Here is a 72,089-nt window from a genome sequence, read left to right as displayed (position 1 = left end):
GTCACGTTTCACGTTTGCGTTTTGTGACGTTCGAAAGCATGATTTTTTTGCAAAACCACATTTATAAGTATAAGTTATACGTATAAACTTCGTATTTGTCGGCGTTGTCAGTATTTTGTCTGGTGTCAGTTCGTTATCATTTAACGCTCAACAGATTTCCCGAAAATCACCATACGCGCACTGTAAAGTCAGATAGGCGTTCCTAGGCATACCAAGAGCCTAATTAAGTGAATTTGTGCCTTAAACACTATTTATTATTGCCTTAAAATTTTGTTAATCGCGTAATTAGAAGCCGTTAATTACCGATTGTCACATACATGCCCTAATAGACTATGTTAAGCCTCGATATATATTAATGGATCGTTCAAGCCATTATTTTGAAACATTCGATGTTGAAGGGTTACAACACGTTGTATTGGGTGCTATTATATCGTAATGAAGATTTACAAGTCATACATGCCCTAATAGACCGGGTTACAGCACGGAGTTCCGAACTTCGGTCACTGGATTTATGACGAATTGTTAAAAGGAAACGTATTTTGTAGGAATTGCGTTAGTATTTTCCTATACATTTCCTACAGATATATATAATTTTGTTTTAAAAATAACATATATGTGTATTACAAAAAAAATTATCCATTCCGTGAGTAATCTATCGGAATTTCAACGTGTTGTGTATTATATGTTAGATGAATGTAGAATTTCAAGTATTGCATAAACACACCCTAACGAATTAAATGGTAATCATTCTAGGACGTGGTTGACTATCCTCATTATTTCTCCATCTAAATATAACCGAGCTTAAACTAATGTGAGTTCACACATTTACTAAAAGTATGCAATCCCAGGTTTGGGAATGATGTGCACAAAATGAAACATATAAATTACATCAATTATGGCTTAAAACTAACCCTTTCTTAGTACTAATGTTGGAAAAAGTGTGCTTTTGTCTTCCTTTTGTATTTTCAGGATTAAATGAGCTCAAAATAACAAAAGAAGCAAAAAGACAGCAAAATCTAACATAAATACAAGAAAAGGAACAAAAGTGACAAGCCCGACCCCCGACAGCATCTTCCCAAGCAAAACAAAGAAGACAGAAGACTGAACACGCCCCGTGCTCAGCGAGTACGGGGCCGTGCCCAAGAAGCAGCAGAAAAGACAAACCTATAGAAGCTTCTACTGCCCACCACGGGGCCGTGCCCAGCGGACACGGGGGTGGTCAACTTGCTGCATGCGCATTTATAGTAATTGGAATTACAATTAATGAAGAGAGAGAGTGTCAGATGGACACGGGGCCGTGCCCGAGCTTCTGTTCAGCCTAAAAATAGGAGTGTTTAGAGCTCTTGCAACTCATCCCTTGGCACACCACCTCTCTCACACTTCACCCACCACCCACCACCATCACACCACCATCATCCATTGTCCATCATAGAGTGTGTGAGTCGTCTCGGGATCCAAGATTGATCGTAAGAGTTCTTGACAATCAAAGGCCATGTTTGCCTAAGTCTCTTACATCACTTGGTGAAGACAAATGTTTAGTATAATACTTTTTATTTTAATCTTTTGCACTTTTTAATTGGTTTTGTATTAATGACTTTAATTACTAGTTTCTTATGTTGAAGGTGATTCTTCGTTATCGTTTGTCCATGGTGTCTTGGCATTATTTTGCTGTGTATATAAAATAAAGATTTTCACCATTCATATCTCCACGGTCTATATGGAGGTATGTTGGCTACCTAGTCGGGGGTTAAGGGAACGGTTTGGTAAGAGTCTTGCCATTGTTCAGTGTATAGATCCTGCAAAGGACCTGGGTCAAATTTAGTAGGACCTCCTTCAATACCCAAAGGTATTGGATGGCGGGGGTCCAAACTCTTTGATCCCCTCATAAGTTAAACTACTATTAAAACTTTAACCCAGCTACTTAGGACTGTATCCCTGCTGACTCAGACTACTTAGCTGAAGGTAACGTCGCCTTCAAAAGAGGGGCCTACCACATTATGCATTAATAACTTAATTAATTATCTTTCAATAATCCGACCCTTTAGGATTGTATCCTTGCTGACTCAAACTACTGGGTTGAGGGTAACGTCGCCTTCAAAAGAGGGGCCTACTTCAATAACTAAGATAATCTCTTAAACAAGTGCAAAAGTGCGAAAATAATCAAAGGTTACACTAACACACGAGTCGGATCCAAGTGATTCATCTTGTCTATCTGTTTTTACTTTTATTTTATTTTTCAGCATTTTTAGTTAGTTTTATTTTCTTAGTTTAAAAAATCTTTTTCTAACATTTTGATTTGATTAGATGTTGAGGATAAACCGGTACTAAAAGCTCTTGTGTCCTTGGACGACCTCGGTATCTTACCAACACTATACTACGTCCACGATGGGTGCACTTACCCATATGTGTGTTTAGTGTTAGTAAATATCGTGTTTTATAAATTTAAAACTTGGCTAAAAAGTGTAAAAGGGCTTAAAATACATACCTCAAAAATAACACACTTAACACGCATCAAGTTTTTGGCGCCGTTGCCGGGGACACAAGGATTTTAAGAAAGCTTAAAATCGATGGCCTAATCTGTTTTTCAAAACCTTTTCAAACCGTGCGCACATTTTTCTGCATTTTAGTTTAGTTTGCATTTATAGTAGCCTGAACACGGGGCCGTGTTCATTAAACATGGGGCCGTGCTGCATATTTTTAGTTAAACACCCAGATACAGAGTCTGAACACGGGGTCGTGCTCACTGAACACGCCCACGTGCTCAACGAGACCAGTAACTTTAATTAAAACGCCCAGATACAGATCCTGAACACGGGGCCATGTCCACTGAACACGGGGCCGTGTCCAGCCTTTGTTTCCATCTTTATTTTTTGTTTTCTGGTCCCAAGACTCAGTTGTGGTCTGTTGAGTGATTCCTATGGATCAATACTCAGGAGGCTACAACTACACCTATGAGGAGAATGATTACATGAGAGATTATTGCACTAATTGTGGTAACACGCACTCGGTACAATATTGTAACTTATTTCAACCATCCAATTCATACAACTATTATGAGGAGCCCAGGTACGAGCCATCGACTTCATACACATCCTATGAAGACCAAAGGTATGAACCTTCCCCCTCATACTCATATTTTGATGAACCAAGGTATGAACCTTCATACTCATACTTTGAGGAGTCAAGATATGAACCACCACCTTCATACACTTATAATGAGGAACCATGGCGTGAACAACCTACCTCATATGAGTACTATGAAGAACAAAATTACGACCCTTATCCATCATATGCTTATGATGAAGGACAATGATGTGAACCATCTACTTCATATGGGTACTATGAGGAACCAAGGATCGAACAACCGGATTCAAGCTTTGAGGATCCCGATCCTTTCTCTATCACCGAAGTGACCGATAGGATATTAGAACACATTAAAACTATCGAACGTTGCATAAAAGAATCTCGCGCAAGGGAAGGGGAGTCCCGCGCAAGAGAAGAATTAAATTGTAATAATAACGTAGAGATAGTTGAAAATGTAAAAATGGAAGAACAAATAAGTGAAAAACCGACACATGAGTTAAACAACGAAAGAGGTGAGGCCGATAACGTTAAAATTCAAGAAGAGTCTAATTTTGAAGAAATTAATCTCTTGTCACCTTCTTTTGAAAATCATTGTTTAGTACCAACTCATGCTAAGTTTTTAAAGGAGCTAAACACTAACGCAAAAATTGAAGAAATGGTAAGTGTTAAGTTAACTAATGATCAAACTTCACTAATAAAAGAAGACCCTTTTGAAATTAACATTACATCGGTTCCATATTTTTTTCAAATTTCATTTATTAGTAACGTCACCATTGATAAAGATCTTTGTGTTAACATAATGCCTAATTACATTTTCGAAAAATTGAGTATTAGTGATTTTGCTCCACTTCAAATACCCATTTTTCTATCCAATCGGAGAGTAATTAAGTCAATCGGTGTAGTGGAGGACGTCTTAGTTCAAACAAATCAAATGGTTGTTCCAACCGACTTTGTCATCCTCGATGACGCTCCTATAGTGTTGAGAAGACCATTTGTAAAAACTCACGAAGCTTTGAAAAACCGGAAATTTAATAATCTACCTCTTCAATTAGGGGCATTCAAAAGGAGCATAGATCTTGAGCGTTCAATGAAATATCCTTTTGGCAACAATGACCCCCTAATTGAAGATGAAGATGAGCCACCCGATATGACGAAAAAGATTGACCACTTTGTTGAAGAAGAGGTTGCCATAGAACAAACCTTTAAAGTTCTTAATCTAGATGAGCCCCAAAATAAGGAGTCTCCTAAAGACCCACCCCTTGAGCTCAAAGAACTTCCAAAAGGTTTGGAATATGCTTTTCTAGACAAAGATGGTGGTTCTCCTGTAATTATTTCTTCTAAATTAAATAGTATAGAAAAAGAAAAATTAATTAGACTTTTTAAAAAACATAAAAATGCGATCGCTTGGAAGCTTGTAGATATAAAAGGAATAATCCCTTCCATGTAGACGCACAAAATTCTAATGAATGATGACTACAAATCAGTGATACAACCACAAAGGAGAGTAAATCCAAATGTCCGAGAAGTGGTTAAAAATGAGGTCATCAAACTACTTGACGCCGGACTTATTTATCCTATCTCCGATGGTCCATGGGTAAATCCAGTCCAAGTAGTCCCAAAGAAGGGAGGTATGACGGTAATAACTAATGAAAAGAATGAATTAATACCAACGAGAACCGTCACAGGATGGAGAGTATGTATAGATTATAGACGATTAAATGAAGCAACAAGAAAAGACCACTTTCCTTTGCCCTTCATTGATCAAATGTTAGAACGACTACCCGGTCATAAATTTTACTGTTTCTTGGATGGTTTTTCAGGTTACTTTCAAATTCCAATAGCACTTGAAGACCAAGAAAAGACAACTTTCACATGCCCCTACGGAACTTTTGCTTATCGACGCATGCTATTTGGTCTATGTAATGCCCCTGCAACATTCCAACGTTGCATGGTGGCCATCTTCCATGATATGATAGAAAAGACAATGGAAGTCTTCATGGACGACTTTTCTATCTTTGGAGATTCATACGACCAATGCCTCGATAACCTCGAACGAATGCTATCCCGATGTGAGGAAACTAACCTCGCCCTTAACTGGGAAAAATGTCATTTCATGGTAACAGAGGGAATAGTACTCGGTCACAAGATCTCAAGCGAAGGAATGGAAGTTGATCGAGCAAAAATAGACACAATTTCTCGATTACCTCCACCATCCTCCGTTAGAGCAATCAGAAGTTTCTTATGGCATGCCGGATTTTATAGACGGTTTATCAAAGACTTTTCAAAAATTTCAAGACCTCTAACAAAATTACTTGAAAAAGATGCGCCTTTGATCTTTGACAAGGATTGCAATCAAGCATTTCTAACCCTCAAGGAAATGCTAGTCAATGCACCTATCATGATAGCGCCCGATTGGAGACTACCTTTCGAAATCATGTCTGATGCAAGTGACTTTGCCGTTGGAGCAGTCTTGGGAGAAAGAAAAGAAAAGCATTTCCACCCAATTTATTATGCTAGTAAAACACTTAATGATGCACAAGAAAATTACACAACTACTGAAAAAGAATTACTAGCTGTGGTATTTGCTTTTGATAAATTTCGTTCTTACCTTGTTCTTTCTAAAACTGTAGTCTATACGGATCATGCAGCTATCCGATACCTCTTCAAGAAACAAGACGCAAAACCCCGTTTGATCAGGTGGATTCTACTCCTCCAAGAATTTGATATTGAAATCAAAGACAAAAGAGGAGCAGAAAACACAGCAGCAGATCATCTTTCGCGCCTAGAAGGCCCAGCTTTGGAGGCAACCAGGGACGAGCAAATCAACGAAAAATTTCCAACAGAATCCCTGGAAATGGTGGAATACAGACAAGAACCATGGTATGCCGACTATGCTAACTACTTAGCTAGCGGTATAGTCACCAAAGGATGGCCACATCACCAAAGAAAGAAATTCTTTGCTGATGTAAAGCATTACTTTTGGGAAGACCCTTATCTTTTCAAAATGTGTGCCGACCAACTCATCCGAAGGTGTGTACATGGGAGCGAAGCACGAAGGATTCTCCGCCATTGTCATGAAGGTCCATATGGAGGACATCATGGTGCCGCTAGTACAGCACGAAAGGTATTTGATTCAGGATTTTATTGGCCGACCATTTACAAAGATGCACAAAATCTTGTCAAGACATGTGATGCTTGCCAAAGATCAGGTAATATTTCTTCCAAAGACGAAATGCCACAAAATGGCATTCTCATTTGTGAAATTTTTTATGTGTGGGGACTCGATTTCATGGGACCTTTCCCACCGTCAAAAGGAAACAAATATATACTTGTGGCAGTCGATTACTTGTCTAAATGAGCCGAGGCCGAAGCACTTCCAACAAATGATGGAAGAGTCGTGGTAAAATTTCTGAAAAAATTATTCTCTCGTTTTGGAACACCTAAAGCATTAATAAGTGATAGAGGTACCCATTTTTGTAACCATCAACTCGAAAAAATCTTAACAAGATATGGGGTCTATCATCGGGTCTCAATAGCATATCACCCTCAAACAAACGGACAAGCCGAAGTGACTAATAGAGGTTTAAAACGAATACTTGAAAAAACCGTAGGTTTAAATAAAAAGGAATGGGCCGATAAATTAGATGATGCTTTATGGGCTTTTCATACTGCTTATAAGACCACTATAGGCACAACCCCATATAAGCTCGTCTATGGAAAAAGTTGTCATTTGCCGGTTGAAATAGCCCACAAGGCCTACTAGGCAATAAAAAATGTAAACTTGGATTTAGAAATTGCAGGTAAAAATCGATTTTGTAAATTAAATGAATTAGACGAATTAATGAATTATGCATACTCTAACTCGGAAATTTATAAGGAAAGAATGAAAAATTTACACGACAAATACATTAAACCTAATGAATTTCGAGTAGGAGACCAAGTTCTATTGTTTAATGCACGACTTCGATTATTTCTGGGTAAACTAAAATCTAGGTGGTCAGGACCTTTTTCCATCACCCATATTTTTCCTCACGGTGCAGTAGAAATTAAATCTCGAAATGGAATTCCATTCAAAGTCAATGGCCAACGGCTGAAACTCTATCAAGGATCCATTGAGGATGAAGAGGAAGAGATCTCGCTCCAAACGGTCGACGAATAAAGGCATCAACATCATACCTGGTAAGTTACGAACAAGCGGGAAATCATCGAAAACGGTAAGTCTTCAAACCAAAAGTTTCTGGGAAAACAGGGCACTCACACGTGCACTTAAAAAAAATTAAAAAAAAAACAAATTTAAAAACTTTGCTCGGCACAGGGCCGTGTCCGCTAGACACGGGGCCGTGTCCGCCCAACTGTCGGGATAAAACCCCCTTTTCACAACAGTTTCATCATTCCACACGCCCTGTTTCCCCGAAAAACGCTCTGGTCCAGGCGATTTTCCGCATATTTTCGACGTCTCCTCTCATTCTAACAACATCAAGGTATGATTCTATCATCATTAGTAGTTAGATTAGTTACTTGCATGTAGTTAAAACATCAAAAATTTGGGGAAAAATCTAGTGTTCTTGAAGTTAATCCAGATCAAACCTCAAATTTTTGCATTAATTTGTTAGCATTAGTTTAGATTAGTGTAATAGGAAGTAAATACACTTGTATTGTTGATAGATTTGCCCGATTTCTCATGAAAACCCCAAACCCTTGTTTTTGAACCGAAAAAGATAAAATTGAAGGGGTAAACGGTTTGTTTTGGGAAAAAAGGCACTTGGGGTTTCATTTTCGGGGGAAACCGCACCTACTTGGCCAAAAATTTTCAGATTTTCGGGACCGGGACGAAAAATGCAATTTTTGAGTAACAGACGCCTGGACACGGGGTCGTGTCCAGCTCACTGTTTGCAGTTTTTTCGAAAATTTCACTGTTTCATGCTAACTTTTGGTGTATTCTTTCAGATGTCGAAGAAGTTCACAAGATTCAACGCAAATGAGCTCGATGCTAGGGCTAGATATGACATACTTCAAACAAGACCCGAAGAATACCCAAGGCAAGCATGCACGGACCTCTTAGCCATGGTGAACTAACTTGACTGGTTCAACAACCTCGTTACCGGACCACTAAGGGTTGCCTTAACCACTCGACCTCGATCGGTACACGAGTGCACTTTGGAGTTCTATAGTACCTTCACCTTCACTTCAAGGTGTGACCCGTTCGACAATGAGGGGGTTGCATTTCGATGTGGCGGCACTAGGTACTCGATCTCCATGGCGCAATTCGGGGCAATAGTGGGGCTATGTTCGGAAGAGGATTCGGGAAATGAGGAAAACACCGGGGGAATGCGAGAGATTGATGAGAATGCCCGCCAAGCCGCATGGGCTCAGATTGGTGATGGATTCTACAATCCGAGCAGCACTAAGAGTACTAAGCTGAGGGATCCGCTTTATCGCTACATTCATAGGCTCCTCACTTACTCTCTTAGTCAAAGACATGACAGCAGCGGCGTTGTTGGGTTGAGAGATTTGGTAGTCCTTCACTGCATTCACAACCGAAGACCCCTCGATGTTCCATTCCTCCTACTCCGGAACATGCATCATAACCGGCTTGCCCATGCACCAACCCCTATTTTCTATGGGGGATGGGTGTACCGCCTCTTCAAGCACTTCACGAACATCCCTAGGTCTTTTGAAAGGAGCCCATGGTCAGGACGGGTCGATGTGCACATTTGTTGCGCCATGAACCTAATCTATGAGGCGGAAGACAGATCGGTAAGCTTTCAGAGGATGCAAGGCCACACATGGAACCCACAAGAGGTGCTAGTCCTTCACGCTCCACCTCCCCAGTACCAGTACCAACCCCATGGTGATCCGGGCCAGTCCTCCTCACAAGGAGGTGGTTTTCCTAACTTTCAAAGTTTACATGATCTTTTGCAGGAAAACCTTATGTGCACCAGGAACACCTACAACCTTGCCAACAACACATACCACCAGGTCGGAGCCATTGAAAGAAACATCACCGATATCCAAGACGACATCGGGAGCATCCGGGAGTATATGGCGGGTCATGGGGGAGGAGGTGATGACAGTGATGAGGACATGGACTAGGAGGTGAAGAAGGAGTAGGAGTGGACGGTTGGTAAGCCCACAGGTTAAATTCCCTTTCTATCAAACAATTCCCAGCCTGCGTGCCGAAGTGTTGAACAATTTACTTTTCCTAACTTATTTTTATTTTATGCTTTTGTTTTTACTTTTAACTTGATGGTTTGGATGTATAACTTGGTAATTTAGGACGTTTGGTATTGTTTGGTGTGGTATTTACTGATAAACAGGTACAAACAAGGCTTAGAGTGCTAAACATTAGTACTACTAAAGCCAGAACAGGAAAACCGGAGAAAGAAACCTGTTTTTCAGCCTCGCAGACTGTCCACACGGGGTCGTGTCCGGCCGACACGCCCCCGTGCCCACCTCCCAGACCTGCTGTTTGTTTAATTTCTGCAGATTTTTGCCAGACACAGGGTCGTGCCTAGCCAACACGCCCCCGTGTCCATCTTCTGTAAGTTTTCGTTACTGGCAGTTGAACACGGGGTCGTGTCCAACCAACACGGGGCCGTGTCCAGGACGCCAGTAACATAAAATTTTGCTTTTAACACCATTTTACACATTCAATCAACCTAAAAACTTATTTTTGGGACACATTGAGGACAATGTGTAATTTAAGTGTGGGGGGATGCTAAAACCTTGAATTTTCCAAGTCCTAATAACAAGCCTTACACAAAACTCTATTGGAACCGCTAATCACCCCAAATTTTTTCCAAAAATTTTCATTTGTTACTTTTCTATGTTTAAGTTGCGAATTCAAGTTCTAACAAGGTTATATTTTTACAAGTTTACAACCGATAGCGTCGTGATAAAAAGAACCAACATAAGAAAATTACAAAAAGGCATGACAAACTTAGTTAAAATTTGATTATATATACTTGATCACATAAAAACCCCTTTCCCACAAAAGTGAGTTTTGAGCCTTTAACGAGCATACAAATATATATCTTTACACTAAATTCTCATTTTTCGTTTCTTGTGTGAATAGCCGCTTGGTTCGTACGACTCTAGAACTTGCCACAACAATACATTCCCGATCCTTACCAACTTAAACCCAAGTAAGTAAATGATGGAGGCATTAGGACTAACCCTTTTTCTTTCTACACCATTATTTTTCATTTTTTTACCACCTACCCAAAATCCCCCTAATTAACCCCTTTGAGCCTAAACCTTTTCATTTCTTAACCCAAAAACCATCACCCCTTTTTACCCACCTAAACCTTTTTTATTTTTAACCCTTTATTTTAGTAACAATGTTCGGTTTTCTAATGACTCTATTGAAAAAAAAAAGTTATATATTTTGATGAAACCAAACAAACAAACAAGTTCATCAAAAATAACTTTATTTGAAACAAGTGGTTCATCAAAATAAAATAAAAATGTGAAAAATAAAAAGTCTTTCAAAAACCGACGTTGTTACGCTTTTTGCCCTTTTACTAACCACTAACCCAACCACCCACCTTTAGCCCAAGCCTAATCCTTCACCCAAAAAGTCCTCTTGATATTTACAAAGGTGTATAGTTATAAAGGAGGAGGATTGATTGCTTGGCAAGCTTATGGTAGAAGTAAGTTCCATGCCGCTCTCGAGTGATTCACTAAAAATACACCTTCTGCCTAGTGTTGAGTGATTCCCCTGTGAGGTATGTGAACTTGTATATAAATGGAATTTTAAAGAGGTATGTTATGTCCTAATAAATAATTTATCTTATGAAACGTTTTTAATAAATCATGACGAATAGGATTGTAAATAAATAAAAATAAAACCTAAATAATCTTGGAATTCCCGACACTCTATGACAAGCCCAAAAACCTTCTCTTCTACCCATTCCATTTGGGAGTGAATAAAGCCACATTATAAAGAGTTTTGCTTGAGGACAAGCAAAGATTCAAGTGTGGGGGTATTTGATGTGCACAAAATGCAACATATAAATTACATCAATTATGGCTTAAAACTAACCCTTTTTTAGTACTAATGTTGGAAAAACTGTGCTTTTGTCTTCCTTTTGTATTTTCAGGATTAAATGAGCTCAAAATAACAAAAGAAGCAAAAAGACAGCAAAATCTAACATAAATACAAGAAAAGGAACAAAAGTGACAAGCCCGACCCCCCGACAGCATCTTCCCAAGCAAAACAAAGAAGACAGAAGACTAAACACGCCCCAGCACGGGGCTGTGCCCAAGAAGCAGCAGAAAAGACAAACCTATAGAAGCTTCTACTGCCCACCACGGGGCCGTGCCCAGCGGACACGGGGGCGTGGTCAACTTGCTGCAGGCGCATTTATTGTAATTGCGAATTACAATTAATGAAGAGAGAGAGTGTCGGATGGACACGGGGCCGTGCCCAGCGGCACGGGGCCGTGCCCGAGCTTCTGTTCCGCCTATAAATAGGAGTGTTTGGAGCTCTTGCAACTCATCCCTTGGCACACCACGTCTCTCACACTTCACCCACCACCCACCACCATCACAACACCATCATCCACCACCATCATCCATTGTCCATCATAGAGTGTGTGAGTCGTCTCGGGATCCAAGATTGATCGTAAGAGTTCTTGACAATCAAAGGCCATGTTTGCCTAAGTCTCTTACATCACTCGGTGAAGACAAGTGTTTAGTGTAATACTTTTTATTTTTAATCTTTTGCACTTTTTAATTGGTTTTGTATTAACGTCTTTAATTATTAGTTTCTTATGTTGAAAGTGATTCTTCCTTATCGTTTGTTCGTGGTGTCTTGGCATTATTTTACTGTCTATATAAAATAAAAGATTTTCACCATTCATATCTCCACGGTCTATATGGAGGTATGTTAGCTACCTGGTCGGGGGTTAAGGGAACGATTTGGTAAGAGTCTTGTCATTGTTCAGTGTGTAGATCCTGCAAAGGACCTGGGTCAAATTTAGTAGGACCTCCTTCAATACCCAAAGGTATTGGATGGCGGGGGTCCAAACTCTTTGATCCCCTCATAAGTTAAACTACTATTATAACTTTAACCCAGCTACTTAGGACTGTATCCCTGCTGACTCGGACTACTTAGCTGAGGGTAACGTCGCCTTCAAAAGAGGGGCCTACCACATTATGCATTCATAACTTAATTAATTATCTTTCAATAATCCGACCCTTTAGGATTGTATCCTTGCTGACTCAAACTACTGGGTTGAGGGTAATGTCGCCTTCAAAAGAGGGGCCTACTACAATAACTAAGATAATCTCTTAAACAAGTGCAAAAGTGCGAAAATAATCAAAGGTTACACTAACACACGAGTCAGATCCAAGTGATTTATCTTGTCTATCTGTTTTTACTTTTATTTTATTTTTCAGCATTTTTAGTTAGTTTTATTTTCTTAGTTTAAAAAATATTTTTCTAACATTTCGATTTAATTAGACGTTGAGGATAAACCGGTACTAAAAGCTCTTGTGTCCTTGGACGACCTCGGTATCTTACCAACACTATACTACGTCCACGATGGGTGCACTTGCCCGTATGTGTGTTTAGTGTTAGTAAATATCGTGTTTTATAAATTTAAAATTTGGCTAAAAAGTGTAAAAGGGCTTAAAATACATACCTAAAACATATACACACTTAACACGCATCAGGGAACTACACTATCCCTGGATTTGGGACTACTCTATATTCCTCGGTTGGAATATTGCCTATTAAATACCGTAGTTTATATTTCATGTCTTTTGTAGATCGTTTTCGAGCCTTAACGAGTCGATCAGAAGAATTCCTATCCAAAACAAGAGGCGGAAACTAATGTTCTGGTGCGATTACAGCTGAATTCACTTTAATTGTTGTTGTATTGATCTTGAATGCAGTTACAAGTCCTGACAACACTTCGGCAGCACTTCGTGGCTAACCGGAAGACAACACCTACAACTCTACCTCTAGTTTCGCTCTTATGACCTATATATAGGCAACATAGTTTCGCTCGAACATACATGTCCGTATAAGCGGAACTAGACACTTGCCAAATAAGCGAAACTATCTTTGACACATGAGCGAAACTAGACAATGACACATAAGCGAAACCTATTCTAACATATGTTTCTTGGAATTCGTGCCATGTTCTAACCTATACTCTACTAGACTCGATATAAGACGTAGTCGACAAACGTAGTGCACCAACAAACTCCCCCTCGGATGTTGACGGAGTCTTCAGTGTCGAGTCTTCGATTGTCAACCTACATTCTTTATCAGTCTTCAATCTTCCTCTGAAGTATTTGTCATTGCAAGAATCCACAATCTCTATCTTTATCATTAACAAACTCCTCTCTCTCGGATGTTGACACGGTGTCTTCAGACTCCCCCTCTCAATCTGCTGGGATCGTAGTCTGGAATTCACAGCTTCACGATTCATGCTAAGATCGTTACCTGGATCTATTCCAGCATAGGATAGTCACCTGGCATACATTCACCTGTACAATCTCTACCCACACATAAGTTTCTTTAGAAGATTAAACTTTCAAACTTTTAGAAACTTTTGCAAGAAACTACAGAATTATTTTACATTCAGGATCTTTCCCTAGCTCTTATCAAGCAAACTTAACAACTTCACATACTCTCTCCCAAACCTATTCTTCATGTTTAGCACTTGGAGCTTCGAAAATCAGCTTTTCAACATCAGTTGTCGAAAATCTTTTTGAATTTTTCAAAAATTTATGCTAAAACACACTAAAATCTTTTTGGTTTTTCTGAAAGCAGATAACTGACATCACTTGTAAAAACACAAGAATGCAAAAAATGAAATATTTACAAACAATATTTTTGCGAGTTTGTGCAAGAGGATCATATCAGTTTTGAAGACATATCACTAACACCGTTAAGCTTGATTTCATTTTAAGTTCTAAACAATTCACCTAGATTGTCAGTATGTTAGTCCACTTAAATTTTCACACAAAGTTCAACTGTCTTGAGATATGCAATTAGTGTTTTAATTACTTGAACTTATTCGTGTGTCCCACTTCTTGAATATACTCCCGTATCCAGATCCCAATATTCAGTCTTACAGGTGAGTATACCACAGATGATATTTGTAAAGGGATTATATGCGAGGGCCGTGAGAGCTCAGGTCGATACTTCCGTATACGCAAAGAGATGACGGCTTCGACTTTCGGTGTGTCCCCTTTAGAGGATCTTTTATTACAACAGCAGCGACTATCAATTTTATTGTTTCATCAGCTTGCTGAGGGCGATGCTATGTTTCAAGCATTTTGCAGAAAGCATTATTCGGGGACTAGGTCAGTACTTCCATACAGCATAAGTCCCGGGATAATACCCCAGATATCACTGAGTATAAAGACCTAGTATCTCAGAATAAGGGACCTTTCAAACAAGATTTCAGGGGTTACCTATATATCCAAGCAGTTTTGTTAACCCACAGAATAAACAAGTTTGAATTTAGGTTTATATCTCGTCCTAGTTTACTTAATGTGTAAAAACCTACTGACACATCCACAGTAAGATTGTTTATCACATTTTTCTTTACATTTCTTTACCATGTCGTGATAGTCCACTGATGTACTATCATTTCCTCTTTTATGCAACCAAAACTCATTTTCAGTTTTATCATGTTTTTGACTTTTCAAATTTACTGATGTTTTTGGATTTTCTGAAATTCTTACTCCCCCTAAAATTCAAAAACATTTAAAGAAATTGAAAACAAACTATACAGAACATGACAACTGATATTGAATTGCTTCAATTCTCCATCCGTTTTGTATAAACAATCAGAACTCCCCCTCACAATAAACTATTTTCCCATAATGATTTCAAAACACTCAAGTTTGTTTTAATCAGAATGGTTTTTCCGGAAAATAAGTTTTGTTGATTTTACCACTTGTAAAATTTTGGGGCAAGATCATCATCACTTTGTTTTACCAATCTTATGAATGATAGTTAATTCAAGTTCAATTTAATGACCTTGATTAACCACTTGTAGAATCAATCTAATTCACAATCTGAACCACTTGTAACAATCACAAACATACATACCACTTGTAAGATTAACAATTAAGCATTTCAAACATGTTTTTCAACCAATTACCATCTGTTGGTTGAATTCTCAGGGTGCCGATTCCTACTCCTCGCTTACAAACCTGGGAGTTCCGGCAAATCCTGCAAAACTTTTCAAACACATTATACAAACATGATAAAGAATGATGCCGATTCATGATCCACGATTACCAACTTGGGATCTCCGGCAAGTCAGGTTTTTATTCTTTGAAAAATATATCCACCCAAGCCTGACCTTCCTTGGGTGCAACAACATTTTCTTCTTCATCTTTTCTTTCAACAGACTTGTGAACACGTCTTTTAGAAGCATAAAAATCTTTGACACTTTTGGCCTTACCATTGACCATTTTGCCAAAAATGTGTTTCACATTTCCGTTGAAAGTTTTTTCAACATCAAATTTCTTCTTGTCAGAATAAAATTGATTTGAAATTTCAACTTTTCCAACTTTCTTCATAAAATTTTCAGCACGCAAAAGTGGAAAATTTTCATCGTTCATAGTTGGAACCAATTTTTCAACCTTTTTCTCAACACGTGGCTCCTCTGATTTTGTGGAACCAGATTCATCACCAAAATTGTTACCTAAACTTTTCACAACCCATTTTTGATTTGTTACATTTTCTTTTCTTTTTAAAACATTCTTTGAACATTCTCCCTTCTCAAAGGTTGAATTTTCAAACCCTGTAAACTTTCGGGTTTTCAGTTCAGTGTTATCAACGATTTTCTCTTCCAATTTATCAGAAACTTCCTGTTTTGGTTTGAATGTCTTCGGACAATTCCTAGCAACATGACCAACAGTTTTACACTGAAAACAGGTTCTCTTTTCAATATTCTCCTGAACAACATTCTTTTTCAACTCTTCTTGCTTCTTCGCAAGGAATTCCTGATTTGTCTGCTTTCTGAATGATTGTTCTTTCTCAGCCTCTGACGTTTTCCTTGAAATAAACACAGTTTTTGGTTTATAAACTTTTTCATTTTTATAGTTGTTCGGTTGATTAAATCCTAATCCTTTCTTTTTGAAATTACGATTATGGCTTGGTTTCTTTTGGAAACTATAACCACAATTGTAACCCATTTTCTTGTTAATTCTTTGTTATTCTCTTGAAGTATATTGTTTAGGTTTTCCAATAAGATTTAAATATTTTATTTTCATAAATATTAATTTCTGTTATTTTGAAAACCTTTTGAATCATTTCAAATCTGATACTTCTTATTGGAAAAGCATCATCAGAATATAATTTGTCAGAATCTTTCAAAGTATATGCTACTTTGAATGATTCATCATTCAAATTAGATTTTGACAGCAAAAATTGTTTGTCATAAACCCGTTTGTCCTTTTTGATAGTTGGCTTTGACGCATCAAACTCAGACTTTGACTCGGGTTTGGACTCCATGTTTGACTCCTCACTGTCATCTTTATCTAACACCTGATCGACCACACTTTTTATCAACTTTGACTCATGATCAGTGTCGGATGACGTGTATGTGACATCAATATTTTCTGGCAAGTTATCCGATGGCCCAGACTCCCATTGTAAGTTTATTGCTTTTTCGACTCTTTCAGAATTTGGATTTCGAGGTGAATATCCATTTTCGACCGGGGGTGGACATCTATTGTAAACCACACTTGATTTCTTACCAGAAGTCTTCACATTATCTTCATCTTTTGTCACAAATTTCTTTTCTTCGGACGTCTTCACTCCTTCAAACGTCTTCAAACTCTCCACAACCGGATAAATCCTGTCAACAACAAAAGTAGAACATGAGTAACTTTCCAATAACTTTTTAACTTTCTTAGTTTCTATCTTTTGTGTTGCTAACTTCAATTCTAGATCAGCACATTTCTTTATATGAAAATTTGCATCATCAAGCTGTCTCAGGTACGCTATCTTCAGTGTATTCATTGCCACAGCTTGTTCACCGTTTGAATCAGTATATTTGTTGATTTCTCTGTTCATTGTATCATAGGATTCTTTCAATCTGTTTATATTGTGTAGCAACTCATTGTTCTGGATGATTAAAGAATCACAATTCATGCATTTTTCAGGAACTTTGATTGGTTCAACATCAATTTTAACTTCAAATTCAGGAACCTCTTTGACTGTTCTGTTTGAACGTAAAAATTCAGCTCTTCTCTTTTTCTCAGCTTCAGCTTTTAATCTCTCTTCCTCTTCTTCCTCTTCTTCGAGCTTTCTCCGTCTTGCTTCAGCAGCTTCCATGACTTTCCTGCATTTTTTAGCACATTTCAAATCGTAAGCATTTGCAATGAAAGCATTAACATTTGAAGTGTTTTTGGACATCTCTTTGGCCATGAGTTCTTGATCTGGGCAAAAATTGTCCCAACAGAAACCTTCAGCCAACTTTTCATCATCTTGTTCTGCCAAACACACTTTGCTGTTTGTTGGAAGATACTTTTTCCCAAGTAAAGTTATCATATTTTCCTAGACATGCTCTTTTTGACCCGTCAATCACATCTCTCCCGTGTGCAGTTTGTGCCTGATGCTGTGCTGGTGGTGTGACTTGATGATAAATCGCCTTTTTGTGATAATCGTTGTTTCCAAAAGGATTTTGGGCTCCAGTAGCTTCACGATTTTTGCACTCTCTCTTGAAATGCCCCTTTTCTCTGCAACGAAAACATGTAACTTTAGATTTATCAAAGCCTAAAGTTGAAACATTTGCATCACGAAAATCATCTCGGCCTTTAATTTTTTTTAAACTTCTCAGCTCGTCTCATCACACTAGCCATGCACCATTTAATGTCCATTAATTCCATCTCCTCCGCATCAATTTGATCGTAATCCTCTTTCGTGAGCATTGGATTACCGATCTTTCTGGCCACAAAACTACTATATGATTCCAAAATCATTCCCAACAAAGACATTTGATTTTTAGCAACCTCTTCAGTATAATCTTGATCATTTTCAAGACTTAGAACAATATTGCACTGAAGTTTTCTTCCATTCTTTGTTACTGAAATGTTTGGATCGAATGATGAAAATCTTGTGCTGCTTGATCCCTGGGATGATTTCTTTTCAGAAGAATCTTTCACACTGAAAGCAGTTTCAATTTTTGGAGAATGATTTGTTGTTCCAGTAACACCACTTTTGTAATACAAGCTGATGTCCTGTTCTCCATCATAGTTCTTCATCCTGGCTATCTTCCTTTGCTACATCTCTTGAGCTTCCAGGTGTTTGATAAAATCTCATATGTCATATTTTTATAATCTTTTCTGTTGGATCTCAGCATCATCAGAAACGTTCCCCATGTTTCATGTGGTAGCGCATCTGTAACTTTTTCAATCAATTCATCAGTATCTTTCTTAATTCCAAGTTTTGTCATATTTCTCACCAAGTTACAATATCTATCAATTATTTGCTTGGTGTTTTCAGATTTTAAACCACGAAACAGATCAAACTCTTTCTTCATGAGAGACATTTTGTTTTTGAGCATATCATCACTTCCAACAAATTTTGCTTCCAATTCTATCCAGATTGAGTAAGCAGTTCCATCATGTTGAAGCAGTATCAAGATATCTTCTTTTATCGCTTGCTGAAGCAAACTCACCGTCAATTTCTCATCCCTGTATTTCTTTTTATCTTCAGTACTCATTTCTCGAATTGTTTGCTGCACACCATTTGTTATGGGTCTAACATATGGTTCTTCAATGTGTTCCCACGCATCCAAATGATAAGCTTCAACCCAATTCCCAAATTGTTCAGACCACGCGTTATAATCATCAATATCCATGAGTTTAGGCGGTTTCTGAGATGTCCCGGTTTCGTTTTCAAGCAAAGCATTCTGAGTGATTGTGATCGGACTAGCAAAGGCGTTATAGAATTCGTTGTCCATTGTTCAAAGTTCACAAGTTCACAAATTTCCAAGCTTAGGCAAAATTGATCCTTGGAGCGAAACCCTAGTTGTCACTATAAGCGAAATCACTTGTTGTCACTATAAGCGAAACCACTGAAGTGTTCAAATAAGCGAAACCTTCAAGTGTCACAAGAGTGGAACCTCAAATGTCTTATGAGCGAGACCTCTAAGGTGTCACTTGGAGCAAAACTTCAATGTCACTGGAGCAGAACCTCAAGATGGTCACAAAAGCGGAACCTCAAGTGTCACTAAGAGCGGAATTACCTTGTACGGATGAGCGAAACTAGGTGATCAGATGAGCGAAACTAGCTGATAGTTGGAGCGAAACCACCTGATGATGTCATCTTTTGCATGAGTCCGTAAAAGCGAAACCTTGAAAATTCTAAGTTCTAGGTCGATTTTAGATTTGAAACTTTCAAGGGTTTATTAATGCATGATTCCGAGTGCTGTGTGTGAAATTGAGCTGGTTTTACCATGAAAAATTTTGAAATTTTGAAGAAAATGTAGAAAATAAGAATAAATGCAGCTGAAATGGCAAGAACTCTTCCTCCTGAGCTCTGATACCACTTGTAGGATCGTTTTCGAGCCTTAACGAGTCAATCAAAAGAATTCCTATCCAAAACAAGAGGCGGAAACTAATGTTCTGGTGCGATTACAGCTGAATTCACTTTAATTGTTGTTGTATTGATCTTGAATGCAGTTACAAGTCCTGACAACACTTCGGCAGCACTTCGTGGCTAACCGGAAGACAACACCTACAACTCTACCTCTAGTTTCGCTCTTATGACCTATATATAGGCAACATAGTTTCGCTCGAACATTCATGTCCGTATAAGCGGAACTAGACACTTGCCAAATAAGCGAAACTATCTTTGACACATGAGCGAAACTAGACAATGACACATAAGCGAAACCTATTCTAACATATGTTTCTTGGAATTCGTGCCATGTTCTAACCTATACTCTACTAGACTCGATATAAGACGTAGTCGACAGACGTAGTGCACCAACATCTTTAGCAGACTAAACGAAACTCTATCTGAAAAGTCCCTACGCATTATACCTATTAGTTGCCAAGTTTGGCAAACGGGGTAATAGTTAATAGTGCTACTAGGTTCGATAAACCTCACACCGTGCAAGGAGCCAGGCGTGAACTTTTGACCTTGACTTTAAATCAATGACGATAGACATTGATATCGGGCATAACAACTTACTACAGTAAAGTATTAGGTACTTACTATTGGTTTTAAATTTTATTGAAACTGTGGTTTTTAACTTATGTCTGGATTTCACATTTAGCTTCTGCTGTTGATTTAAACTATGTTTTGGACATTTAAAACTTAATCACTAACCGTGTTAATTCTGATGATTTTTAATAACTTTAATATTTGTTCAACATGATTAGTGGCTTGATCCTTGTCAGTCGCACACCTCGCGGTAAAACCCCGCATGTGGATTTTGAGGGTGTGACATTTTAAATATCTATAAACATGTTCATGAGCCATATATGTACGTATTTGATTATTTAAAGCACAATCAATATCAAATAAAATTGGTATTTGAAATATCAAGAAAACCTTTGTGGGAGAATATATTAAGTGGTATTCTTAATTTATCAAAAAACGAATATGGAACAATTCGTATGCAAAATGAGGCCTTTAAGTATCTTACAATCAACCAAATTAATATTGTCTAACATCATCAATGCCCCGTCGATTTCGAAGGAATAACATTGATACCGTTACTAGTACTATTAGAACCATTGCCATCGGTACTATTAGAACCATTGCTGACATCATTTTGGTCAAATCATGAATTTATTTTTTGGTTTTAAACTTCTGATTGTTATACGGGTGCTGATAACGTAATGAATATAACCAAATACTGATCTAAAACCTACGGTAATGTGTGAGTGAATTGTACTACTTTTAAATTCTTTACTAATTTAGTTCTAAGCATGGTATCTAAAACAATATATTTCAAACTTTTAAATATCAACAAATATGTTCATGAACCATATTTGTACGTATTTAATTACTTAAAGCACGATTAATATTAAAGTAAATTGATATTTGAAATATCAAGAAAACCTTTATAGGAATATACTAAGTGGTATTCTTAATTTATCAAAAAACAGAACCGAACAATTTGTTTGCAAAATGATGCATTTAAGTATCTTACCACCAACCAAATCAATATTGTCTAGCACCATCAATGCCCTGTCGATTTCAATAGAATGACACCAGTCGTGGTACGGTACCATTAGAACCGTTACTTACCGACATCATTTTGGTAATATCATGACTTTATTTTTTGGTTTAAACATCTAGTTGTTATACGGGTGCTGATATGGCAATGAATGGAACCAATACCTACTTACACCTGCCGTAATATGTGAGTGAATTTTACCATTTTTAAATTCTTTAATAATTTACTTTTGAGCATGATATCTAAAACAATATATTACAAACTTTTAAATATCAACAAACAAGTTCTTGAACGATATATGTGTGTATTTAATTATTTAAAGTACGATTAATACGAAAGTAAATTGATTTTTGAAATATCAAGAAAACCTTTATGGGAATACATTAAGTGGTATTCTTAATTTATCAAAAAGAAAATTTGGAACTTTTTTTTTTTGCGAAATAAAGCCTTCAAGTATCCTACGACTAACGAAATTATAATATTGTCTAGCATAATCAATGCCATGTCCATTTCAACGGAATGACAACAAAAATGATGCCGGTACTATTAGAACCGTTATTGACATCATTTTGGTCGTATCAAGATTTTATTTTTGGTTTTAAACATCGGGTATTAAAATGGGGGTGCTGATACCTTAATGAATCTAACCAATTCTGACATAAAACTTGCCACAACGTGCGAGTGAATTTTACAAGTTTTAAATTCTTCTTTGATTTAGTTCTAAGTGTCGTATCTAAAACAATATATCACAAACTTTTAAATATCAACAAACATGTTCATGAACCATATTTGTACGAATTTAATTATTTAAAGTACGATCAATATGAAAGTAAATTGATATTTGAAATATCAAGAAAACCTTTATGGGAATACATTAAGTGGTATTCTTAATTTATCAAAAAAGATTTGGAACAATTTGTTTGCAAAATAAAGCCTTCAACAATTACGACCAACCAAATTAATATTGTCTGCCACATCAATGCCCTGCAGAATGACATCTGTATTGGTACTGGTAGTATTAGAACCGTTACATCATTTTGGTCATATCATGTATTTAATTTTTGGTACCCGTACCGATACAGATGTCATTCTGAGTGATGATACTATAACAAATACTGTATTGGTACCAGTACTATTAGAACCGTTACTCACATCATTCCGGGTGGTGATACTGTAATGAATTATACCAATACTTACCTAAAACCTGCCACAATGTTTGAGTGCGAAATTTACTACTTTTAAATTCTTTACTGATTTCGTATCTTTAACAATATATTACAAACTTTTAAATATTAGCAAACATGTGCATGAACCATATATATATATAGGTATTTAATTACTTAAAGCATGACTAACATAAAAATAAATTAATATATGAAATATCAAGAAAACCTTTATGGGAATATATTAAGTGGTATTCTTAATTTATCAAAAAAAAAATATGAAACAATATGTTTTCAAAATATGAAACAATATGTTTGCAAAATGAGGCCTTTAGGTGTCTTACGACCAACCAAATTAATATTGTCTAGTACCATTAATGCCCTGTCGATTTTGACAGAAGGACATTACTGCTACTATTAGAATGGTTACCGACATTATTTTGGACATATCAGGATTTTTTTTTCTGGTTTTAAACTTCTGGTTGTTATACTGATGCCATAATGAATCAAACCAATATTGACCTAAAATTTGGCGCAATGTGCAAATCAACTTTATTAGTTTTAATTTTTTTTTTTTTGTAATTTAGTTCTAAGCATCATATCTAAATCAATATATTACAACTTTTAAATATCAACAAACATGTTCATGAACCATATCTGTGCGTATTTATTTATTTACTATCATGTGATCTCTCTGTGTTTTCTTTAAAATAAATCTGGAAAAAAAGATCATACTCTTGAGCAAGAAAACACGCACTTGAAAATTATATTCTTATGGAAAGTAATTAAAGCACGATCACTATGAAAATATGCTTATATTTGAAATATCAAGAAAACCTTTATGGGAATACACATGGCATTATTATAGTATAAAAAAGTATGCAACAATTTGTATGCAAGATGAGGCCTATAAGTATCTTAGAGTTTTCTACATCTTGAATAACTAGAGCAAAGAAAAAAATCCCGAGGTTACATTAGTTACCTCATTCCACAATGCTGCCTAGAAAGAGCAAAGGTCTCCAAAAGATCCAAATGGCAAGGGTGGAGAAAGCAAGCGACTTACTGATTACCTTCTCTAAACGTCATGTCATTGTGGCTTGTTTACAAATGCAAGTGAGCTTAGCATCTTGTGCGGGGTTGAAATTGCAATCATTGTCTTCTCTGTAGGCATAAAGGTATTCTCCTTTAGCCATCCATCGGTGGAGAATTTATTCAACTTTATTATCTTCCAACAAAAGGAATTTAAACGCTTTTTATGTGATTTTTTTTATATAATCTTACAATTAATTTTAGTCACTCATTAACTTTTGGTGAAACTTCTAATTTAATTTCTGTCATACAAGATCAATAAAACAAAACTATTGCGGATTAATGAACTTGTTTCATACAAGAACCCACATAAGGGCCAACTGAAAGTCACTCACAAGCTTCAACAGTTATATGTTGGCTTAATTCTTACCATGCCTAGAAGCAAAGTGAAGCTTGCTTTCATAAAGGACAACAAGGCAAGGAAAACTCATTCATGAAAAGAAAGGAATGTTTAAAGAACACGTTGAAGGAGGTATCAATCCTATGCAGCATCGAGGCATGCGTGATAATGTATAGCTCATACGAACCCAAGCTAGAGGTGTGGACTGAAGACAACACTGCCTTTCAAAATGTGTTGAATGCGTTTCTTCCGAAGTCACCCATGGAGATGGGCCAGTTTTTATTGAATCAGGATAGCTATATCTAGGAAAAAAAACAACAAGATTAAGTAGAAGATCAAGAAGCAGATTGTGGCGAACCGTAATATGGCAATACCAACATGAATATGTAACTGGATGGTAACCCACCTGAATGGACTAGTAATGATGTGGAGCATGGTTTGGATCTTGTTCCATGAGCCAGGATGACTACATCATGTCATGAATACGTAACTCGAAGTTCCCAAGTTGTTCAACTTGTTTATTTTATTTATTACATATATATTAGACCTGTTTTGGACCATTATTTTTTTTAATTCATAAGCAAATATGTGACAACCCGCAACTTCAGGTTACTACTTTAACCTAACCACAGTTAATTTAATCATACATTCATAGCACTACATTTAACTAGGGTTAGTTAAATGAGTCTATGTTGGTAATTCAGCGAGTTACCGGAACACACACATGATAACTCTCGTACTTTGGCGACTAACGCGGATAATAATTATAATCGGATGGTTTATACCAAACTTTTGTGTTGCATTAAAAAAACCTGAATTGTGTGTTTTAAGTGTGAATTACAAGATCTTATGCGCTTTTTATGTGAAAAGTAATAATTAAGGCTGTATCACGACTCTTAGGGAAAGTTATAATATAATATAACACAAACCCTAAACACTCCCCATCATTTCACTTGTTGAATCCTCCTCTCCAATCATTTGGGCATCACACAAATTCCACACAATCATTCATTTTTCTGATCCTTCTATCCATCATTCTTTCAAGAACCAACTCTAAATCAATCTAAGGTAAGGTTTATATTACACTTGTTATGTTGTATCTTTGATTCAAACACGCACTTGAAAATTATATTCTTAAGGAAAGTAACTAAAGCACGATCACTATGAAAATATACTTATATTTGAAATATCAAGAAAACCTTTATGGGAATAAACATGGCATTATTATAATATAAAAAAGTATGCAACAATTTGTATGCAAGATGAGGCCTATAAGTATCCTAGAGTTTTCTATATCTTGATTACCTAGAGCAAAGAAAAAAAATTTGAGGTTACATTAGTTACCTCATTCCACAATGTTGCCTAGAAAGAGCAAAGGTCTCCAAAAGATCCAAATGGCAAGGGTGGAGAAAGCAAGCGACTTACTTGTTACCTTCTCTAAACGCCGTTGTGGCTTATTTACAAAAGGAATTTAAACGCTTCTTACAATTAATTTTAGTCACTCATTAAATTTTGGCTAAACTTTTAATTTAGTTTCTATCACACAAGATCAATAAAACAAAACTATTGCGGATTAATGAACTTGTTTCATACAAGAACCCTCATAAGGGCCAACTGAAAGTCACTCACAAGCTTCAACAGTTACATGTTGGCATAATTCTTACCATGCCTAGAATCAAAGTGAAGCTTGCTTTCATAAAGGACAACAAGGCAAGGAAAAATTCATTCATTAAAAGAAAGGAATGTTTAAAGAACAAGTTGAAGGAGGTATCAATCTTATGCAGCATTGAGGCCTATGTGATAATGTATAGCTCATACGAACCCCAGCTAGGGGTGTGGACTGAAGACAACACTGCCTTTCAAAATGTGTTGAATGCATGTTGGTGCATACATCTGTCGACTTCGTCTTGTATCGAGTCTTAGTCTTAGATTGTTAGATCAGGGCTCGTTTTACGAGAAAATAGGATGATGTTAGAGTTTAGTAAGTTGATTTCACATATATGGATATGTCACTATATGGGAAATCAGAATGCTGATTTCACATATATGGACATGTCACTATGTGGGAAATCAGGATATTACAGGTGATTTCGCTTTTATGAACATATGTGATTTCGCTTTTGTGAACATGTGTCCTATGAGCGAAATCCCATGCCTATATATAGGTCTATGATGAGCGAAATCATTAGTGACGTCTTGTTTCCAGTACCGAATTGCTGCCGAAGTGTCGTTTGACTTGTAATCAGTGTGAAATCAATATACAAGGCAAGATTTAGTAGAACAAGTTGTTTTTCGTGTCTGTTTCTTAGTTTCCGCCTCTGAAACGGATTAGAACGCCTCCGATTGACTCGTTTGGGTCAGCACGCGATCCTACAAGTGGTATCAGAGCTCAGGACGAGGAGTTCTGCATATATCAGCTTGCTTTCATCTCTATTTCTAACTTCTACACCTTCTTTCATCAGTTCGGGAAGATTTCACGGTTAGAATCGGACCAAATTTTCATAGATTGTTTGAAATTGGACATAGACAAACCCTTGAAAGTTTGAGACTGAAATTCGGAGTAAAAATGGACCAAATTGATGTGCGAAGTGATTTCGCTTTTATGGACAATTGTTGTTTTCGCTTTTGTGTACACAAATACAACCTGATTTCGCTTTTGTGAACACAAATACAACCTAATTTCGCTCTTGTGTCACCCATAAACCCTAATTTCGCTCTTAAGGTCACCCATAAACCTGATTTCGCTCATAGGACCATCCTAGAACCCTGATTTCGCTCATAGGACCACCAGGACTCTTGATTTCGCTAATAGGACCACCCAGGATCCCTAATTTCGTTCATAGGACCACCAGGACCCCTGATTTCGCTCATAGGACCACCCAGGACCCCTGATTTCGCTCATAGGACCACCCAAACCCTTGATTTCGCACCAGATTACCTGTGATATTGTCCCAACTTGCTATTTCGCTCGAAAGTGATTGTTATTGAAAAACGTGCTATCAAAATCATGGCCGAAGAGTTTCACAATGCTTTTGCGACACCGGTTGCACCTGTCACTACTGCTGAGACTGTATACAGTGAAAATGAAACGGGTACTAATCAGAAACCACCAAAGTTGATGTATATTGAGGATTTTCAGGGTTGGAAAAACCGATTTGAGAATTGGGTTCAAGCCTACAGATTCGATGCTTGGTGTTCACTGCTGAAAGACTATGAGAGACCCAAGAATGAGCGTGGATTGGAAAAGGGTTTCAATGATTTTACAGAAGCTGACAAGCTGAAATATACTAGTGAAAAGATGATGATCAGCATTTTACAGCAAGCAGTTAAAGAAGACATCTTCGTCTTACTTCAACATAACGGAACAGTTAGATCAATCTGGGAGGCATTAATTCAGAAATTCATAGGGAGTGCTGACATGATCAAAAACAAAAAGGCATTATTGAAGAAGTCGTTTGACATGTTTACTGCATTTGATCATGAAACCACGAAACAGACAATAGATAGATACTGTCATCTGGTTCTAGAAATGGGAAGATTGGATATTCGGAAAGATGATGATGAGTGGGTTGATAAGTTAGCAGAGGCATTACCCCAACAGAAGTGGGGAACTTATCTGATGATTGTGAATCTCATGAGGAAGACTGAGAGTATGAACTTGGCATAATTTATCCAGAAGATTGAGGAACAGGAGTTGGATATTCAAAAGACTGCTATCATGACAAATCCGAATGCCAAGCAAGATGTCAGTCTGTACTACAGAGGGAACAAGTTTGAGGCCACTCCAAGTCAAAGTCCAAAGATTAGTACTGCATTCAGTGCTGATGGTTCTGCAAGTCCAAATGCTAGTACTACAACTCAGAATAGTGGATATACTTCATCATTCTCAAGCTTTGATCCAAACAGCAACAAACCTAGTCCTCAAAAGCAAAATCCTGCTAACCTGCAGTGCAATGTTACTTTAACTATTCAGAATGGTCAACATCTTTCTCCTGAGGTGGCAAAGCAACACATTGCATCTCTTGTTGCCATGTTAGAATCATATGAAAGTTTGATTGCTGGAAGAATTGGTAATCCGATGCTCACAAAGGAAGATTACGACCAAATTGATGCAGAAGAGCTTGAACTGATGGATGTGAAGTGGTGTTTAGCCAGTGCCTGCAGGAGAGATGAAAAATTTCAACAGATTACCGGCAGAGACAAGTTTCGAGGAATGGCTACTTCTCCTCTTGGTTTTGACAAGTCAAAGGTTACCTGTTTTCGATGTAAAGGAAAAGGTCACTTTAAACGGGAGTGTAAAAACCAAGAGTCAACTGGAAGTCAAGGAAAGAGCAATTATTATCAGAAATCAATCTTTCATCAAATCGATCAACAACCCCAACAAAAGGAACCGCAAACTGCTCATGGGAAAATGATTGAAAAAGTAAATAGGAAAGCTTATTTTGGGATAATAGATCAAAATGATGAGGTTGTTGCACAGGGGTTTAGCCGGGACAAGTATATACCTAGTGGAACTAAACCTGATGTGGCACTTGTTACCAGGATTCTGGATCAAAACGAGGATTGTCAGAAAAGGATTCCGATATTTCCAGATCTTGGAAGTGATGTTGATACGGATGATGAGGAAGAGTATCTTAACAAATGTAGAAAAAGTATTGATCCTGACAGTTTTAATTTTTTCTATGCAGATAAAGTTGAGATGCTGAATCAGAAGAAGATTGCTCGATTGCAGAAAGAGCTAGAAGCAGCAAAGCTACTCGCTGATGAAAAGGCGAAGACTGATGCTGTAGAAACAAAAGATGAAGCAACTGCTAAGATTGCAATAGAGAAGATTGTTGAAGTAGAGAAAGTAGTGGAGAAAATTGTTGAAGTCGAGAAACTCATGGAAGTTGAGAAAATTGTTGAAAAGATTGTCGAAATAGAAAAGATTGTTGAAGTCGAGAAGATTGTTGAAGTTGAAAAGACTGTAGAAGTTGAAAAGATAGTTGAAAAGGTAGTTGAAGTTACGAAGCCTTGTGATAAATGTTCAGAATCTTGTAAAGATTATGAAGGAAAAGACAAGAAGATTGCTGAGTTAGAGAAAATGAAAGAAGATCTACTGTTTGATGTGAAATATGTAAAAGAGTCATACGACGTATTGAACAGGACAGTTGACAGTTTGAAAAGAACGAATGCAGAAATCGAAAAGGCAAATGACAAAATGAGTGCAACCTTGATGACAAAGCAAAGTGTCATAAATGATTACATCGAAGATTGTGCTAAGCTGAAGAAGGAGCTGGAACTTGAGAAAATTGAGAGTGAAAGGACTAACCGATTACTTTTGAGTTATACTACATGTGATTATCTGATTGATCGGGTTTATCCTACTGTTGCAGGTCTTGAAGCGTTCAAGAAGAAAGAAAAAGAAGTGGATACTGGTAAGACAAAAAGTGTCAAGTATAACAGATGTCCGCCTCCTATTTTTGAGAGTTATTCCCCCAGGAAACCAAACGAGGAACAAGTAGACAAGGCTCTAAACATCAAATTAAAGTCTGAAATCACTGATGAATTACCAGACAATATTGATGTTACATTCACAGCGTCTGACATTGATCATGAGTCTGAGTTAGTTAAGAGAGTTGTCGATCAGGTGTTGGATATGGATGAAGAGTCAAAGTCGGAGTCTAAATCAGATAGTTCGAGTTCGTCTGAGAAGAATCCGAGTTCACCGGTTAAAAGGGTTTATAATAAAGAATTCTTGTTATCAAGGAATAATTTGAATGATGAAATGTTTAAGGTTGCTTATACCTTGAATAATTCAGACAAAAAATTATTTTCTGATGAAGAATTCCCAATAAGAAGTGTTAAAACTGAAATGATCAAAAAGGTTTTCAAATTAACAGAAATTAATATTTCTGAAATAAAAGATTTAAATCTTTCTGCAAAACCTAAACCTTACACTTCAAGGATTCAACAAAGAGTAAACAAGAAAATGGGTTACGATTGTGGTTATAATTTCCAAAAGAAACCAAACCATAATGGTAATCTCAAAAAGAAAGGTCTTGGTTTTATTTCGTCAGAAAATTATAAAAATCAGAAAACTCATAAGCCAAAAACAAAATTTGTTTCAGGAGGAAGCTCAGAGGATGAACAGAAGAAACCATTCTGGAAGCAGTCGAATCAAGAGTTTCTTGCTGAAGTGAAGAAGAATGTGAGAAAGTTTGCTGAGAGAGTTGACAGAAGAACCTGTTTCAAATGTCAAGAAATTGGTCACATAGCTTGGAATTGTCCCGAGACCAATTACCAAAAACAGGGAGTTTCTTCTAACTCTAACATGAAAAAGATCTGTGTTGATAGAAAAGAACAATTGGTGAATAATGGTAATTTGTTTAAAAATTCAAGTTCTGAAAAGGGTGAAAGTTCAAAACGGCTTTACAAAAGAAAAGGTGATTTGAACAAACAAAAGTGGGTTATTAAAACAGAAAGTAGTTCTGACAATGAATCTGATTCCATAAAATCAGAGGAGTCATCAGTTGAGAAAAGAGTTGTGATTTCCGTTCCAGAGGTGAACGATGAAAATTTTCCTCCATTCTCAAAGGAAAATTTGATGAAGAAAGTGGGAAAAGTAGAGATCATAAATCAATTCTTCGCTGATAAGGGAGAATTTGATGTTGAGAAAGCTTTCAACGGGAAAGTCAAACACATTTTCGGGAAGATGGTTGATAGAAAGGTTAAAGCTGCTAAAGAGTTTTACAAATCAAAGTGTTGGTGGGACAGATGTGTTCCAAAATCACCCAAGGCTGGTCAGGCTTGGGTGGATGTTATGTTTGATTAAACACCTGACTTGCCGGAGATCCCAAGATTGTAATCGTGGATCAGGAATCGACATCTTTCATGATTAAAGAGGTTGTATGAAAGTTTTGATAGTATTAAAATTTTACAGGATGGAGGACTACGCCGGAGCTTCCAAGTTGGTAAGTGCGAAGCAGGAATCGGCATCCGGATTGGTAAAACGGTTGTGTAGATGAGATATTCATACAACTGGTAGTGTGTTTTCTTCAAAATGGTACAGAGGTTGTTTAATTGCAAATGGTAAATCAGGGACATTAAATTGTACTTGATTTACTATACTCGATAAATAGATGAACAAGATGATGAACCACATCCCCGTACTTAACAAGTGGTAAATTTACAAGTGGTAAAAACAAACTCATTTTCCGGAAAAATCATTTTGATTAAAACAAACTTAAGTGTTTTGAAATCTAAATGAGAAAATGGTTTGTTGTGAGGGGGAGTTCTGATTGTTTATGCCAAGTGAATGGCGATTTGAAGTGATTTGATATCAGTTGTCATTTTATTTGTACAGTTTGTTTTTGATTTTGCTTCTTCAAGTGAGTCGAGAATTTAGATAGTTTTCAAATTTTTCGTTAATGTGTTTGCATTTTAGGGGGAGTAAAAATTTCACAGAAAATCCAAAAACATTAAAAAATTTTAAAAAGCCAAAAACATGATAAAATGAAAAATGAGTTTTGTTGTATAAAAGAGGAAATGATAGTACATCAGTGGACAATCACGGCATGCTAAAAAATTGGAAAGTTAAAATAGTGATAAATGGTCTCACTGATGATGTGTCAGTAGGTTTTTGCACATTTAATAAACTGTGACGAGATATAAACTTAAATTTCAAACTTGCTTAATTCGTGGGTAACATCTCTCGGATATATGGGTAACCCCCGAAATCTTGTTTGAAAGGTCCCTTATTCTGAGCTACTATGCCTTTATGCTTAGTGATATCTGGGGTATTATCCCGGGACTTCTGCTGTATGGAAGTACTGACCTAGTCCCCGGATAATACTTTCTGCAAATGCTTGAAATATAGCGCCGCCCTCAGCAAGTTGATGAAACAATAAAATTAATAGTCACTGCTGTTGTAAAAAGATCCTCTAAAGGGGACCCACCAAAAGTCGAGCCATCATCTCTCTGCTGAATGGAAGTTCTGACCTGAGCTCTCACGGTTTCGCATCTAACCCCTTACAGATATCATCTAGGTATACTCACCTGTAAGACTGAATATTGGGATCTGGATACGGGAGTATATTCTGAGGTGGGACATGCGAATAAGTTTAAGTCACTAAGACATTAATCTCGTATCTCGAAACAGTTGAACTTTGTGTGAAAATTTAAGTGGATCAATATACTGACAATCTAAGTGAATCGTTAAAACATAAAATGTTTAAAGCTTAACGGTGTTGTTGATTTGTCTCATAAACTGATATGATCCTCTTAAACAAACTCGGAAAAATTTTGTATGTAAATATTTCTTTACAAGCATTTCATTTTGATTATTTCACAAAATTCCAAAAAGATTTTCAGTGTGTTTTAGCATAAAATTTTGAAAAATCCAAAAAGATTTTCGAGAACTGATATTGAGGAGCTGACTTTCAAAATTCCGAGTGCTGAACATGATGAACAGGTTTGGGAGAATTTGATTGAAAAGTTTTTCAATAAAAAGAAATTTGTTAAATGATCACTGTTAATATCTAATTGTATATTGATTATAGAGGAGTCAGTGTTAGTGCATGCAATTTGATAATTTGTTAGATATCTTATTCTTGTGAATCTTATGTTTTGGGTAGAGAATGTGCAGGATTTCCTGAGCTGGATAAGAGTCAGATTCCAATACCTGAGGACTATGTAGAAAGCCGGGTTCTGATCCTGATTCTATAAAAAGACAAGCTATGATTCCAGCACAAGTTGAGGGGGAGTTGAATTGTCAAAAAGCCAGGCTTCGATCCTAAAAGAGAAGATGCAGAATAATTTGAAGATGCTAGAGATAGATAGAGATTTTGGATGCCCGAAGACTGATCAAGACTGAAGATGCAAAGACTCGACACTGGTAGACTCGTCAACATCTGAGGGGGAGTCTGTTGGTGCATACATCTATCGACTTCGTCTTGTATCGAGTCTTAGTCTTAGATTGTTAGATCAGGGCTCGTTTTACGAGAAAATAGGATGATGTTAGAGTTTAGTAAGTTGATTTCACATATATGGACATGTCACTATATGGGAAATCAGAATGCTGATTTCAAATATATGGACATGTCACTATGTGGGAAATCAGGATATTACAGGTGATTTCGCTTTTATGAACATATGTGATTTCGCTTTTGTGAACATGTGTCCCATGAGCGAAATCCCATGCCTATATAGGTCTATGCTGAGCGAAATCATTAGTGACGTCTTGTTTCCGGTACCGAATTGCTGCCGAAGTGTCGTTTGACTTGTAATCAGTGTGAAATCAATATACAAGGCAAGATTTAGTAGAACAAGCTGTTTTTCGTGTCTGTTTCTTAGTTTCCGCCTCTGAAACGGATTAGAACGCCTCCGATTGACTCGTTTGGGTCAGCACGCGATCCTACAATGCATTTCTAACGAAGTCACCCATGGAGATGGGCAAGTTTTTATTGAATCAGGATAGCTACATCTAGGAAAGGATCAACAAGATTAAGTAGAAGATCAAGAAGCAGATTGTGGCAAACCGCAATATGGCAATACCAACATGAATATGTAACTGGATGGTAACCCGCCAGAATGGACTAGTAATGATGTGGAACATGGTTTGGATCTTAATCCGTGAGCCAAGATGTCTACATCTTGTGATAAATACGTAACTGAAAGTTCCCAAGCTGTTCAACTTATTTATTTTATTTTTTACATATATATTAGACCTGTTTTGAACCATTATTTTTTTTAATTCATAAGCAAATATGTGGCAACCCGCAACTTCAGGTTACTACTTTAACCTAACCACAGTTAATTTAATCATACATTCATAGCACTACATTTAACTAGGGTTAGTTAAATAAGTCTACGTTTGTAATTCGGGGAATTACTGGAACACACACATGATAACTCTCCAACATTGGCGACTAACGCGGATAATAATTATAACCGGATGGTTTATACCAAACTTATGTGTTGCATGAAAAATACGTGAATTATGTGATTTAAGTGTGAATTACAAGATGTTATGTGCTTTTTATGTGAAAACTAATAATTAATGTTGTATCATGACTCTTAGGGAAAGTTATAATATAATATAACACAAACCCTAAACACTCCCCATCATTTCACTTGTTGAATCCTCCTCTCCAATCATTTGGGCATCACACAAATTCCACACAATCATTCGTTTTTCCGATCCTTCTATCCATCAATCTTTCAAGAACCAACTCTAAATCAATCTAAGGTAAGGTTTATATTACACATGTTATGTTGTTTCTTTGATTCATATAAACCCTAGACATCCAAACATGCACTTGAAAATTATATTCTTAAGGAAAATAATTAAAGCACGGTCACTATGAAATTATACTTATATTTGAAATATCAAGAAAACCTTTATGGGAATACACATGGCATTATTATAGTATAAAAATTATGCAACAATTTGTATGCAAGATGAGGCCTATGAGGATCTTAGAGTTTTCTACATCTTTTTTGGGTAAAGGGTTACCCCGGTGAATTTTATAAATAAAGAATAAAAAATCACACGAGCGTGCCAGAGAAGCACACTAGGGCTAGACTTGGCATCCCAAGACTAGCACAACCAAAACCAACAAGTACACAACCAAGCCGAACAACCAAAGACTAAACAACCAAAAGCCGAAACAATGGCAACAAACAAAACACAAAACTCAAACCGACTCTAGCCTGGATCGATGCTCATAGACTTCACTTGGAACTTCCACCGCTCTAAAACTAACGGATTCTTGGAACCTTTTCCTGCTTTGAATGTCATCAGCTTCATACGCACCGTATGCAAGACTATATCAGCAAGCAACGCAGCCTTCCTTTGATTTGGAGTGAATAATCTATTGTTTCTTTCTTGCCAAATGAAATAAGTAGATGCAGCCACCACCATTTTACCAACTAAAACTTCAGGCGACTTACTCGATCTATGCTGTGAGAACCAAGTCATTATAGAGTCCCAATTAGCATCCACTACATCCATATAAGCCATAGTTTTAACCATATTCCACACTTGTTCCCCATAAGCACACTGAAAGAATAAATGATCCCGAGAGTCTTTACCCTTCCTGCAAAGAGGACAACACATCAGATTAAGATTAGTAGCACTTCCAGCATCCCAAATCCTCATACGATCCTGGGTTTTCAGCTTGTTTTTGATGACAAGCCACATGTGAAAAGAGTGTCTAGGGATACATTGACTAAACCACACCAATTCAGCCCAGTTCACCTCTTCCCCACGCGAACGGATGTTATCCCAAACCTCACTAGCACTAAACTCCTTTTGCATATGTTGACCATCTTTCCAAATCAGGTTGTCCGAATTTTGGTTAAGAGCCGGAGGAATAAAGTTCGTGAGAACCGGGTATAACTGAAACCATGTATCCGGCCACATCCATTCATTGAGGCTTCCTACAAGATCTGCCACAGAAGATTGCATATTAAAACCCGCTCCATGTATTCGTCTAGGGGTAATGAAATCGCCCAAAGGGCTATGGTCACACCAGTTATCATACCACGCATTAGTGTCCCGACCGTTACCGATAGAATACCAAACAAACTGACGAATCGAAGATCGAATCATTAGGATTTTTCTCCATCCCCAAGTCATACTACCACGAAAGGGAATGCTCCAAAAATTCTTTCCCTTAATCCTATAAGAATGGATCCATTTCACCCAAAGAGACTCCCTTTTAAGCAAGATACTCCAAATGTGGTTCGCAAGCAACGCTTTATTCATATCCCGAATTCTTCTCACACCCAAACCCCCTTCCGATTTCGGAAGACATACGTTTTTCCACGCAACTTTAGGATGAACAACTTTCGCTACACCACCACTCCAAAGAAAATTTCGCATCCTTTTTTCAATATCTGCCATAATACGAGCCGGGAGCATAAAAACTGAAGCCCAATATATATGCATAGCCGAAATAACTGACTTAATTAGCTGAAGCCTCCCCGCAAACGAAAGAGACTTATTCATCCAATTGTCAATCTTTTTATCCACCCTTTCCACCAGGATTTTACAATCCCTGTACATAAGCCTTGTAGAAATTAGCGGAACACCCAAATACCTGACAGGGAGCACACCCTCTTGAAACGGCAGAAGGGACCGGATTTCCTGTTTAACACCCAACGAAACATTGCTAAAGAACACTGTGCTTTTAGCTAGATTCGGGGTTAGCCCTGATATTCTAGTGAATAATTCCAAAGTATCACGCACCACCTTAACCGAGGTCATGTCCGGATTGACGAACAAGAAAAGATCATCAGCAAATGAGACATTGAGAATCTTATGTTGCTTACATTTATCATGATATCTGAAAGCATGATGTTGATCAGCTGCTCTATGTAATAGCAACGAAAGAACTTCCATAACTAAAGTAAACAAGTAAGGAGAAATAGGGTCACCCTGCCGAAGACCCCTTCTACCTTTGAAGTAACCACAAAGATTCCCGTTTATGCTCAGCGAGAAGGAGACAGTGGAAACACATGTCATAATCCAATCAACCATTTTACTCGGGAAACCAAATTTGGTTAGAATAGATTTCAAAAAAGACCAACTAACCGTATCATAAGCTTTCTGTATGTCAATCTTGAGCGCACACCTTGGTTTACCTTTTTGAAGGTGGTAATTATGCATAAGCTCCTGAGTGAGCAGAATATTATCAGTAATCTTCCTACCCGGAACAAAAGCAGATTGACTGATATCCACCAAACTACCCAAACTACACTTAATTCGATCAGCCAAGATTTTGCTGATGCATTTAAAAATGACATTGCAGCAAGAAATGGGCCTATAATCCAATACCGATGAGGGAGTCGGGACCTTCGGGACAAGAGCAATAATAGTATGATTCACCTGTTGAAGCAGTTTACCATTATCGAAGAATTGCATAATAGCATCCGAAACCTCCTCACCCACTATATCCCAAGCTTTCTTAAAGAAAACCGAAGTGAAACCATCAGGACCTGGAGCTTTATTATCACCAATACTGAACATAGCAGCCTTTATTTCTTCTCTAGTCACAGGACGAATCATATTATTAGCATCAATAGGGCTAACGGATTTAGAAAACAAATCCTCCATAATCAGCTCATCAACCTGAGACTCCACACCCAAAAACTTCATATAATGATCTACAACCGCATGCTCCACATCTGAACCCTCATAATGGTTACCATTAGCGTCATTAATAGAGTAAATTTTGCTCCGAGCATTCCTACTTTTAACAAAGTTGTGGAAATATGTTGTGTTACCATCACCCGCACTAAGCCAATCAAGTTTCGCTTTCTGTTTGAGAAACGACTCCTCATCATAAGCAGCACAATGGAGCTCCTTTATAATGTTAGATTCTTTGACCCGAAGAGCAGCATCAAACGGGTTCTGATCAATCAGCTTGTGAATATCATCCAGGCTCGCTCTAAGACTTTCAACCTTAGCATGCAAATTACCTTGTGTATGAAGAAGGATCCGCAACGGATGTTTAAGGTTACGAAGCTTTTTTACCACAGAGAGCATAGGAATACCAACAATCGTTTTGCTCCATTCAGCCATAACACACTCCTTAAACCCATCCTTAGAAGCTATGAAGTTAGCGAACTTAAATGGCTTAGGTTTAGGCCGAACCTCTCTAGCCATTTTTAGAATACACGGGGTGTGGTCAGACAAACGGTAAGGGTGGTAAAACACGTGAGCATTCGGGAAGTCATCCAAGAAACGAACATTACCCATGACCCGATCAATTTTCTTAAGAATACCAATACCATCTCTTGGTTTTTGGTTCCACGTAAAGTGAAGACCATGGCCCGGTATATCAAGCAACTCATTATGTTGAACACACTCGAAGAAATCTCGCATACCTGTCGTAGGAGTGGACGAACCATGCAAACAGTCATCCATATAAAGGGCCGAGTTGAAATCCCCCATAACAATCCACGGATGGTTTCCGGCAACCAAATTATGCTTACATAAGTCTTGCCATAACACCCGTCGCTCTTGATAAGTGTTCTTAGCATAAACAAAAGACACAAAAAGAATTTTGGCATCGAAAGTAGACTTAAGCTGAACATGTATAACCTGATCCGTTTGGGCAAGAACCATAAGCTGAAAATAATCGGCATTCCAACCTACAATAATTCTGGTTCCTTTATTACACACCCCCCCATTAGACGTCCAATCCCACTTTTTAAACACCCTACCACAGACTTTCGAAAGCTTAGAAACCTCCACATGAGATTCCAAGATGGCACAGACACTTAGATGAGCAAAGACTTTCTACATCTTGATTAACTAGAGCAAAGAAAAAAAATCTGAGGTTACATTAGGTATACCTCATTCCACAATGTTGCCTAGAAAGAGCAAAGGTCTCCAAAAGATCCAAATGGCAAGGGTGGAGAAAGTAAGCTACTTACTTACTGGTTACCTTCTCTAACGACGATGTGGCTTGTTTTACAAATGCAAGTGAGCTTATCATCTTGTGCGGGGTTGAAATTGCAATCATTGTCTTCTCTGGAGGCATAAAGGTATCCTCCTTTGGCCATTCATCGGTAGAGAATTTATTCAACTTTATTCTCTTCCAACAGTAGGAAATTAAACGCTTTTTATGTGATTTTTTTATATAATCTTACAATTAATTTTAGTCACTCATTAACTTTTGGCTAAACTTTTAATTTAATTTCTATCACACAAGATCAATAAAACAAAACTATTACGGATTAATGAACTTGTTTCATACAAGAACCCACATAAGGGTCAACTGAAAGCCACTCACAAGGTTCATAACCTAAAGATAACTGGATTTTCTTTAGTCCAAAATGTAATATTTTGAAATACCCTTCCAGTGGCACTAGAATCATAATTTTTAGATGTCCGTTAATATTTTAAACGAATTATTTGGTTTCAGATGTCAATGCTGCATTTTCTCCAGAATTTGTTTGTTGTATTTTATGTCATATCTTGGTGGATATTTGATGTTAGGTTATGAAATTTATATAGTAGATAGTCTTATTTTTCTGTACAAATCTCCAAGTGGAATTGAGTCAATTGGGTAATCGAGGATTTTTAAATGAATTTTTTCGTTAGCGCTGTAGTCAGAGTTAGAACTTTCTAATTTTTGTATAAAGAGTTAGAACTTCTAAATTTTACACAAAGCCTATCCAACCAAAATATGCGTCACATAAAATATTCGTAATTTTTGAAGCTTGTTTACTATTTAAATAAAATAACTGATAACAGCCCACAATACTAGAAAACTGCTGCTATTCCCACGTCAATTTACGTGGGAAATCCGTGGGTAACTGCGTTTACCCGCGGATTTCCCACGAAAATGGGTTGTGCGAATTCTGCTCGTGGGTAATTTTTTTTTTTTTGACGTATTTCTTACAAATTCTCCTACTCATTTCCCACACAAATGTTTGGTTAGAATTCTCCTACACATTTCTCACAGAAGTAATTTTCTTAATTTTCCAACGCATTTGCCACGAAACATTACTTTTTTAAAATTTTGTGTTTAAATCAATAATATTTATTTTTATTATATATATTTTATATATTTTAATTTTCATACACAATTCCTACGGAAAGTTTTTTTCTTCCTACACAATTCCAACGGAATGTATTGGTTTTTCCTACATAGTTCCTACGGAAATATTTTTTTTTCCTACACAGTTCCAACGAAATATGTTCTTAATTCCTACACAATTTCTACAATATTTGTTTTATTCCTACATAATTCCAACAGAATGTATTATTTTTTCCCACATATTTCCTACGAATTTATCTTTGTTTCCTACACAATTCCAACGGAATGTGACGAAACCTGTTTATTCTTTTTCCTACATGTTTCCCATGGATACACACTACTACAAAAACAGAGCATTAGACGATGTGATTTGAGCTTTAAGACGGGGTTTCTAACCGCGTCTTAAAATACCGCGTGTAAAAATACGGTGTTTTTTGACGGGGTTTAAAGTAGACCCCGTCTTAAAAGATGATTTAAAAGATGATCAACCTCGCCTTTTGATCCAAAATACATATTTAAAAAATTATTAACTATTATATGATGAACCCCGTCTTAAAATGTAAGCTGGAAAAAATATATAATTTGACATTTTCGAGCCCATTCAAAACCCGAACAAATCAAGCCAGTATATGTACACCAATTCGAACCTTTTCAAATCAACCCAATCACATTAAATTCAGAAATAAACCGGTCAAATTACAATTATTTGCTAAATGTATAACAAGCTACATTAAATTACAAACTACATACAATTCCAAAATCTATATATAAAGCTAAACTAATGGAATACCTAACTCTTTAAAAGAATCAGCATCAACTCCTTCAGCAACATATGTATGGCATTGTCCGTAGCCTTTCTCATGTTGTTCCACATCTAAAAATATGTAAATAGTAGAAGTTATTACAAATATCATCAACGAAAACTAATAGTAAATAAATATAGGCAACAACATCTTCAATATATAACAATTATATAATCATATATTCACATATCATATTTATACTAGATGTGTGACCGGTGCGTTGCTGCATTAACCCTCGATCAACATCGAATTGGTAAAATTATGTTGAACGTCTATTTCACTCAACTTACTATATAACAACTATATAATCATATATTCACATATCATTATATACAACATACCAAAGTTCCATCATACACTTATACAAAGGTGCCAGTGAGTTTAGTAGTTTACTAATACCATTAACCTATTATAATCATATTTTCCAAATCCAACAAGTTCTGTAACATAGTGTGGGTGTTTGGGATTCTTTCTCAATAAGGACTTATTAACTTATATAAGTCATAAGTGAGAAGTTTCTAACTTCTCAAAAATAACTTATCAACACACAAAATCTTGTTAAATAAGTTAATCCAAACACTACAAAAACAACTTATTAACTTTTATAAGTCAATAAGTCATAAGTTGCTCCAAAATAAGCTAACCCAAACACCCCCACATTTTTTACTCAAAAATAACACTTACTTAAAACCTATGACATTTTCCAACCTACATTTTACCAGGTTGTTGGTACCAACATGCTTATCTTTTACTAAATCCCAAAGTAAACCCTTAGGTGCATGGCCTACATTTAATATGGCATCTAAATCAAGACATGACCTTATGAATTTCATGTTTGAGTAAACTTACATAACACAAAATTTCAGGTCGAGTTACTTACCGGAGCCGCGTGTCCGCCAAGGTCGGCACACCATCGCCGTCATCGTCAACTTCACGTCCTCATCCCCATCACCAGTCTGTCAACATCATCATCATCCGTGTATCATCATCATCATCGGAACACGGCTGGTGGCTGGCCGGACCCGAGAACGAGGATGAGAACGAGGAAGAAGACCGGAGAAGAAGAAAGGAGGGTGTTGGGGTGTGCGACGGTAAGAGAAAACGACCAGAGTTCCAATCTCCGGTCACCAGAATTTTGAGAGAGAGAGAGAGAGAGAGAGAGAGAGAGAGTGGCAGGTGATGTGGAGAGAAAGAGAGGAACCAGTGGGGGTGTCGGCTAAAAAGAAAAGTAGGGGCAAGGGTTTTTGAAAAATTTAAGTGAGTTATTTATATCAAGGGTTTCAAGTGGGCCTGGGCCAAACAACCCAAACAGGAACCCAAACTCGAGAACTAAACTGCCTGAACCGAAGCCGCCATCGTCGTCGGAAAATCATCATCGTCGCCGTCATCTTCAACATCCGATTTCTCTCTCTTTCTTCAATTCTCTCTCTCTTTGGTTCTCTCTCTCCACGTCTCTCTCTCTCTCCCTCTCATCGATCAGGAGGGTGTGGTGAAAGGTGGTACAAGGAGCATGGGGTTGTGTGTGGGTGGCCGGAAGCTGTCGTCGGAGTGTCGGCCGGAACGCATGTCCGGTGACCGGAGATGAGAGGGGAGGCAGTGAATTGGGGCTAGGGTTTTCTTTTAAAATGAAAGGGGTAAGAAGATAGTGAAGCTTTTATAGTTAGGGTTAGTAGAATGGGTTGGGCCTAAAGCCCATTAGCGCGTGTGAGATCTTCGTACGGCCCAGTAACGTTTTTATGGCCCGTTTTCACGAAACGTCGTAAAATATTAGTTTCGAATCAAAGATTTATAAAATAGTGTCGGTCATCGATTTTGTCGCGTGCCTCCGTTAGTTGCGGTAAAAATTGCTTAAAACGCGTTGTTTTCCGTTTTCGTTTTATCAGTTTTTTTTCGATTTGATTTCGACTGCGATTCTAAAAATAGAAAACGAACACACGATATTTCTAAAAATGAAAATACGGAAAGAGTGGAGCGTTACATTGAGCCGGTTCCAGATGTCAGAAGCCATGCCCATTGGTACCCCACTTCCGCAGAATCACGGAATTACTCTGGACTTGAAGGGTGAAAGCGTTAACTCTTCACTTTACCACACAATGATCGGATCTCTTATGTATCTCACAGCCTCGAGGCCTGACATAATGTATCCTACGTGCCTGCTCGCCCGATATCAAGCCAACCCGAAGGCCTCACATCTAGCAGCTGTAAAAAGGATTTTCCGCTATTTGAAGGGTTGCCCGGACACCGGTATCTGGTACCCTAGGGATGATAGCTTCGACTTGATCGCGTTCAATGATTCTAATTTTGGTGGCTGCAAAATCGACGGCAAATCCACAACGGCTGGATGTCAGTTTTTAGGAAATCGCCTGGTCACATGGCAGTGCAAGAAGCAGACTTGTGTCGCTACATCAACTTGTGAAGCTGAGTACATTGATGCCTTAAGTTGTTGCTCCCAAGTCCTGTGGATTCAACAACAAATGCGCGACTACGGTTTTAAATTCCTATCTACTCGTATTTTCGTTGATAATTCTGCTGCCTTACAGATCACTAGAAATCCTATGCAGCATTCAAATACCAAACACATTAAGATCAAATATCACTCCATACATGATTGTTTTGATAAACGACTTATCAATGTTGTTAAGGTCCACACCGAAGACCAACGTGCGGACCTTTTTACCAAAGCTTTTGACAAATCACGATTTGACTTTTTACTTATGGTAAACGACATTAAGGTCAAGCAAGAGTAAAACCAACATCGGAAAATAGTTTTTGTAAATATCTATTTGTGTTTTTAATTTATCGTAACTTTTTCATTTTAGGGGGAGTAATTTCCAAAAGAAAAATTAAAAAAAAAAAACATTGAATTTTAAAAATACAAAAACATCGAAAATTTTCAAAAACACAAAAACAATAGAAAAACAAAAATGAGTTTTCCTGGTGAGCAAAAGAGAAAATGATAGTACATCAGTGGTCTGTCGAAACCTCTTTGAACTTAAAATGAAAAACGATAAACAGCTCTATATAAGTTATATCAATAGGCTCATAATCATGTTAAAGTGTGTAGGGTGATATAAACTTAATCGACTGAAGACCGTGTGGGAACCGCTCATTGGCATATTGTAACGCCCTAGTTTGAAAACAAGATTTAACCGTTTAATTAGCAGCGGAAAAACGGTCCCTAATTTTTTTTTACTAATACTCACAAACAACGTATATCCTAACTGAAATCTTTTTAAAAAGTTATCTAGACGTTACAATGCTTTCTTTTTAGATGGTGTTAATAACCTATTTAATGAATCATCCATCCTTGCTAGACTCGTACAACCATATCTTCAGACCCGATCTTCAATCTCATATTTGACTAGACCTATGAACCTGTGGACATCGATAATCACAATCTGAATTAGCAAAGCTAAGTGAGGGTTTTTAGTATTCTATTACATTTGTTACTTCGTCACAACCAATATTTGTCAAATATCCATACCTATACTAACATTAAGTGTTAGAGTGCTTACGATCATGGCTAAACAAAATCGAATGCATGACTAGTTTGTTTCTGCTTTCAGATCTTCATGAACAAATTCCCTTCATGCATACCTGAACTTGCTAATCCATCTTAGCATATCCAAGAGTCAGAAAACACAACCATGAGCATTTAAATCGCAGACGGTTCAGTACTCATGCTTGTACCTCAACACCATGATTAAACACACACATATAGTAATACATTCTAAACTTCCATTCTAGTACATAAGTGTTATTCCATATGTCTCTCGAGATTATGTTTATGTTGAGTGATCATTCTAATCTAACCAAATGGATTCCGAACAAAAATATTAACATTTCAACTTTACTTGAATATTTAACACATATGGCCAATGAATTACTACATGAAATACCATACTTCAATTATCAAATAATTGATCTACATGATTTTAATTTTATCGCTCATCATGGATTTTTAATAAGTACAATAAGATAGCATATGTTATGTGTTCATAAACTTAATAAAATCCGAAGTAACAACTCATACCAAAACATATATAAACCACTCACCTTTGCCCGTAGGAAAACGTAATTGATCGTGTACGTGGATTTTATTGTAGCCGACATACAACGAGATCCACTTATGTAGTTGTGTTTATTTTTTTGCATCACAAACATTTCCACGGTCTCAGATTTCGTATAAAACTCCATTAAATCATCCATGCATCACAATCAAGTTCCTGCTTTTCGCACAAATAAACTGTTACAAACTGATCATTTTCAAAATCATACTTACTAACATCTGATCAGAATTTCCTTTGATATGATTGAAGATTCATGTCTTCAAAAGCTACTGCCAAAATTTTAGCTCAATCCAACGGTCGGATCTCCTGGAATAACTCAACCTTTATGACTGCATTTTCAGTTTCGAAAATTCAAACTGCTACGATTTGAGCTGTAAATCACCTACCTCCGGAACACATTTCGTATTGCCAACCGTTGGATGTTAACATTTATAAGTCAGAAAGCTACTATAAAAATTTGTGCTCGATCCAACGGTTGATTTTCCTGTACCAGCCACTTCTTTTAGACCGCACAAAATAAAACGGAAATCACATAGACGAATCTAACTTTTCGACAAGTAAAAACGACTTTAACTTGAGATTTTTGAGAAAAAAGAGCTTACCCTTGCATTCTTATCATCGCGAGGTGGTTTAAGGTTGAAACCCGCAACTCCGACCACCACCGGCCGCTGCAAACCGTCATCGGACCACCATTAGACCACCACTTCCATTCTCTCTCTAGTTTTATGCATTTCTCTCTCTAACTCCAGCCATTTTTGTCACAAATGAGCGTAAAGTTGCCTTTTTATACATTCAACTTTTAGATAATTGCAACATACACCATCAAGTTTAATTTTTATATAACAATGCCCCTTTAAGTTTGGGTAAGCCACAAGATGAGGTAACGGTATTTCCCCGAAGCGAACCGGTCATATTTCTCGACTTATATTGCTAAAATACAATCCGTTAAAATATATTGGTACCCAAAGTTATTTTCCTCCATTAATAGTTCCAAACAAATAATAAAATATTATTTTACAACTTCACTTGAAACGAGATGTTACAAGTCTACCCTCCATAAAGTAGGTTTCGTCCCCGAAACCTTTTCATTTTAAAATCATGTTTACTATTACCTTCCAACTAACATTTCTTTCCAAGGGCAAAATAAAACACATACCTATATATCTTTCTTGAAACGGCCCATCGTTTTCCATAGGCATACATTCCAAGTCTTTTCGCTTTCTTTGTGTCCGACATTTATTTTATCTTGTCAAATCTTTAATTATGTTTACCATATAAGCCCTATTGGTGGCATGGCATACTCAACCTTATAAATACAAGTTGCTCTCAGACAACTTGTATTATTATCTTTTCGTCCATCGTCGAATTCTGAATTAAACTTGCGTTAACATCACATCTTCCAATTCATACACATATTTTTAATAGTATTCAATTTTTTACATAATTACATATTTCAAATCACATTATCATATTCCTTTCATGTTCATCAATTACATGCAAACAACCTCACCCATTGTTGCCACCTAGACATTTCATCAAACACTTGGCATGCGTACCATATTTATGGCACAATGTTCACGTGTTTCATGCTTATATTCCTATTTCTTGTTTTCATTCATCAAATACAACTAAACATCCATTAATTTCATATCATAATCAACATGTCTAACAATACTTCATCACATGCAACATACTACATCAACAATTTACATAACATTGAACAAGGATAATTCACCTGTATCAGCATCCTTACTACTACAAGTGGGTTTCAACCCAAAACATCAAATGACATTAAAATCTTGTATAATTCATGTTCCACATGATGATTCTAACATATATTCATGCTCAATTCATACTAATTTGTGACTTCATCAAAACCCACTTCATACAAAATTTACCAAATTGAATCATACAACTTACCAACTAATTGTTAGGGCTAGATGATGTTATTTCTTCATTCATGCAAGAAGTTGGCTTCCAATTTCATCATCAATTTCTTGTAGTTGTTTGGGAGTTCTCTCTCTCTCTCTCTCTCTCTCTCTCTCTCTCTCTCTCTCTCTCTCTCTCTCTCTCACTCTCAGGTATGTTGACATACACACAAGAATACACACACTAAACTCCTGCTCTTTCTTTTTAGTTATAACTTCAACCTAAAACATTCACCTTTAGTCCCTCTTATTTGCTACTTGGTCACTAATGACACAACTTTCTTTCCTTACTAGTTTTACTAATCATTTAACTGGGTTAAATAACCTAGTTATTTTATTTCGTATTATAAAACATGAACACCTACTAGCAAATTAAACAATTCGAGTGTTTTTTTTTTTTTTTGGGGGGGGGGGGGCGTTACAAGTCTACCCCCCATAAAAGAGGTCTCGTCCTCGAAACCTTTCTCATTAATACTCCTACTTTCTTATTGTACTCTTTCAGAGGGCACACTTCAACATAAATACATTTGAGATCTTGGCAAAAAGTTTTATTCAAGCATAAACACGATCGTACGCATTTCCCCTACCTTCTTAAATTAGTAATTTACTTTCATAATCACATAAGAGTCAGAATCTGATCAAGAGCTCTTATTAGTGTCGTTTTCACCTTAAAATGCTAGTTCCTAGCACATATCATCACTAGCGGTCCATTCATTGAATTTATTCCAATGTATATTGTTGCTCGTACAGACCTAAGTCTATGGCTCGTTTCTAACTTTCTAATTAAGCATAATATATTCATACATTTACTATTCGAAATAAATCGATTTATTACACATACATCGTATACGATCTTTCATTTTGTTCACTATGAGCCATCCTCAACATCCCATTACTAACGTTACTTCTAGTTACCTTCATGTTCATACGAGGGGTCAACATATTATCATACGCATTCTATAATCATTCAAAGACTTATTAATATTACAACAAAACCACCCTTCTTAAACTTACTTATTCATTCTTGACACGATGATTAAGCATCATTCCACGATTACTATTGTTATCTATACCATTCATATCTTTATGTTGGTCTCAAATCATCTCATTCATATCACTTTACTACTAGCTCCCTTCACGCACTACTTTTCCTTACTAAGCAAGTATGTTGCGTGAGTGCTTTGTGCGAGCCTTTAACCAATACCCTAAACTTTTACTTAAAGATTTTGAAACTCTCCTCCTAATGACATAATTTCCTTCCTATAATACCATTAAAGCTAAACATTCAATATACCAATTCTTACTCATAATTGCAAACTACACATTTTACTAACCTTGATTTCATTGCATAACCAACGGTTCAGCCCGATTCCTCATGAGTTCATGTAATACCCGGATTGATTGCATCCATTCATTTGTTGAGCTCCTGCCTATGCGCATTTTTTAACAATGTCTTGTTCAGATGAACATGGCCAATAAGCCCAACATCAAAGTTAGCATTTCTTAACGGTACTTGCCGTCTTGTACTTTCTATCAGAGTTTCCAGAGTTACAATCATTCAAGTACAAACTACAGTACGATTTTGTACATACCTTCTAATGCACAGTTTTTACCAACTCTACTAGTTTCATCACTTCAAGCATTCTACCATTCTTATTTACAAAATTATCGATTAACACTTCTTATTTGAATACTCATTCCGATTCGATGTTTATTTACCTATATTTCTTTCACAATTTTCTTACTTACAAGGTATACTACATTGCACCTTTTGCTTCTTACGTACTATTCTTACAGCTCGTTAATTATTGTCAACTTCTGCAGTTTGACTTTTCAATGTCAACCGCCACTTATTACTTATTGTTTATACATATTGGTGTACGCATTGTATTCACTTTACGTTCGAACATACTTACAAAACGTCATTTTATAATTTTAGCATATATTGCAAATACTTTCTTTTCCCGTCAATACTTAAGCCATTCGCTCGGGTATTAGCCCGTCATTCGCCCCAATTTCTCATAAGTCAAGTTACAATGTGTCTATCACATAACTTTATTCAATATTTTTCTCAACTAATATTTTCCTTACTACTACAACTTTCGACGCTTTTGCTTGTTTAATAAACCGAACATTTCATGGTATTTTACCGTTACTTGCTTTCTATATAACAACCTCAACTTCGTTTGGCTTTTCAGAAAACTAATCTATTAATGCATTCTTATTTACGTTTTATCGGTCAGCTTTAACTTATCCCTCACATGTTCATTCATGCACTTACACATACATATGCATCCCATTAGTCAATCGATATGATTAACCCGACAATACTATTATCACCGCTTACTCACTATGTTTATACTTGCCTTAGTTGGGGAGAAAGGTGCAATTCTTCCTTTATCCCCACTCGACTCTTAGTCGCTGATGAATCCGATCCTTCATTCTCATGTGTTTTGTTCATGCTTACTTAAGGATTTCAACCTTTCACTCATGCTTTGCATTCTTTTAAGTTTGAATCCGTCTATGGATCAAATCTTTCATTGTTACTTTTCATTCTTTTATGTTTGAATCTGTCAATGGGTTCAAACCTTTCATTCTTACTCTTCATTCTTTTACGTTTGACTCCGTCAATGGGTTCAAACCTTTCATTCTTACTTTTCGTTCTTTTATGTTTGAATCCGTCAATGGATTCAAACCTTTCATTATTACTTTTTGTTCTTACTTGGTTGGTCCGTTCTTACTTACGGACTCACACCCTTCCCATACAGCCATTTACTTCTCATTCCTACCGAACATACCTGTGATGATTATCATGGTCTCGCGAGTGTCATATGCTTCTTGCGCACTGGCCAGGCGCGCAATCCACATACTAGTCTCGTGCCTTCATGTAATTTACAACATCTTTAAATTTTTACCAAGTCAATATCATTGTCTTTTGTTTGAAAATCATACCCCGTGTTTCAATCTGGATCCCACCAAAGCAAAATCAACGTAATTCATTTATCACTAAACCTTTCTCGGGTGACTCTCCCAATACTGGAACTCATACTTATTAAAATTGTGTACCTGGGATCCGATAGTACAAACTCATGGCTCGGTGCTTACTCCAGATTGCATCTTGGATCACCCTTCTTATTTATCCAAGCTTACCTTACATACACCACACAATTAGCTTCTTCATTTAAGTGTACATATACACATTTTCATTCGATTTTACCTTCGGGTTTTGATCGAGTCTTGGATTGTACGGTTCATATCACAAGAGCACGCAAGTTTGAGTTTAAGTACTTACCTATGTGCACTTGATTTCGCTCAAACCAGGGCTCTGATACCAACTTGTAACGCCCTAGTTTGAAAACAAGATTTAACCGTTTAATTAGCAGCGGAAAAACGGTCCCTAATTTTTTTTTACTAATACTCACAAACAACGTATATCCTAACTGAAATCTTTTTAAAAAGTTATCTAGGCATTACAATGCTTTCCTTTTAGATGGTGTTAATAACCTATTTAATGAATCATCCATCCTTGCTTGACTCGTACAACCATATCTTGAGACCCGATCTTCAATCTCATATTTGACTAGACCTGTGAACCTGTGGACATCGATCATCACAATCTAAATTAGCAAAGCTAATCGAGGTTTTTTACTATTCTATACATACATTTGTTATTTCGTCACAACCAGTATTTGTTAAATATCCATACCTGTACTAACATTAAGTGTTAGAGTGCTTACTATCATGGCTAAACAAAATCGAATGCATAACTAGTTTGTTTCTGCTTTCAAATCTTCATGAACAAATTCCCTTCATGCATACCTGAACTTGCTAATCCATCTTAGCATATCCAAGAGTCAGAAAACACAACCATGGGCATTTAAATCGCAGACGGTTCAGTATTCATGCTTGTACCTCAACACCATGATTAAACACACACATATAGTAATACATTCTAAACTTCCATTCTAGTACATAAGTGTTATTCCATATGTCTTTCTAGATTATATTTATGTTGAGTGATCATTCTAATCTAACCAAATGGATTCCGAACACAACATATTAGCATTTCAACTTTACTTGAATATTTAACCCATATGGCCAATGAATTACTACATGAAATACCATACTTCAATTATCAAATAATTGATCTACATGATTTTAATTTTATCGCTCATCATGGATTTTTAATAAGTACAATAAGATAGCATATGTTATGTGTTCATAAACTTAATAAAATCCGAAGTAACAACTCATACCAAAACATATATAAACCACTCACCTTTGCCCGTAGGAAAACGTAATTGATCGTGTACATGGATTTTCTTGTAGCCGACATACAATGAGATCCACTTATGAAGTTGTGTTTATTTTTTGCATCACAAACATTTCTACGATCTCGGATTTCATATAAAACTCCATTAAATCATCCATGCATCACAATCAAGTTCCTGCTTTTCGCACAAATAAACTGTTACAAACTGATCATTTTCAAAATCATACTTACTAACATCTGATCGGAATTTCCTTTGGTATGATTGAAGGTTCATGTCTTCAAAAGCTACTGCCAAAATTTTAGCTAAATCTAACAGTCGGATCTCCTGGAATAACTCAACCTTTATGACTGCATTTTCAGTTCCGAAAATTCAAACTGCTACGATTTGAGCTGTAAATCACCTACCTCCGGAACACATTTCGTATTTCAACCGTTGGATGTTAACATTTATAAGTCAGAAAGCTGCTATAAAAATTTGGGCTCGATCCAACGGTTGGTTTTCTTGTACCAGCCACTTCTTTTAGACCGCACAAAATAAAACGGAAATCACATAGATGAATCTAAGTTTTCGATATCTAAAAACTACTTTAACTTGAGATTTTTGAGAAAAAAGAGCTTACCATTGCATTCTTATCATCGCGAGGTGGTTTCAGGTTGAAACCCGCAACTCCGACCACCACTGGCCGCCGCAAACCGTCATCGGACCACCATTAGACCACCACTTCCTTTCTCTCTCTCTAGTTTTATGCATTTCTCTCTCTAACTCCAGCCATTTTTGTCACAAATGAGCCTAAAGTTGCCTTTTTATACATTCAACTTTTAGATAATTGCAACATACACCCTCAAGTTTAATTTTTATATAACAATGCCCCTTTAAGTTTGGGTAAGCCACAAGATGAGGTAACGGTATTTCCCCGAAGCGAATCGGTCATATTTCTAGACTTATATTGCTAAAATACAATCCGTTAAAATATATTGGTACCCAAAGTTATTTTCCTCCATTAATAGTTCCAAACAAATAATAAAATATTATTTTACAACTTCACTTGAAACGGGATGTTACACATATGGTCTTGGTACCGAAATTTTGTTTGATAGATTGCCGAGATTCTGATATACGTGGTCTTTATGTTGTTTATCATTTGGGTATCATGGTTGATTCTTTTACCGAAAACAATGGGGATGTAAGTCTAGAACTTCCATGATACCATACATACGTGTACATATCATACATACATGTATATAATACATGATGCATACGACCATCAATAAGTGATAAAAACATTACATTCACCCCCCCCCCCCGAATAAGTGATTCTAAATCACATATATTATCCGAGAGTCAAGTTCGTCTCTTTGTCGATACGATGGTACTAACCTGTTCACGGACTTGCTCTTGTGCTCTGCATGCATCGAATATCAAGTTCCTCCTTAATAAGTGATTTTATCACATAGGGCTTGTATTCATCCTCAAATAAGTGAGTATCTCACGTCATATACATTGAAAACAGATGATAAATGGTATTCTCACCAGTAAGATGAACTCTCGTGCATACCTTGATACGAGAATGTGTCGTGAGTGGATGAACACGGTTGGTAAGTATAAATCATACCTTAATCGTATCCCCTAACCGCGAGTACATCTGATAAGTTGAGTTTAAGTGGACAACAATACTGATAATCGTTATAGGATGCTTATCTAAATGTTAACTAATTGAACAACAAGAGTGTTTTGGCATGACCGTACACTGATATGATTCTCTTACCCTCGAAACTGGCAAAAAAATGTCTGTAAATATTTATTTACTGCTTTCCATCTTTACATTTGATATATTCAAAAATACAAAAAAAGATTTTAGGTGTGTTTTAATATAAACTTTATAAAAGCCAAAAAGATTTTATTTCTATTTTATTTTTGATTGCCCGATGTTGGAACTCGAGTCTTTTCCACCTGAAACCTGATCGAAACCAAAACAATTGCATCTTCATAAACGGTCGAAGTTAACAAGTTTTGAAAGTTAAATTTTAAAATTGATCAATTTTTAAAACTTTCAAACTGTTGTCAGTCGGTAGTTGATTGAGAGTTGGTCACATGTGTGTCGTTTGTTTATTTTGATTATATTCAAAGCGGTTGTTCTCATTACGCGTTTAGCTCTGTTGTGTGTGTAGATGCGGCATCCGAACCAGCTAAAGGCGAAGAGAACGTGTTAGATGACAAGCTTTGGAATGAAGACACGACATGGATGAAATTAGAGCATCAAGATGATCGATTTGCAGCCGACCACTCATCAACTCCATAAGGATCTAAAGATTTGAAGATCAACGTCTCACGAGCAACGTTCAAGGGGGAGTTTGCTGATGCACCTCCTGACAGTGACAAGTGAAGACATCTAAAGATCCGACAGTGTGAAGAACGAACCATCACGATCAACATCCAAGGGGGAGTTTGTTGATGCATATTATGTGGATGCAGCTCATTTCGGTTCGTCTCCGTTACGAAGTGAAGACCGAAGCAACATATCCTCCATCTTGACTCGGAACGACTTTGACTTTGTACGTGTTGTAAAACAGATGCAAGAGTGTAATCTGTTAGATGTTAGCATAGTGTATCTTTGTGTATGTTTGTGATCTGCAAGTTCTGCATGTAGCAGTCATAGACCATGGCTAGTATGGGTGTTCACGAAAAACATTAGTCAACGAAGAACATCATCCGTCCCATTGCCATCTACAAAGAACCATGATGTTTCGTCAGTTTGGGTTTTTGGACGAAATACTTCCATCTTTCGTGGGTCATGGTTGTTCGCAGGAAGATCTCACGAAGAACCCATATTCTTCGTGGGCTAATATATTTCACGGGCCTTGTCTTTGGGCCCAGTACATCTTTCGTAGGTTGCTGGATATGTTGGATATTTATACAGACTTGGAGCACAGAACAGAAAATAGAGCACACTAGCAAAGTTTGAGAGCTTTTTGTTGTATTATCATTGTAACCAAATTCTGCTGGATCAATATACATGAGCTTTAAACTTTGAATCTTTTCTTGTATTTTGTGTTCTTTGGCTTGGTTTGCACCTAGACTTGGATTCCGCACTCGTGTATATGTTACATAACAAGGGAGTTAGTTTATCTTGATCCTCCGTGTGGACCTACAAGTATTGCTTGAAACAAGAATGTGACAACCTGAACTTTCAAGTGTTTAAACCTCGTCATCTTAACTCCTCGTTATTTCTCTTCCAAGTGTTTTACTTTCTGTGCTCGTATGATTTTGTAACTGTGTAATGATGATTTTGGGCTGCAATCGTTTTGGGCCACACCATAATATTAATTGTTCGAGTGAGCCGCGCCCTAAACCCTCGTAGCCTAATAGAATCTAAGTTAGTTTAAAATCGGCCTAATGCGACAACTATTCACCTACAATTATGACGACCCAATTAGGTGGGCTTAAGCCCACTTCGGCTACCAGGTAATCGCCCCAAACCCGAGCACGTGTAATTAGACCAGTGTCTTGTTTGGGCCGGATAGAGCCCAAGTAGAACATGGGTTGGGGGCCGGCTATTGTGAGTCTAGATACACACACCTGAAATTATGTTGGGCCTAGTAGAGCCCAAGTGGGTCGTTGTTTTGGGGCCGGTTATTGATAGCATATATACACGCACATACATAGTCACGTTACATAATAACACAAACATATTCAAACCCTACACCCTCTTCTTGATTGCGACGGACATAGGAAACCCCCTCCCAGTCGAGATCACCAGCACCGGTTAGTATTCTATTTGTTTGCCTATCTTGTTGATTGTTTTGTGTTTATGTAAGCATGATATGTGTAATAATAATAAACACTTTATTAAACTCACTGGTATATCTAATAAAGAAATATTATGGTGATGGATTAATAGTAAATATTTTGGGTGCATGAATGATGATGGGAATAATATTGAATGATATGTGATTCATAATTAGCATTGATGTAACAGTAGGTTATCGGTTCAATATGTATTTGAAGGTGATGATTTCACAAAGTGGGATAATCTTGAATAAGATGAATGGCGGCTAACGAGAGTGTGTTTGTAGTATTGATCAAGTAAGAGCCATGTGCATGTACTATTGTTGTCAGATTTGGTTTATCAAAGCAAGCCATGTGATTCAATTAATGAAGCCAGTGACAGTTCCTAGTAGTAGGTAAATTAATGATCACGATGGATGGTGACTTGACAAGTTGATTATGTGGTTGATTCTTTAATGGCAATTTAGGATCCCATGATTATAGGTTAAGAATAATAAAGTAAATGTGTGAGACTTGAATATGATTTCTTGATGAAACGGTTTGCTGAATTGGGTGGGTATTACGTACTGGGTCGCACACCATGTGGTGGTGTTGGTTCCCTCAACTAAAACAGTTGGTGTTTGGGGCTGGGCACAATAGCGGGTCATACAAGTTATTGAACTGTTAAACAAGTGGACCGGGTATTGGGGTTCGATCAGACAAATGAAGTTAGTTGGGCCGAACCCAAACCGAGCCCACCTCCCATCCCCATGTTTATTTTTAATTTGTGTTGTGCATGATGTGTGACCAAATTGTTATGCATACCAACTGATGCTATGATGAATATGTGATTATAGGCCCTGTTAACTATGCCTGAGACTATATTGATTATTATGACTATATGCCGATGGTGTTTATATATATTACAATAAAGTATGATTCTGGTTGGTTAGATGTGTTAACATTACAACGAAATTGATGTTATCGGCTGACCTTGTTCACGTCCAAGTGTATCGAGATGTGTCACATAAGAACCCTTAAACCTTATAAACTGGTCATGTGTGTCTACTTGTAATTGGGGCCGCACCTAGGCTTGATCGCACTGGACTGGGAAATACTTTAAGGATCATATTAAGTATGCGTAGTTGTGTTGTTTTGAGATTGGGCCGTAATAAATAACTGAGCTACGTATTTGACTTAGGCCCGTAGGTTGTTTGGACTATGTGTTTATCGAGCCGAACATGGTTAATGAATTTTCACGCAACGTGTTTAACTGATTAGACTAGTGTACGGAGCGATGCATGCCACTACTTGTATTTTGTGTGCACTATATGATGAATACATGTGGAACGATACGTACTGAACTTGTATGCAAACTGACTGTTACGTACAACTATCATAGGACTTGGGTGATCATTGTGTTAAACGGATAATTAATTCTACCGAGCAAATCAAAGGTGAGTTCATCTATCTCTCTTGAGCATGCGTCCCGGTGGTTGGGACAGTCTTTGGGTATCCCTGAGGGGGATTGGTTTTGGGTAAATCTGGGAATGTTGGATAATATACTCATCCTATCACCTTTAAAGTCCCTCCGTGTTGTTTGGTTACCTGGGTGGTAACATGGTATTAGTTAGTAGCGCTACTTAGGTTTGGCAACCTCACCCCGTACCTGGGAGGACGGGTGTTGAACTAATGACCTAATCATGACCAATGCTTTGATAGGAGCATTGGAGAAAGGGCAAAATAATCAGAAGCCGTCTTGTATTGGGGTATTATCAACATTGTTTTCAACATTACTTTCGGAATTAAATTCAATGGATTAACTAAACACTTGGTAATCAACGTTTTCGTAAAACTATGAACTCACCAGCGTTGTCTGATACACTTGTTGCATGCTCGCAGGTCGTTAGATTATATGGATTTGGAACTTGCTGTCTGAAGTAGCTGGAGTGGTCATGGGTCGTGCTGATTGGATACGAATGATGGGTTTAATGATTTCACACATTTAAACTGAAACAGTTAATTATGTTTTCTTTTATTTGCTTCCGCTGAACATGTTGGTTTTCTTTTAAACTTATTGACAGTACTTTTCAGAATAATTGATGATTTTATTCAACATTATGATTGGTTCAATATGATTAGTGGCTCGTTATTGGTTTGTCACACGCCTGACAGGGACACTCCCTAGGTGGTATTTTGGGGGTATGACAGTTTGGTATCAGAGCCACTGGTTATAGTGAACTTGGTTTTAAAACGTTTTTATAAAACCAGCCTATAACCGAACAGTTCCGAAATCGACCATGACACTCAGCTCCAGACTGCAAGGTTCGTTTCTTATCTACTATTACATAGTATATCTAGTGTACACTTATGTATAACATTACACGTGAATGCACACTTGCCACAACAGTATGAGCCCTTATGTTACCGACCCCTGTTATGTGAACTGTTAGCGTGACACTACCCATCGACTATTGTGATTCTTGATCATATAAAACCTTTCGCTTGCTATTTGAACGTGGGGAACCTTTTAGCGCAAGTTAAGAGGCGCTGAGATAAGCATGCAAATCGCCTTATTATTATGGGTGCACACATAATAATAACGCGAGGTGCATGCAAGTCCCAGTGAGGCTTAACGAGCATGAGAAGGGTTCTGCCCTATTGTGTGAAAACTTGGTAGATTGTAGATTTCAACGTGATACTTGACCTGTACCTCACTTCGACTCGTAACCTTTTCCCTCTTCTCCTATAGAATCATGAGTGGACGAGGACATGGACGTGGTCACATCGCGATGACCCAAGCTGAGCTGACCAACTTGATCTCATGGGTCAAGTGTTCGACATTGACCCACTTTCCGATATTCTTGTAAGTTTTGACGTAGTCGTTGAGCGAAAAATCCTCTGTAAAGAGAAAATCGTGCGTATCCCTCTCCCCAGTGGGGAATCCTTATCAATTCAAGATCATCGTAGTGGTGCCATTGTTGGCATCGTCTCAGTCGTGAAAGCCCAGAAGTGTCTACGGAAGGGCTACTCTGCTATTCTAGCTCTCGTCATCGATTCGCCACTTTAAGGAAGGAAGATCGAGTATCTTCATGTTATTCGTGAATTTTTTTGACGTGTCTTCTAAAGAGTTACCTGGTTTACCTCCACATCGTTAGGTGGAATTTTAGAATTGACCTTATGCAAATTCTGATTTCCTTCTGGGATACAGCAATCCTTTGAGTTCGCTGGATACTATCACAGATTCATCATAGGATTTTCGAAGATTGCGTAACTACAACCTCCTTAGCACAGCTGGGAGCTGTGAATTCTTGGGAAAACAAAGTCGCGGAACGTCTTTTCAGCTTTTGAAACCCAACTCTGCAACGCACTGAGTATCACTCCTATCTGAGGGTACTGATGGTCTGGCGGTATACCATGATGATTCGAATTAGAGTCCCGGTTATGCACCGATACAACATGAGAAGGCGACGACTTACGTGGTGGACTCACAGGAAGGACCGCACGAGTCACGACCTGCGGTGGAAGCCGTAGTCTTTGGATTTAAATTGGAGGCATTACTTGGATGGTACCAAATGCACTATCTAGACCGATTACAAGGGCCTCCTGTATACCCTTGTTTCGAAGGAAGAGAGTTCTCAAGATTAACCCATGCGGGGCATGGGGAAGCAACCTTTGACAGGTTGGACAATATTTGCCACTTCGTGAAACGAATATGGACCTCACTACACAACAACATTAGGGAACTGGTGCAGGCGAAGCACGCGGATCTCGATAGCCTAATCACCTGAGTTTTAATAGGACGTATTGAAACCCGAAGACCATGTACGAATGACCGGGTCTGAAGGCCCATATAGCCACGCATAAGAACGAAGTTTGACATGGGTGGAAAGTCAAGGTGGGATATTAGCAACCAGAAACACCAATATGGAAATGAGAGCAGACTTCCATGGATTTGGTCACTAGTCTACTTACAACTCGAAACGGAAACATTATCACCTGGATGATCATTGATAAACTCAAGTTACCAGCACACTTCTTGCAATCAAGAAAACTGACGAGTCTCCACAGTTGTGAATATTCCTCCGAGAGGGGCGGCTTTTAGGTACGAGGTGCCAACTCCTGTTATCTCTGAATTTGATCTATGCATGATCTGTGTCAGGTAATGCACAACAACCTGGGAGGGTGTGGAATGCTTGGGAAGCATGGCAAGCTTAACTGACGTCATGATGGACCATTCAACAGTCTGGGAGGAAGCGGTAGCGTAACCTATAAACTCGAGTTACCCGGGGAATCGGGTAACGTACACGATATCATTTATGTTTCGGATCTAAAGCAGTGGTTGTCTGATGAAACACGTGCGATACTTACTGAAGGAATCTATCGAACACATGGACCAGGAAGTCAAGGTTCGTAAACATAGTCGTATCCCGATTGTGAGAACGCGAAGATCAGATGAAGCTTAAGTATCCTCAACCATTTCCTGATGATCAGTCTAATTCTGGTGTTACTGGTGAATTTCGGGACGAAATTCCTCTTCAAGTTGGGGATGATGTCGCACCTGAGGAAAACCTGCAACAATCCTGATTTCTCACTTCACTCCTTTGTGCTTACTTGTCAAATTTCGGGACGAAATTTCTTTCAAGTTGGGGATGATGTGACAACCTGAACTTTCAAGTGTTTAAACCTCGTCATCTTAACTCCTCGTTATTTCTCTTCCAAGTGTTTTACTTTCTGCGCTCGTATGATTTTGTAACTGTGTAATGATGATTTTGGGCTACAATCGTTTTGGGCCACACCATAATATTAATTGTTCGAGTGAGCCGTGCCCTAAACCCTCGTAGCCTAATAGAATCTAAGTTAGTTTAAAATCGGCCTAATGCGACAACTATTCACCTACAATTATGACGACCCAATTAGGTGGGCTTAAGCCCACTTCGGCTACCAGGTAATCGCCCCAAACCCGAGCACGTGTAATTAGACCAGTGTCTTGTTTGGGCCGGATAGAGCCCAAGTAGAACATGGGTTGGGGGCCGGCTATTGTGAGTCTAGATACACACACCTGAAATTATGTTGGGCCTAGTAGAGCCCAAGTGGGTCGTTGTTTTGGGGTCGGTTATTGATAGCATATATACACGCACATACATAGTCACGTTACATAATAACACAAACATATTCAAACCCTACACCCTCTTCTTGATTGCGACGGACATAGGAAACCCCCTCCCAGTCGAGATCACCAGCACCGGTTAGTATTCTATTTGTTTGCCTATCTTGTTGATTGATTTGTGTTTATGTAAGCATGATATGTGTAATAATAATAAACACTTTATTAAACTCACTGGTATATCTAATAAAGAAATATTATGGTGATGGATTAATAGTAAATATTTTGGGTGCATGAATGATGATGGGAATAATATTGAATGATATGTGATTCATAATTAGCATTGATGTAACAGTAGGTTATCGGTTCAATATGTATTTGAAGGTGATGATTTCACAAAGTGGGATAATCTTGAATAAGATGAATGGCGGCTAACGAGAGTGTGTTTGTAGTATTGATCAAGTAAGAGCCATGTGCATGTACTATTGTTGTCAGATTTGGTTTATCAAAGCAAGCCATGTGATTCAATTAATGAAGCCAGTGACAGTTCCTAGTAGTAGGTAAATTAATGATCACGATGGATGGTGACTTGACAAGTTGATTATGTGGTTGATTCTTTAATGGCAATTTAGGATCCCATGATTATAGGTTAAGAATAATAAAGTAAATGTGTGAGACTTGAATATGATTTCTTGATGAAACGGTTTGCTAAATTGGGTGGGTATTACGTACTGGGTCGCACACCATGTGGTGGTGTTGGTTCCCTCAACTAAAACAGTTGGTGTTTGGGGCTGGGCACAATAGCGGGTCATACACGTTATTGAACTGTTAAACAAGTGGACCGGGTATTGGGGTTCAATCAGACAAATGAAGTTAGTTGGGCCGAACCCAAACCGAGCCCACCTCCCATCCCCATGTTTATTTTTAATTTGTGTTGTGCATGATGTGTGACCAAATTGTTATGCATACCAACTGATGCTATGATGAATATGTGATTATAGGCCCTGTTAACTATGCCTGAGACTATATTGATTATTATGACTATATGCCGATGGTGTTTATATATATTACAATAAAGTATGATTCTGGTTGGTTAGATGTGTTAACATTACAACGAAATTGATGTTATCGGCTGACCTTGTTCACGTCCAAGTGTATCGAGATGTGTCACATAAGAACCCTTAAACCTTATAAACTGGTCATGTGTGTCTACTTGTAATTGGGGCCGCACCTAGGCTTGATCGCACTGGACTGGGAAATACTTTAAGGATCATATTAAGTATGCGTAGTTGTGTTGTTTTGAGATTGGGCCGTAATAAATAACTGAGCTACGTATTTGACTTAGGCCCGTAGGTTGTTTGGACTATGTGTTTATCGAGCCGAACATGGTTAATGAATTTTCACGCAACGTGTTTAACTGATTAGACTAGTGTACGGAGCGATGCATGCCACTACTTGTATTTTGTGTGCACTATATGATGAATACATGTGGAACGATACGTACTGAACTTGTATGCAAACTGACTGTTACGTACAACTATCATAGGACTTGGGTGATCATTGTGTTAAACGGATAATTAATTCTACCGAGCAAATCAAAGGTGAGTTCATCTATCTCTCTTGAGCATGCGTCCCGGTGGTTGGGACAGTCTTTGGGTATCCCTGAGGGGGGATTGGTTTTGGGTAAATCTGGGAATGTTGGATAATATACTCATCCTATCACCTTTAAAGTCCCTCCGTGTTGTTTGGTTACCTGGGTGGTAACATGGTATTAGTTAGTAGCGCTACTTAGGTTTGGCAACCTCACCCCGTACCTGGGAGGACGGGTGTTGAACTAATGACCTAATCATGACCAATGCTTTGATAGGAGCATTGGAGAAAGGGCAAAATAATCAGAAGCCGTCTTGTATTGGGGTATTATCAACATTGTTTTCAACATTACTTTCGGAATTAAATTCAATGGATTAACTAAACACTTGGTAATCAACGTTTTCGTAAAACTATGAACTCACCAGCGTTGTCTGATACACTTGTTGCATGCTCGCAGGTCGTTAGATTATATGGATTTGGAACTTGCTGTCTGAAGTAGCTGGAGTGGTCATGGGTCGTGCTGATTGGATACGAATGATGGGTTTAATGATTTCACACATTTAAACTGAAACAGTTAATTATGTTTTCTTTTATTTGCTTCCGCTGAACATGTTGGTTTTCTTTTAAACTTATTGACAGTACTTTTCAGAATAATTGATGATTTTATTCAACATTATGATTGGTTCAATATGATTAGTGGCTCGTTATTGGTTTGTCACACGCCTGACAGGGACACTCCCTAGGTGGTATTTTGGGGGTGTGACAAAGAAAGCCATTGCCATCTTCGACTTTTTTGGATCCACAATAGCCCCACTTGTGGGTTCAATGACCTCCGAGAATGTGTTTGCATCCAATATCATCCTAACCGTTACCGCCTACACCAATTGGTTTGTATTCTTTATAACGGGACACTAATAGTTCATAGAGCCCACTGCTCGAATCACTATAGAGACCACATTTGTTTCCGGTTCAACCATCTTTCCCACTTGTGAACATCAGAAAAATTAACATCGATTGATTTTAAACGAAAAAATCCCCATGATCGATCTGCACTCGTTGCTATCGATCGCCAACACAAGAAGCCACCACTATTCTCTCTTTTTTGATTGTTAAACAAACCCCCCTTCAACTCCTGCTAATCGTGTTTTTGTTGCACCCAAATTCGTTGATTGTCAACCGAAAGAAACAAGCCTTTGTCATCTTCTTCTTGGCTAAGAAATTATCCAAACTCAATCTTAATTAACCTTCCTGTTGTTTGATTTAAAGTGTACTCCTCATCATTACCCTTTGATCAACTTCTTGGCCTCGCTCTAATACCAATTGAAGCAAATCTAGTTGGTATAACCACGTAAATAAAAAGCAAATCATGGCAAGGTTTTTTTTTGGATAAACACTTATTCTCCGACACTCTATTAATTGAATAGAATGTTGATTAAGACTTCAAATAAATACTTGACCTATACTAATTCCCTTCAAACTAAAAAACAATAAACCAATAAAAATAAAATCCTTTACACTTATCTAACCCAAAATAAACTTCCTGACTTAACCTACTAAACAAAATCAAAAACAAACTCTAATTTACTTAGGGGTGTTTGTTTTTTCAGAAAAAAACCTTTTCTGACCTCTTATGTCTGCGTCGCGCAGACCACGCGCAGACATTTAGCTCTGCAGACCGTTTGTTTTTTAGAAGACATTTCATTAAAAATTGTTTTCAAACCTTTGCGCGTCCTCTTTCCCACACAGACATGGTCCAATGTCTTACCACTCACCCTTCTAACCTCTTCTTCTTTCTCAAAACACAAAACACTGACATCTCTTCCACCCGTTTCCTCCTTCCACATAAAGATTCAGCAACCACAGTTCAAAATTGAGAAACAGTATATGTGATTAGGGCATATATTTATTTATTTACGCACGCACTCTCTACAGCCGCTAGTCGTCACTTTCATCTCTCTCCGGTTACGCCACCGTCGCTGTCGTCTACCGTCGTAAAGCCTCTTCCGGCGCATCACTCTGCCTCCATTGCTAGTGGCAGAAGTCATCTATTATCACCTCACCGAGTAATCTTCCATCTTATTCTTTCATGTTAAAATTTAGGGTTTCAATTAAACTTTAACTGCTTATTCTATATCTGCATTTGTTCCTATAACTGATTCATAGATGATTTTCATTTTCGGTTGGTATAATCTAGTCATTTATTCGATGATAGTAGATTAGTAGGGATTATTTTTACATATGAAATAGAAGTGACCTTGTCTGCTCACTAGTGTTTGCAGATGTGGTGAAGGCAGAAGTGCTCTGTTTGCAGATGTAGGGTTTTAAAAGGAGGTGAAATAATCAAACACTCTTTTTATTACACCCTGCAGACATTTGATCCACCTTTTTTCGTGCAGACGTTTGCAGATGTAGTTCGCAGACGACAGACCTTTTACATCTGAAAAAACAAACACCAACTTAATTAGTTTACCAAACCATAATGACTCTTTTGCCCCTAGTGAATAGTTAGGATTAAAACCAACATAAGGAATGATTAGTTGGACGTAAATACATCCCCCCTTCTGTTTTTTCTCAACCTCAAATTTAATTATATTTAAGAAACTTCCACATATATCCCTATCTACTAAAGTACAAATTCCATACAAGAAGTCAAAAAAATAAAAACAATATATTATTTATTTCTGGATCCAGACAATATTTTTGAACTTTAGCGAGTACAAAAGGAAGCCAAACTTCACCCAATGCCAACCCACTTTCAATTCCAATCTCCAAGTTCCACAATGGAAGGCATAGAGCACAGAACCGTGAGAGTCAATGGAATCAATATGCACATAGCTGAAAAGGGTGAAGGCCCCATAATCCTCTTCCTCCATGGCTTCCCAGAGCTGTGGTACACATGGCGCCACCAGATCCATGCGTTCGCCGCCCTCGGCTACCACTGTGTCGCTCCAGACCTACGTGGCTACGGCGACACAGATGCCCCACAGTCCCCAATGAGCTATACGTGTTTTCATGTCGTTGGGGACTTGGTGGCACTTATAGACTCGATGGGCGGTGAGGCGGTATACCTGGTGGCCCATGACTGGGGTGCCATGATTGGGTGGTATTTGTGCATGTTTAGGCCTGAAAAGGTGAAGGCTTATGCGTGCATATCGGTGCCGTACCGGCCTAGGCATCCGAAGATGAAGCCCATTGAAACCATGAAAACTTTCTTTGGTGAAGATTATTATATGTGCAGGTTTCAGGTAAGTTTGTTAGTTTCTTACTTCTTTTTTTTTTCTAATGGAAATATTTTAGTTTTTTACTTGTTTTGTTCTCTAGCGTCTTCCTTTTTGAGTTATCTTACAAAAGTGTAATATTTTTCTTTTTACTTTTTAAGGTCCTTTTACACAAAAAACCGTTACAAGATTTTATGTTCTTTTAGCAATCATTAGAGTATTCCGTCACATGATTCCATGTTATACCCATCAAAAGACGATCTCCATCGCTGGTGAGTGGAGAAATTGGTGTCGTACTTGGAAGGAGTAAGGAGAGAGAGAGATTGAAAATGGGCGAGAAATGTGAGAGGCGAGGAGAGAGGGAGGGCCGGCCTTGTAGAAACTGCCTGACAAGCCAACGTGTAGGAGCAGGGGTGTAGCGATGAAGATGGCCTACCAACGTACATTTTGCTTTCGTCGACACGTCTTTACGTTTACATTTTTATTCCACATTTTATATAACACCTTTATCCTTCGATTTAAAGTACCCTACTTTCACATAATGGTAAAACGAGAAAAACCCCTCTTTTGATCCTAACCTAAAAGTGGTTTTAAAAGTAGGTCCCTCTTGGAAAAGGAAAAAATAATTCTTTTTTTTTTTCGGATTCAAACACATGATTATATAACACATTCATTTAATATAAAAGTCCCCTTTTCTTGTAATCTTGTTATTAAATAATATATATAACATATTTTTTATATGATTTCTAAGATGCACGCATAGACATATATTAAAGTTGGATGAATTTTAGTTAAAACGAAACCCTTTCAAATGTTTATGCTCTAAATGTCAAAACATGAAAGATCAAACGAGGATAAACCCTAAAACCTACCTGTAGGCCCTAAACATCATACTATTACTATTATTCGAGTCACCTTTATTCACATGTAGTATATGTATATCCTTTTCTAGTGAGCAAAGCATATACCTAACAAATGTTAAGAGTATCGTGATTAGAAGTAATACTCTTATCTATGACATTATAGTCTATTGGGTTTCCTTCTGAATTGGTGTATAAGTATTATTACCTAGTGGAGTAGGATATGATCCGATAATTCTGTTGGTGACACGATAATACTTTAGTGGTCCGTCAGTTATCCAAATTGACCGTTCAAAAAAAAAGTAATATTCTTAATCATAACCATTAATTAACACCATCTTGAATGAATTGTAAAGTATAAAAATTATTAATTAAAGTGAGTATATTTGTTTGTTTGTTTTTTTTATAAATTTGAACGGCGAGGATTAATTGTGTTAAAATTTTTTTTTTCTGAACGGCCAACAAATCAATCCCGAAAAGAGGCGAACCCAGAAATTATTTGCTGGGGGTGCGGAGAAGGTGTTCAACCATATTTTCAAGGGGTGCGGTCGGATTTTTTGCCAAAAATATACACTAAATTTTTTTTTCAAGGGGTGCGGCCGCCCACCCTAACCAAAGGGTAGGTCTGCCCATGATCCCGAGCACTCTTGGGGCACCCACTGAACAAACGGACTACTCCAAGAGTAACCCAAGTCGCCAACCACCAATTCCGGGGAAAACCCGGTAACCCACCCGTCCGTCGACGGTAAAATTACCGGTAAAACCCGTTTAGCTCAAAGATTCAACCAAAGCTTCCTTAGGTCTTCTGTCACTGCCAACCAGTGCTTCACTCTTTTTTACATCAAATGTGACCGAAAATATTATTTTACCAGCATTTAGTATTGAACTGGCGATTCTGAATTTATGTCGACTGAAAACTTAAAGGGCACCAAAATTGTGCTTAGGGTGCTTGTACGTTATGCTCCAACGATGATATGATGGGAGTTGCATGTAATAAATGCTTTAAATAAAAAACAACCATTTTTGACTTTAATGTAACATGGGTTGTTATCACCATGCAGTAGACATTAACTTTTTCTCTTTGTGTAACATGTTAATGTCTGTGTTCTTTAGGAAGCTGGAGTTATGGAGGATGAGATAAAAAGCTATGAAACAGCAGAAGTGCTTAAAAAGATTCTAACAGATAGGACACCAGGACCACCTTGCTTGCCTAAATCGGATCCATTTGGATTGAAAGCTTTGGATGGTCCATTGCCATTGCCTCCTTGGTTATCCGAAGAGGACCTTAAGTATAACGTTGACAAGTTTGATCAAACCGGCTTCTCAGGCGGCTTGAACTATTACCGCGCGTTGGATCTGTATGTATTTGCAACCATCTAGCTGGTCCTACAGTTTTTTTGCCGTATGGTTTGTTAATTTTGGTCATAATTGAATAGCTTGGTCATAGTGACAGCTTGGCATGTGGGTTTTGGGTCAGGGCAGATCTTAAATGGGACCTAGCTAGGTTTAGTCACATCCCCCTCTTCCTTTGCCCCAAGAAAAATGTGTTAGTTTATAGCCTTAATTGCATCGGTTGGATGTTAGGAATTGGAAAGGCTAAGATGTCTTTTAACTTTTAAGACCATGTAGTCATAAAGCCCTTTAGGGGTGTTATGCGACAAGTGATGAAACGCGTAAGAGGGGGACTTTATGGAGCTTTATATCACAAGAGGGTGTAGTGGGCTATATATGTATGTGTATATATGTGTGTGAGTGGGGGAGGATAGGCCACGGCATGATGCTCTTCGCGGGGACCGGGATTCAACCACGCGTCCGCCGTGTCGGTGTTTGGCGGCGCCATGGGACGCTATGCTCCATTCTCCCGTGATATTAGCCCCACTACGGGTGACGTAATGGTGATGAATATATTAAAGTTTGGGCCACTTTTGATGACCTAGGAGGTGACATGGACTTCACAAGGCGTGTGAAGCTAGGCACATTATAAGCACCCAAACGTAATTACAAGAAGAGATCTATTTTTCAACTCCTCTTCTTTACTCTCTTACAACCCTATGTTTCATCTTTTACTCTCTTCTAGGGATGCATATACAAAAAAATAGCTTTCAAAATTGTGGGACCTATCATATTTATCTATGGTTGTAAACATACAATGATTGTGCTAAGTTTTTTGGTCTCTGATTTAGGAATTGGGAGCTCACTGCGGCATGGACCGGGGCACAAGTGAATTTACCCGTGATATATGTAGTTGGAGATGAGGACATGGTGTATACAACACCAGGGTTAAAAGAGTATGTGCACGGTGGTGGGTTCAAGAAAGATGTGCCATTGCTTCAAGACATTGTGGTTATGGAAGGTGTTGGTCACTTTCTCAACCAAGAAAAGCCAAAAGAAGCCACCACTATCATTCATGATTTCATTAAGAAGTTTTAATTAACCACCAAATTGCTACTGCTTTATGTACTCTCATATATGGTTTGGAATCAAGTCAAAGGTTATGTTATCTTAGTTAAGTTTGTATACTTGATCTAGGAGTATTAGCAATTTCTTTGAACATTATGAGAGATTATCTTTAAGGTGTTTGTCATTTGAGTGGCTTCTTGATCTAATTCAAACTTTCAAAGATGAAAGTATGTTTCGATATGTTTGATTCTACAATGTTTGGAGAGGACATGGCATATATAATATCCATGACAAATGTGTCTTAATATTGCAATTAGAAACTACAACTAAGAAGGTAATTCGATTTGTGTGAAAATCTATGTTATTTTATAAAGGCCGTGATTTCAAACTAGAGTCGATATCTAAAGGTTCTATCTTAATTGAGATCTTTTTTTTTTAACGTACAACATAAGAATCGCCGGGAACTCCGTACACGGCACCCCTTGGCCGAAAGGTAGCCCATGGCAGCCCAACCTGCACGCATGGAGCCCCTAGCTCACCATGCCACCAGTTCCGGGGAAAACCCGACCCTGCATTCGCCTGAGGGCACGACAATGCGAAGCCGGTAAAACCCGGGTGGATCAGGAATCGAACTCAAGACAATTCGGCCAGGAGTCTTTCCCTCATTTCTATAACCACTGAGCTATAAGCCCAGGGTTTAATTGAGATCATCCTAATCGCTTTTAGATTGTTCTAAATGGAATGACATGTAGTTGATTCAAGAATTATGTGACTCCTGATATAAGCTACCTAGACAAGTGAAAACGGGGCAGAAAGTGCCCCAATATAAAAGGAAATGATGGTAAGCAGTTAGCAGAAAAAGGTCTAGATGCACCAAGTTATGTGGCAAATGTCGTAGGCGGTTTGACACGGCTGTTGGACCTGAATATTTAGGACTAAAATTTCAACAAATTAAGGGTTGTAAATGAACCGAACGTACAACGAACAGTTCGTGAACCGTTCGGTTCGGTGGGAAGTTCGTTTAGTAAATGAACGAACACAAATAAGAAATTTCGTTTGTTAAGTTAAGCGAATGAACATGAACAAAGGTTGCGTTCATTCGTTTATGTTCGTGAACTTTCGGTAATGTGTTCGTGAGTGTTCGGTAATGAGTTCATTTATGTTCGCTCGTTAATGTTTATATGTGTTCGGTCATTTAAAGGTTTTTATATATTGTATTTTGTTTTGTTGTTTCTAGTTTTTAAAATTTTGAAACCCTAGTTATCTTATATGCCTATCACAATATCTCTCATTTCACTATTTCAATTCTAGTTTGTGTTAAAGCTTGACAAACTCTTAATTTTGTATTAGTCATGTTTCTTGTACTTGTGTAAACTGTGTTTGGATAACTACGTTAAGTGTTCACTTATTTTTTTGTGGATTCTTCATAATATTTGTGATAAACATGCAGATTTTATTCTAAAATGAATATTGTATTCATTTGTTTTCATAAGCGCCGTTTATGTTCATTTATGTTCATGAACATTTTTTAGAGTTCATTTCCGTATGGTAAGTGTACGTGAACAGGTCGCGAACATGTTGGTTTCCTTAATGAGCGGACACAAACAAGAAATCTCGTTCGGTAAGCGTTCGTCAACACTTCACTTTATGAAAAAGCTTGTTCCTTAACTAACAAACACGAACAAGACACTGATCACGCTCATTCGGTTCGTTTACAGCCCTACCAACAATGCATATTTCCCTCGATTTTAGGAAGAAATATTACACGTTTTGTCCTTTATCTTAATACTATTTTTTAGGCGATATCCTTTGGCCGAAATAAAGACGATTTCTATAGTTAATATTCTAAAATCTTGCACGGTATGCCATTTGGCCCTAACCCAGTTATATTTTTCTGTTAAATCTGGTCATCTGCCTTGCACATGAGGGTAGTTTTGTTAATATACTCAATTTATTTTATTTTTATTTTTGTTTTTGGATAAAAATCAAAGAGCAGATCACTTATCACCAATCTCATCCATCTATGTACTCAATCTCTCTATCATCTCTCTCTCTCTCTCTCTCTCTACACCACCACAACCACACCAAACTGCTACAAATAATAACCACACGACACCACCGCAACCACCCGATTTGAGACAGGACGATGGTGAAAGAGTGCCGGCCATCCTAAATCGGTGACACAAGACAGTGGTGTGCGGTTAGGGTTCAATTAAGGAGATAAGGACTCAAATTAATGGTGGCAAAGGGCCCTGAGGTGGAATTGGAAGGCGGTAGTTGCGGCACGCATGGCGACGTTGTCAGATCGCCGCAATAGGCGATGATGTTGTCAGTTCCTGGATCTAGAGGCAATGGCACGTATGGCGAAAAGAATCAGGAGTAGTGACTCTGATCAGACATGTACAGCGGCAATATAGGCAGATGTAAGGTTCGTGTTTGTTTCCCGGCAAGAAATAGGGAGTGGTGACTCCTATAGGTCCAGATTGGTGATTTTTTGAAAGAAGTGCAATGATTATTGATATCGGGTTCATGTTAAAGATGTTGTTGGTTGTGGTTGTTTTTCAGAAAGTAAACAGGTCCTGCAAGCTAAGTAGTTAATGTGGTAAAATATCGGATATCGGTCAATGACCGATATTTGAGATATCGGTTATTGTGGTGGGATATCGGTAATTTTAATATCATGCTAAATTCATATATAGCAACTTAACACTAATAATTCAGTATACTCTCCTAAAGAAATTAACCTTTTGCAACTTCCAAAACACTAAAAATTGTAGCAAGTAAGAACTAACTAAGACTTAAAACATTAACATTTAACACTAATAACTAAAATTTAAGACTTAAAACACTAATAGCAAAAATAAGAAGAAAGACGAATGGTAGAACTAAGAAGAAAGGTACTGATATTGGGAAAATTGGTGATATATGGGTTAAATATTGGTTAACATCGTCGATATATTACCGTTACTGATATTTTGCACCGATATCTCAGTAGGGGACTAATAACCGATATATCACTAATATATCGGTGATATATCAAGATATTAACTATATAGCCTGTAAGTTAGGTTGGCGACTGTGTCGGGTTTGCTGCTGTCGTTTTGGGTTTTAGGGTTGGTGGTAGATGGTGATTTTGATGGTTGAGAGAGATATAGGAACGGTTTTTGACTCCCGAACAATTGCGTATGACACGTGTGACGTGCGGAATCCGTACACGTGCGTGGACCGAACACGAGAACCGTAATATAATCGTGATTCTATTGATAAATCTGAAAGGATACAAGCACCTTGAATCACCTTGCTACTTTCTCTCTCTAGCTCCTAAGCTCCAAGTCTCTCAAATGGTAAAAGTTCTAAATCTAAGGCATAAGCCTCCTATTTATAGGCCAAGGCTTTAATGAGAGATCTCATTAATTACAATATTGCCACCTTGCCTTTTCCCTACTTATTACAATATAAAGTCTCGTTATCTTCTGATTTCTGCTACGAACTGGATTGATAGAGGTGATAGACATAAATGCACTAACAGACTCCCCCTTGAATATTGCCGCAGTCAATCTCGTAGCGTCTTGTCTTTCTCTCTCTCTTGAGTCTTCTTGAAGCTTTATTACATCTTTAGCAACACAGACTCCCTCTTTCTTGAACAGACTCCCCGTGGAGCTGTTTTCAGCTTTAGCTTCTCCCCCTTTCGGTTAGACTCTTTCTTCAGACTCCCCCTTTCGTTAAGCTCGTCTTCAGACTCCCCCTTAGACTCGGCTATCGGGATCGTAATCTGGTACAACATCTGCAATTTCTCAAACATTTAAAACTAAAAAACGTTTTGAACATCCAGGATTGAAAAACCTGGCTCTCAGCATAAGCTAAAACATTTCAAATATACGACAGTGAAAGCGTTTTCGGTTCTTCCAGGAATGATGACCTGGCTCTCAAACACTTTTAATCAAGAACCTGGCTCTAAATATAATAATATGAATATATCCAGGATTACTTGACTTACTTCCCCTAGCAAGTTGCTTTAAAGATTTAAGGATTTAAGCAACCAAGATCAAAACCTAGCTCTTTACAGCAGATTTTCACAATTTAAGAATCCAAATCCCTCACAGTTAATCATCCAAGTCCAAATTAATGACCTTGGAGATGTCACAAACTGTTTTTGAAATTTTTCATTTTTTAAAAACTTCAAGTTTCAACTTAATGAACTTGTTTATATTCAGAAACATGTTCAGCATAATTTAGATTTTGAAACTCGACTTTCAGACATCGGTTGTCGAAAATAAAATGAAATCAAAATCTTTTTGTATTTTTTCTGAAATGTAATGCAGCAAAGAAATATTTACAAACATATTTATAGACAATATTTTTGTTTGAGTTTGCGTCAGAGGATCATATCAGTTTATGACAAATCACTAGCACCGTTGAGCTTTTAACACTTTAAGTTCTAAACGATTCACTTAGATTGTCAGTATACTGATCCACTTAAATTTTTATACAAAGTTCAATTGATTCGAGATACGGAATTAGTGTTTTAAGGACTTAAACTTATTCGCGTGTCCCACCTCAGAATATACTCCCGTATCAAAATTCTCTAGATTCAGTCTTTAAGGTGAGTATACTAATTTGATATCTGTATTTTGGGTTAGTGAGAGCTCAGGTATGAACTTCCGTTCAGTCAAAGAGATGAAGGCTCGACTT

The 72,089-nt window shown here is 37.5% G+C and overlaps 1 protein-coding gene across 1 annotated transcript; it reads left to right on the top strand.

Annotated features, from left to right (window-relative positions):
- Window positions 1–63,632: 63,632 nt before the first annotated feature.
- LOC110865696 (epoxide hydrolase A) lies at window positions 63,633–67,637 on the top strand. The gene is made up of 3 exons (XM_022115020.2): window positions 63,633–64,164; window positions 66,111–66,355; window positions 67,181–67,637. Exons 1-3 carry the CDS (start codon window positions 63,661–63,663, stop codon window positions 67,425–67,427), a joined length of 996 nt encoding a protein of 331 aa, XP_021970712.1. The 5' UTR covers window positions 63,633–63,660; the 3' UTR covers window positions 67,428–67,637.
- Window positions 67,638–72,089: the final 4,452 nt, after the last annotated feature.

This window comes from Helianthus annuus, chromosome 6 (assembly GCF_002127325.2).
Source record: "Helianthus annuus cultivar XRQ/B chromosome 6, HanXRQr2.0-SUNRISE, whole genome shotgun sequence".
NCBI classification, from domain to species: domain Eukaryota; kingdom Viridiplantae; phylum Streptophyta; class Magnoliopsida; order Asterales; family Asteraceae; genus Helianthus; species Helianthus annuus.
Note: the sequence above shows the minus strand (reverse complement) of the source record. Positions and strands in the feature narration are given on the sequence as shown.

Excerpts from the sequence above, each read along its gene's own strand:
- LOC110865696 (XM_022115020.2), top strand. The coding sequence starts at position 63,661 with ATGCCAACCCACTTTCAATTCCAATCTCCAAGTTCCACAATGGAAGGC. Across the intron at positions 64,165-66,110 it reads ATTATATGTGCAGGTTTCAG|GAAGCTGGAGTTATGGAGGA; the intron begins GTAAGTTTGTTA and ends TGTGTTCTTTAG. Across the intron at positions 66,356-67,180 it reads TATTACCGCGCGTTGGATCT|GAATTGGGAGCTCACTGCGG; the intron begins GTATGTATTTGC and ends TCTCTGATTTAG.